At 33.0% G+C, this 60,807-nt stretch overlaps 2 protein-coding genes across 2 annotated transcripts; both read left to right on the top strand.

The window, feature by feature from the left end:
* The first annotated feature begins 18,755 nt into the window (after positions 1–18,755).
* Positions 18,756–19,490, top strand: LOC148771104 (uncharacterized). Its single transcript, XM_088817488.1, has 2 exons — positions 18,756–18,918; positions 19,027–19,490. Exons 1-2 carry the CDS (start codon positions 18,756–18,758, stop codon positions 19,488–19,490), a joined length of 627 nt encoding a protein of 208 aa, XP_088673614.1.
* A 6,562-nt stretch (positions 19,491–26,052) lies between these two features.
* Positions 26,053–26,916, top strand: LOC148771103 (uncharacterized). The gene has a single exon (XM_088817487.1). It carries the CDS (start codon positions 26,053–26,055, stop codon positions 26,914–26,916), a length of 864 nt encoding a protein of 287 aa, XP_088673613.1.
* Positions 26,917–60,807: the final 33,891 nt, after the last annotated feature.

The following is a 60,807-nucleotide window of genomic DNA, read 5'->3' as shown; positions in this document are numbered from 1 at the left end:
TAGAAATACGGCTATCAATATATAATGGGTATCTAAAAATATGTGGGTATCTTTAAATATTTTATTTGATCTAGAAAAGTATATATATATATATATATATATATATATATATATATATATATATATATATATAACAAATAATAGAAAAAATTAATGCCAATGTGATTTATAATTCTTCTTGTATACAAAGAGTTATGGCAAAGAGCAATTCTATTATGACTTTTGTAGACTACTGGATTAATTTTGAAGAATATATTGTGGTCTGCGATAAAAGTTAATAGGCAATATATACTATTAGATCTTAAATCCTTGTACATGTCAGATAATAAGTCCTCTTGATGAGTAGTATTACACGTTAAACTGTATGGCTCGATCATGCTATATCAATCAACCAATAAACATTGTATTAAATAAATAAACAAACAAACAATGATACCATTAAATAATATGGGAGAATGAGACAAAAATATCTAAAACATGAGAACAAAAAATATTCGATAAATAAAAAACACATAAACATACATTTGTAACATAAAATAAAATAAATTTTAATTCGATTTAAACATCTAAGTCTAAAATATACTACATTTGCAAGAAATTAAAATAAATGCAAATTAAAATGATATCAAAATATATGAAATGATGGACTTTTAATTGATTGATAAAATACACTTGATATAATCCATATCAATCCACGATATGATCTATATTTAATAAACCGTATGATCTATATTTAATCATTTCCATGTATGTTGATAAATTAATTAATTGATAAGTTCATTTTAATTATTAATAATTTGTAAAAATATTATCCGAATATTAAAAAATGTTAAAATAATATTGTAGTTTTAATTGTAATGTACTAATTTAAAGACGATAATTTTCAAATATAATTAAATTAAAAAATATAACTATTCAAATTATATGCATATATTCCAAAATGTTTAAAATAATTAAAATGAAATGAATATATTTTTCCAAATCATTCAAATACACTAAAATTTCATAAATTATTCTTTGGAATACACATCATCAATTGAACTCCAACTAAGCAATTTGGAGATATGCCATAGACATTTGCCACATGTCTTTCATAGAGGACATAGATCCTCTTTATATATTATATATAGATGGTAAATACATTTTTATTTACAATATAATAAAAATAAACAAATAAATATGATCCAAATTGATTGAAATAAAATTATAGAAACTAATATGAACGTACATATATGTAAACGCTAAATAATCTATGACATGCTCAATCAAGTTCATTAATCTCAATTTCATTTTCATCGAAACCTAGCTTACAGTCATCTCATGCGTATAATCAAAAGATGAAAATTCATAACAATTTTTTTCTAAATCCATCCTCGCGGATCATATTTATGCGTGTTATACAACGTCGCAGGGCTTCTCTCTTGCTAATGTCGCCACGTATAACACAAACGATGCTATCCATGGATCTGCAAAAATAAAATAAGCAAAACAAACATAAGTTAGATTGTTATATGTACACATACATAATAAATGAATGACATCTTAAATATTCAACGACAAATAAATGCTTCAAGCGAACGCATCGATAAATACTAATTGCATTATGAATTTACAAAACAAAAGGAAAAAAAAAAGAGTTTTAGAATGAGGACCTTAGTTTAGCATGCTTAAAACAAAATATGTAGATGAAGAGTGAGATGAATGAGTTGTGGTTGGGATTGCGGGCATTTATACTTAATTTTCACACACTAAATAAGTAAATAAAACGATTTTAAGGAAATTATGTATTGTTTATACTAGTTAATGTGTATATAAATGCATATATATATACTAAAACATGCATACATATATATTTCACCATAATTTGACATAATGAAAATAAATGTAAATTGATTTCATAAAATAAAAAATAGACATGATTGACAACAAATTCGGTGATTGATTTTATTTGATGCAAATTCACATAACTTATTGATAATTAATAATTGAAAGTCAAACTTTACATACATAAATTCAAATTAATTATGGTGATATTATTTTTATAACTTATCAATATATAATAGATATGATATTGATGATATATATGTATATATAGACATGTATATATAAATGATTTCGATAATAAACGCATATCCGAATTTTAATAAAAATCAAAATATATGAAATATACATACTATTTTTTTTTCTTTTTTCGTATTATAGTAATAAACATATAAATTTCATAATATATTAAAAAACATATTAATTAAATTCAAAATTTTAAACATCCAAGTCCATAAATATACTATATTTTCAAAATGAAATAAAATAAATCCAAATTAGTATGACACCAAAATATACGGAATGTCTATTTTTAGTTGATTGATTAATATGATTGATATAATCTATATAATCAATGATATAGTTTATATTTAATTATTTCCATGTATATTGATAAATTAATTTATTAGTATATTCATTTGAATTATTAATTAATATATTAATTAAAATTAGAAAAAACTGTGTATATATATTACTGTCAAAATTTATATACTCGAAACACGAAAAGTTTGCGGGTTAAATACTCGATAATGTTTGTTTTTACTCTAATGTCTTCATTTACTATTTTGAGAAACAGTTGGATGGACAAGATGGTTTAGTGTTCCATTAATGGAAGACATGTCAGAACGTATTATGTTAATTATTATTTTAGACGATTCCTAAGTGAATTTGGTCCGATTTGTTCCTACATCTTAAATTATATTATTTTTACATTATAGTTTTCTTTTTTTTTGTTGGATCGTGTTTTGTGAAATAACATTTTAATCTCGAAGGTGAAACTTCATGCAATGCACTGGTGAGATACTAGTTGTATATATTAAAAAAATAGGGAAATAAAATTGAAATTATTTATTGTTGCTTCAGTTGCTCCAAATTGAATACTCCCAATTTTGTTTAACATGTTTCAAAGTAATAAAATATATATATCTTCAAAGGGTTAGCAACATAAAACCTCTGTGTGTTAAAGAAAATTTGCGCCAAATCCCCCAATAACTTTTTTTGCGTAAAACCTCCTTGTGTTTTATTTTACTTTGCACGGAATCCCTTTTTTCCGTTAAAAGTTAACTATAGAGGGGATTTTATGCAAGTTTTTTTTATCACGTAGGGGGATTTAGTGCATGGTTTTGCAACACAAGGGGGGTCTACGCCAAATTAATTTATTCATTTAAAATTCAAATTGTTTTCTTAAATTAAGTCGAATATATCTATTAATTTAAAATATGAAAACTACGAAAATAATACTCAAGATGGAAGTTGGAACAAATTCTCAAATTATTATGTTCTTTTCACATATAATTGATCAAGAATAAATCATAAAAATATATAATAATTCTAATAAAATAATTATATAATTCAAAAAATCAAAATTCATACATTGATTTTAACATGAAATTAATATGAAAATTAAACAAATAAATTATTTTTTGCATAAAACCCCCAATATTAGTAATATTACTGCTTTATAAGACAGTCGCTTGAGACAGTAATATTACGGTTGGATACAGTAATATCACGGTCGAAGACAGCAAAATTACAGGCTAACACGATAAAATTAATGAATACAATAAAATTACTGTTCGAGACATTAATACTACAGTCTCCAAGACAATAATATTAATGAAAATAATTTTTGTAAGAAAAAATAAAGGTTTCAAAAAAAAAAAAGTCAACTCCGAAGACCGGCGATTGACCTGCCGGAAAAAAAAATTCAGAAAAAAAAGTTTTCAAAAAAAATTAATTAAAAAAAAAAAATCAACGGGGGCTGGCTGCCCGGTGGTCAAAATTGGGGTCAAAATTGGAAGAAGGGTCAAAATTGTTAATTGGGCTAAATTGTGGTGTAAATCATGAAATTGGAGTTGAATTACAGTTTCAAGGAGTTGGGGGTAATTTTGGTATATATAAAAGAGTTTTCCTTGCAAATAAGTTTGAATGAAGTGAATTTTTTAGCAACACAAAAAAGTTGAATGTCTTTGTTTTAATTAAGTGATGTTGTCATGGGCCTATTTGCCATTTGGCCAAAACTATTATAGTTTTCGAAATATTCAAATACACGCATAGATAATTATTGTGCTTTTCTCTCATTGCTGCATTCGATACACGAATGAAGGATGGATAGATTGCCATGTGATGTCAATGCGTATGATAATGAGGCTACATCAAATTCCATAGATCGACTACAATAACTGAAAATGATACAACACAAGTTAGATTAGTGCACAAGTTGTTAATTCTTAATTTAGGCATACTAGTCAGTATACATGTTGTGTTCAAATTATAATTTATTTTGCAAATGAATCCACACATGTTTAAATTAGTGTACAAGTTGTTAATTCTAAATTTAGGCAACTAGTCGTGTACATGTTATGTCAAATTAAACTTTATTTGCAAAATACTTGTAATGTTATCCATCTAGCTTAATCTATCTTGTATTATTGTCAATTTTTAATGTAATGATATATTACTTTAATATGCACTAGACATCTCACCTATAAATTTAGTTCAAAAAAGATTGTAAAGATGAAGCTAAAAGTGATAGTTCATATGCTCCCTCAATGTAATCGGAACCATCTAACAAAGGAGGTTTGGAAAAAAATTGAACTAAGAGAAAATACCGTTTGCAATTTATTTTATTTAATAGGGGGTCCAAGTGAAATTATCCCCATATATCATTACATATTCGTATAATTTATTGCTTAAATTTTCAAATGCTATAAGTTTTTTTAGATTACATCATTACATATTAGTATATTATCTATATTTATAATAATTTTACATTCCATTCTTGATCTAATTTTTTAGCATTTTTTTAAAGTCTACACGTTATCTTCAATTTGGTACTTCGTATTTAGAAAGACCAAAGCAAATGCATAAATATAAAAACGGAAAGTTGGCTAGATGTCCTATTTCTTGAAGTTATATGGGTGGATATCATATTTACTAGATAAATATATATGGTTATGTCATACCACCCAAAAATTAATATATAATAAATAAAATTAATTATACAGAGACATAAGTAACCCTAGTGTGTATTTACATTAAGTTAGGAAACAAATCCCATTAATCACATTGATTGAGGACAGTACGTGTGAGAGAGACGCTTGACAAACAGAATATGCGATCTTTCCAAACAGCAAACGAAGAAAGCAACCAAATCCAAATACCAAACACCGAATCCCAATAGCCAACACCAAATCCAAACAGTAAACACCGATCCAAATAGCTAACGAAGCACCAACAAATGTTTTCTACAAACACCAAACTTATCTGTGCTAGCAACAACAACCCCAATACAAAAAACAAACAAAAATCAGATCCCAAACAACAAACACCAATCAGAATCCGATTGACAAACAGCAAGCAGTACCCAAATTACAAACGATTCCTTCGAGGTTTGGTAATTATGGCAGTCAAGAAGAAATTTTCTGCAAATTGTTTGGAAAAGAAGATTTGGTTTTACGGTACAGGTGGGAATGGGGCGGTAATTAAGTTTTTTTGGGGGATAAAATTGTGGGATTATTATTCTAGATATTTTTATTTCCATTATTATTAGGGGTACTATTGACAAATCAAAATTAATATATTTACTTAAAATTGGAACTTATGGATTGAATTTATACAATTACAAGCTATTATTTTAGGACCTATAAATAGCAAATTGCGAAGAAATGGTTTAAAATTTAATAGAAAATGAGCCGTTAATTTTTTTTTTGTTTTGTTTTAATAATGAATAGCAGTTCCCCCTATTTCTAAAACCCCATCCCCCTATTATTTCTTGTGGTGCGGTGTAGAGAAACTCCTCTTTTGCCGATGTTGAAGGTTAATATATAGTGGATAAGGAGGGCGTAGAATTTATTGTTCGAGGTGGCGATGAAATTGTTGTTGAAGAGGAAGAAGTTATAGTTGAATGTGATGATGCGATCGAAACAATTAGGTTTCTTTACGGACAATACATGGAAATGAGACACGAAATTGTTTAACGTGGGAGGTTTTTGTTTATGATTAGGAGGAGATTGTTGACGGGGGAGAAGATTTTGTTGGAGATGACGAGGCGGAGATTGTTGAAGGGACAGAAGAAAGTTGTTGAGTTTGATGAAGATGATGAGATTCTTAGAGTTGTTAGGTTTGTTTTCTTACAACTAAGGAAATCAAAGACGAAATTGTCGAATCCGTAAGAAATTCATTTGCAAGTATAACCTAATTAAAAAAATGGAACTTTGTGAGAAAAAACCCAAAATGCAAGGCATGTTGTGCCACGTCGCGTTTCAATACCAACGTGATCATTTTCTTGCCATTATGAAATCACATCATTCACATGAGTTGCTATGTGAAGGTATGATCAGTGCCGAGGCTGGAGAACCATCTTTTCCCCATTCATAGAGTTGGCATGAACTACGAGTTCATGTACGAGTACATGGAGAATATAACATTGTTGGAGTAGAAATTGAAGATTAGTGATGAGGACAAATTCGTGCAACCACCGTCTACGAGGGAGTAATTAATGGAGTGGGTACCATGTGCCGTTTGTGACGTGAGCTTCCTCAGCCATTGGTGGAAGAGATTTCTTAGACCAGTATATGTACAAGTTGTTAATTTTAAATCTAGTTATTGTTGAAGGTTGAAGTAGTAGAGAGTAGACACGCCCATGGGCCGTGAAGTCGTGAACCGCAGTTCACGGTTCACAAATTGAGGACCCGTAACAACACCAGATGTCCACCGCTAGTTTACATGGTTCCGGGCCGAACCGCGGTCTTTTTTATTAATATTAAATATTTGAAATAAATTAAATGACTTAGTTTTAAACAAGGAAAAAAAAATTAAGTGAAAGACTTAATTTTAAATTTGGGGGAAAATAAATAACTTAAAAGACTTGGTTTAAGAAGGTGAAATAATATTATAAATTGAAGGAGTTTATTTTTAAATGGAAAAAAAAAGAAATAAATGAGAGTGCGTTTGGATTGAGGGATTTGGAGAGGGATTTGATTTAGGGAAGGGATTTCAAATGACTCCAATTTGGAGTCATTTGAAATCCACACCAATTGCTCCAAAAATAACTAAAAAGGAGGGGTGTGGATTTGAAATTAATTCTCAAATCGAATTTACACATTTTTTAACTTAAAATTATTTATTGAAGAATCCAGTTACGTCAAAATCGAAATATTTTCTTTATACGCATTGTGCGGGTGTCGTTCAATGATTAAACCATGCTTAGATGGACGTCGAATTTGACGTTTGTACTTGACGGAATCGATGGCATATTCCATCGAGTACGTTTCTTGTACATGCCGTTGTAATGAATCATAATCAATTCTGAATTCATACTTATATATAGAATTTCCATATATATATATATATATATATATATATAAATATAAAGAGTTACTACGCAATAAATAATTCTCAAAATAAAACATGAATGAGTGTATTTCCATGCAATACTTGCATTTTGCTTGGATTTTTGGATACGAGCTTTATTTTGTCAATATGAGAAGAAGAAAATTTTACGGACATACTACGAAATCGAAATTGAAATAAATTGAATAAAATGAGAGTTGTTCGATTGAATTTATGAAAATAAGATGATTTGGGGGTATTTATAGGTAAAAAAAAAAACGTAACTAAAAAAAGAAGAAAAAAAAAGGTTGAACCGCCTGTGTTAACCATCGGTTCACAGTATATCAAACCCAGATAAAATTTTGTTCGGAAAAAATGTTGAACTTAGATTCAGACCGTAAAACTTGTAGTTATTTAAATGAAAAATAAAAGATTGGCTCTCAACATAAGTTCGTCAAATGGGAATATAATTAGGAAAACATATAAAAACTAGATAAAATTCTTCATTGTCGAATAAGGTACATGAAATTAAAACGAGACAACAAACAATCAAGATTTTAGGTTTTCCAAAGTGGCTATGACATGGTTAATTGTCGAAAGAGAGTTGGGGCTTTTTTCAGTGCAATCTATCCCGAGTTGTGTGATCGTTATTGTTCACCAGCACTCGTACTCCAGTAATTTCTTGTTGACATCATAATCAATTTTATTATCTTCCGTGTCAACTCTAGATTTCACAAAAATATTAGGAATTGAGTTTCCCAGTGAATTTTGTGTCCTTTTGTTCTTCATTCCAGAAGCCTTTCCACAAAATTTAACTTTCTTTTTTAAATTATACCGCTGACTCAAGCTACCAAATGTTATGTGATTCATAATCAATTGGAGGAGAATAACCCTAAGCTATACAAATCTACCTTTTCCAGATCAATATTTGCTATTCAACAAAATATAATAAATATTATCATTCTCAAAAGGTGAATATCATATGAATTTCAAACTAGATATCATAATATCTATGTTTAATAGTAAAAAAATATGATAATTATTTCAAACCATATAAAGCGATTAAGTAAATTATGAATACGGGAATTACTAACCACTTTTAGTGTGTATTCTTTGTTCAACGTTGGAAAGTGCTTTACTTCCCTCCCGACGGACCCAAAATCTCATCTATATACGTTGTCATTCAGTAATTTTAGAAAAAAAATATGTTAAGAAAATATAACAAATTTATTATACATATTGAATTTCTTAATTATTTCTTCATCAATTAAAATGTTGTTAGGTTTGATGTCCGCGCTGATATATTTTTCTTCAACGATTGCTTTTACTCCATAATTCAACTAATTAATAATTTTTAGAGTTTGTTGTCCCAAACCTAGCTTTTAAACCCACCACACGTGGCATGTGCGGCGCCCCTCAGAAGAGAGGTCAGCTTGATCCTTTGAACACGACTGGTTCCGCCATGTCTCGGGCTCATCAAAAAGGACAATCCTAGTCCCCGACCAGTTGTATATGGATGGACGAGTCCCTTTTTCAACGTCAAGTCCAAGACTAGAGACAAGTTCCCCCCTTGATTGGGTCGGCCTGTCCGAACTCTAAAGGTGCACGTCATGGCTGCCCACACAATAGTTCGGAGCACCTCCACCGTAATCGTTTAAGCACAATCTACCATCAATGCTCTCGTAAGATACCCCAGAAATTCTGGGGCGTGACATTTAAGCAAATATAACAAATTTATAGTACAAAGATAGATACATATTGAATTTCTTAAGAATTACCTCATCAACTAAAATGTTGTTGGGTTTGATGTCTGCGTTGACATATTTTTCTTCAAAGATTGCTTTTACTCCATAAGCCAATTATTTTATAATTTTTAGAGTTCGCGCCCATGATAGCTCTTTTCCTATTAAACAAGACATGAAAATATTATCAGTTATTGGTATGTATATAATACAATTATGACAAAATATAAAATCTAGACACATACAATGATGATGAGATTGTTGAAGGTGAAGAAGTTGTTATTGAATATGATGAAGATAATGAGATTCCTAGAGCTGTTCGGTTTGTATTCTATGAACCATTTGTGCCCCATTCATAGAGTGGCCATGAACTATGAACTTGTGTTTGAGTACATGGGCAACGTAACATTGTGTGACTATGATTCGGCTATTAGTGATGATGATAATGAATTTGTGCAACCAGCGTTTCCGAGGGAGACTTTAATGGAGTGGCCGTCGCGTGTCGTTTGTAAAGAGAACGTCCGCAACCACAAACATGCTTGGATGATCTTGCATTACAACGACTATTTCCACGACGAGTATCTCAATGGAGTGTGTGCCTCAATTGGATTTATTGGGATACGACGTACGTGAATGTTTAGAACAGTAAAAGAAAAAAGATCATTTTTTCTTACTTGACACATGAATTGAAATATTCCAATTAACCTTGCATTGTTCCGTAAGAACTTATTTTTGTTTATTTAATTTTGTTTAATATTAGAATTATGACTTCAAATAAAATCAAGCTATTCGATTTGATATTGTCCATTAAAAGCTTGTTTGAACTTTGATGATATAATGAACAAAACTTGACCACATATTTTTATTTCCATAAGTCATGGAACTTCATGTTTGATAATAGCTAATAATTCATTTGACTGTTAATAAATGATTTGACTGTTATATTTTTTTAAGTTCTATTTTTACATTGACCAAATATCTATATATAAAATAAAAAGAGAATCTATGCCCTCAATGATTGACATGTGGCAAATGTTGATGTCATACCTCCAAATTGCTTAGTTGGAGTTCAATTGATTATGTGACAACTCAAATTGATTAGTTGGCGTTTCATTTTTGGTATATGCTTAAGTTATATATATATATATATATATATATATATATATATATATATATATATATATATATATATATATATATATATATATATATATATATATATATATATATATTCTTTAATGCATTTATCTTATTTATACTTTTAATTTTCAAAATATATTTTTTAAATGTCCATTTTTTATGAATATTCAGATAAATTTTAGAAATTTTTTTAATTTTAATAATCAAATAATTTTAATAATAAAATATATATATTTTTTTAATTTTCGTAACTATTGAATTTCGGAATATGCATTCCATAAATTATATTTGTTTAAAATACAACATATAAATAATTTTATTATTTCATTTTATAAAATATAATGATATATTAATAAAATACAATAATGCACAAAAAATATTTTATAGATATAATATTATTGTTTTTTTTTTCTGAAAAATATATTGTTGTTCTTTTACTTCATATGAATATTCAATTTTTTTTTATTATATATATAAATTCGAATTTTTTTATGTTATGTTTATATTTTGGTACTTCAATTATTTTACTTCCTGATCACACAATATTTTTTTACTTCCATTATATACGAAAATTGTAAAAATTTACTTCAATTATGTACAAAAATATACTCTATTAAATAAAGTATTATACATAGAATTATGTACAAATAGAGTTATACGGATACCATTATATTCGATTAACATCCTCAATATTTGGTCAAAATCTATGTATAATATAATGGTATAACTCTGTTTGTAAATATTTGTACATAACGCTATGTAAAATAGACTCTATATTTAAATATGTTTCATCATATACTCTATTTTATTTGACAACATACTCAATATTTTATTTCCATTATATACAACATCCTCACAATTTTGTATTATATATTGCAAGATTTTTTTGAATTTATTGTTTTATTTTTGGTTTGTTTCCTTTATTTGTGTAATTTGATTTTCTTACTAATATATAAATTTTTTGAATTTTTATTTTTTTTCCATAAAATATGGTTCATGCTCAATACTATTAATTTAAGTCCCTCCACATTGATTTCATTTTTCAATATCACCATTACATTACAAAGTGTACAATGTAAGTATTATATGTTTTCATATTACATTTTTTTTTTCATTTTTCCTTTGTTATAGATTATTATAATTATATATACATAGTTTTATATTCATAATTATTTTAGTTTTCACATATGAGTACTATTTTAACTTCTTTCTTTCGGGATGTTAATTTTAATATACTTTGCTAATGTTTTTCATACATCTTTTTCTATTTTTTGTTTATTTTTTTATTTACGGGGACAAAAACTAAAGTACAATCATCTTTCTTCCGCCGGTGGCATAAAGGGCATCATTCTACAAGAATGATGTTATTCAAGGAGCAAATGTAACAATTAAATTATTATTTTTTAATTATGTGTTCGTATATTTGTTTATAACAAGTGTATATTTATTTTTAATATATATATATATATATATATATATATATATATATATATATATATATATATATATATATATATTTCCAGATTTAATGTTTTTTTCTTCTCCCGTGGTAGAACATCTCAACTACCTTATAGTGACTTTACGAAGGCTACATACAAGAAAGCGAAGTGAAGAATTTTATTTAAGAAAAAAACGAAGTGAAGAACTTTATTTTATAGAAATGCATTTGATTACTCTTTTAATTGATGTATTTATTATATGGAAATAAATATCTTTGATTTCTTTTATTGTATTTGTATCCTATGTTTTCTATTTTTTTTCATTAATTTTCTTCTTAATAAGGAAATCAATTATTTTTTTTAATAAAAAAAGAATTTATTTCAATCCGTAAATAGCTGAATCATTTTATTTTTCGAATTGTGTTTGCCGGTTATTCAGATCCGTTTTTTTAAGATTTTGAAACAATATTGGAATATATATGGGATTCCGATTTACAATCCAATTTTAATTTCCGAGACTTATTCCAAATTTCTGAGTTTTTTTCTTGCCAAAAATCACTCTTATAATATCATTATTATTATACATTTTATATTTGAAGTGCCAAAAAAAATTAAAATTTTCCAATTCGTATTTATTCATATGTTTGAACTTACTCCTTGCTTATTTCGATCCGATCCATCAGATTTCCACTCTTCTTTTGAACTTACTTCCATCGCTCTTATATATTGATTTCTTCAAATTTATATAGTACTATAGATATATTCTATTTATGAATATTAAAAATAAAAATTATATAATGAAGTTTTTCTAAATATATATTTTTATTCAATAAGAAACATCGCATTACATAGTAACTCTTTTTGTAACTTTCATGTATTCACACTTACAGTTGTATGAGAATCTCTAATATAGAAAGTATGGTTATTTGACTTTTGCATATATATTGGTTCTTGGATACCGAAACCTCGATTTCTTTTGAAAGAAATAAAAAAATGATTTGACAATTTGCATCTTTATAAAAGTGCAACTAAAAATATGAAAGTCATCGCATTAATTATTTTAAAGTTAATTTGTGGTGGCATTGTTAATGACTTATTGTATTTCAATAGTGCAAAGTGCTATTAATCTTTTTCACGGGTGTAAGATGTCAAAATAGTACATTTAAGGAGTGAAAAGTGGAATTAATCCCTACGACGTACTATAGTATACTATAGTGTAGTGGTGTACTATGGTATACTACGGTGTAGTATAGTATACTACGGTGTACTTGCTTTACTGCCAAACCCTAGCCACCAAAAACTCCTAGTCGTCGTCGCAAACCCTAGCAGCCAACGCAATCGCCACCAACTCTAGCAACCCACGCTCGCAGCCGCCGCGACTATAATCACCTACCAACGTTGGGAAAACCTAGATCTGGCATTTGAACAACCCAAATAAAGCAAAAAATTTTCAAAACACAAGGAAATTAGATTCAATTGATTAATCAAAATATATTTTCCGTAACATCTCAACCATAATCACAGCCCCCGCCCGCACAGCCCCCACCACGCCTCCACCCGCCGCCGCCGCCTCCACCCACCGCCGCCTCCACCGGCCGCCGCCGCCTCCACCCACCCCTGTCGCCTCCACAAAACTCTCTCGATCCACCACCGGGATTTGCATATCTGTTGTTATCCGCCACCATAACCCACTGACCATAGCCACCGTCTTTAGCCGCCGTCACCATCGCAACCATTACTGAGCAGCGAGAGGGATGTGGAGAGAGAGAGATTGAGAGACGGAAAAAACGAGAGGGAGAGATCGAGAGAGAAGCAGAGAGAAAAGAAAATAAGAGAAATAAATCTGATAAGATGGAGAAACGTGAATATATATATTATATTTATGGTATAAGGGCAAACTAGGGATTAAAAAAATTAAAGGATGTTGCTCATATATTATTTGACAGTAGGGATTTAATTAAAAAATTAAATTTAAGGTTGTCATTTATTTCAAATTAGTTTTGATTAGGGGGATCTTAGCATATTACCCCTAATTTATAATAGACTACATCATTACTATTACTATTACTACTACCATTACTAATACTAATACTAATACTAATACTAATACTAATACTAATACTAATACTAATACTAATACTCATACTAATACTAATACTTTTACTTTTACTATTACTATAACTATTAAATTACTATTACTATTACTATTACTATTACAATTACTATTACTATTGGTATTTGTATTAACACGTTAGTATTAGTATTACTGATACGCGTAAAACCTACGTATGAGAAACCGCAAGTGTACAGTATCGCGTTTTGTAGAATAGTGAATTCCAGATATCGATCCATAGGGAATTAAGTTCCTAAATTTACCAAGTACCATAATTATACTATCCTAAACTTTATCTAGACATACAAGAATGGAAGGGAGAAATAAAACTAAAAATAAACAATAAATAAAAACAACGGTCCGCCAGTAAAAGCGATGAATTCCGACGTGTGATGGCTTCTAGGGTAAAATCCACCAGTGTACTATCGATAAAGATCTACAGATCCGAATCTATTGTCAATTCTATGTTCCCTAACCCAGACACTAAAATACCCTAACCCCCGTCTCCAGTGTAGTTAGAGTCTACCCACATGTCCGACGTCTCCGATCAGAACCTGATATTAAGAGAGCATTTAGGTCAAGTCCTTAAGGGCTACCTGAGGTGCATCACGTCTCCGTTTCCACAACCCGAGCTATGTTTTCCTAAAATCAAACGAGAAATCCTCTCTCCAGTTCATTCCCATTTAGAATAAATTCAAGTGTTGGCCAAACAATCGAAAGCATTTAATACAGGAAAACATAAACATAATCAAAGAACGACAAATAGATCACAGTTCTGGAAATCAAAATCAATATATACAAGGTTTCATTTCCATAAAAGAAATGCTCAGTTCATTACAAACATAGCATCAAAATGAAGAATACGAGAAATCATAAACAAAATGTAAAGAAAAGCTTATGAAAAACCCGAGTCGAAACCCTCGTCGAAGCTTCCCGCGAAGGACTGACGAAAACCGAAGAGAAAACCGAAGAAAAGGTCGAGAGATAAGTCTTGATGTGTCGAGATATGTAAAAATGAAGAAGAGACCTTCTATTTATAGTAAGAAATCAAATAAAAATGTCTCTTCTCGAATTTTGTGCCCAGATCGCGATCTGGGCTTCTTGGATCGCGATCTGGCAGCCTTGGAAACTGCGCACCGCCTTTCGAGATCGCGATATGGGAATGGTGGATCCCTATCTGGTTCTTGATTAAAAATGTACTGTGAGACCCCCCAGATCGCGATCCAGGAAGGCTGGATCGCGATCTGGGTTCTGATCAAGAAAACCTTCTGTAAGACCCCTCCCAGATCGCGATACCGAAAAGCTGGATCGCGATCTGGGCTTTTGCGCCAACTTCAAACACTGTTTTGACCCTTGTTTAGCCAGATTTTGACAATTATTCATTTCACGAAAGTTGTAGATCTTGAAGTTATCTTTCTAAGGCCCATTTGAATCATCTCAATCGGAGGTCGTATGCAAACGTTTTGCTTGAAATACGAAACAGTGCCACAACCCGCGATAATGCACTTTTGCACGTGTTAGGTTTGATTTTCGGCTTCGCTTCCAAAATCGTTTCGAGTCGGCAAAAATAGCTTCTCTTTACCTAAAATATAAATAAAACAAAAATAACATAATATATACAAATAAAGCCGAAACTCGGACGAACGAAGACCAAAACTCGAAGAATTGATAAGTGAAAATGTATTAGTATATGTATTAATATTAGTATTAGTATTAGTATCAGTATTAGCATTAGTATTAGTATTAGTATTTGTATTAGTATTAGTATCAGTATTAGTATTAGTATTTGTATTAGTATTAGTATTAGTATTAGTATTAGTATTAGTATTAGTATTAGTATTAGTGTTAGTGTTAGTGTTAGTGTTAGTACTAGTTTTAACCTTAGTATTAGTGTTAGTGTTAGTGTTAGTGTTAGTGTTAGTATTAGTATTAGTATTATTATTAGTATTAGTATTAGTGTTAGTATTAGTATTAGTATTAGCATAAGTATTAACATATTAGAATTAGTCTTACTATTAGTCTTAGGGTATGATTATAATTAGTATTAGGATTACCATTAATATTAATATTAAGATTTAGATTTATATTAGAATTATGATTATGATTAGTATTAGTATCAGTATTAGTATTAATGTTAGTATTATTATTACGATTAAAATTAATATTAGTATTAGAATTAGGAGTATGATTAAGATTAGGGTTATGATTAAGATTATAATTAGTATTAATATTAGTCATAGAATTTATATTTTCTTTTATCATTTATTTTTTTATCTCGGTACTTTAATCAAATTAATTGATATTGTTTTTAATTTTTTTTTCTATTATACCGTATTATACATCAACTATTCAAAGTTTTCATTCGATTATTTTATCTCAAACATATTTTTATTTTTATATTACACGCATGCATCGTATTAGCATCCCATTTTCATCCATAAAGGTGTATCGACGTGTTTTAGTCATTAAAAAAATTGAACTTAGATTTGATTCCCGTGCATCGCACGGGTGAATTACTAGTAATATTGAGAAAAACTATATTGTTGTGCCATGAATTTAAGTGTAATTATATATAGCCTCCTTGTAATTTTAAAACATTATAAAGATCATCATTAATATCAAAAAATACCTAAAAACTGAATTTAAATTCATTACATAATTTTTAGTTCATTCGTTTAGAATTTACTAATAGACCGGTTAACCTAGGGGTGAAAGTTGTAACAAATTTTCAATCCAAAAAGTTTCGATCTTGGAACAAGTTTTTCCACTCCAATTTTCGAAATTCTGATTTATAAAAAAATCCGATATGTTTGCATTGAAATTGGAATTATATAAAAACAGTTGAAATTTCCAATTTTCGATGATTTGATTTCCAAAATTAATTCCAAAAATTATGTTTTTTCCCGATAAAATACACTTATGGATAATATGTATTATATATTATTATTTTACTTAGTGCAAGAAAATTAAATATTTAATTATATTTCTACTTTTTGAGCTGTGCTGAAGACATTTCTTTGCTATATTTGTACTTTATGGACTATGTCACTTAAAATAATTTCTTATGTATGTCAGCTAAAAAAAAATCTAATTTAAGTTTCTTATTTTCTTTTTGTTTGTTTCTTTTTGAAACAATAATTTAATTTAAGTTGTTTTTTTTTTAAACAGTAATTTGTTTTGAGTTTTGTTTTCGACTTTTGACATATTGAATTGTTGGTAGATTTTGACATAGTAAAATTTGAGCACAACATTAAAAATATCCGGTGCAAGTATTTAATTAATCAAAATAAATTATATGTTTATATAAATAATTTTGAAAACACTAGTTTTAAAAAATAAAATAATTAAGAAATTTTAGTTCAGACATAAGTATATATATATTAACCACACCTAAGTGGTTTAGGTAATTAGGTTGTCATATTTTAGAACCCACTTAAAATAGGTGGAGTCGTTTTTTCTCTCCCTATGAGAGGCGTTTTTCTCTCGCCATGAGAGGATTCTTCGTTCCAAGATCAAGTTCTTCGATTCTCGGCATTATTGTTTTGTTTTTCTCCATTATTGTCCAGAATATCCGATCGCATAATTTACTAGGGTTGTTTGTGGCTGTAGGTTTTGGCGGCTAACTAGGGTTTCTTAGATATTGGTTTAGTTTTTACGTTACTTGCCTAGTTTTTCCCTATTTTCTTTCTTGCGTCTCTTCTTTTGTTTTTCAGATCCTCTTTTCTCGTCCCTAACTTGAGCGGCTCACTGGAATCCCATACACTACGGTGCTCATCTCATCTATCTCACTGCTCTCCTTATGGAGAATATCACCGCATCTCTGGCTAAGAAGTTTTGTTTGACATTGGAGGAAGAAGAAGGCATCACTATCCAGGCTGCACAGGACACTCCCGTAGATCGAGTCCATGATCTGAGATTGGTGGGACGAGTGGCGGCAATTAAAGAGTACTCTCAACACACCCTTAAAGCCAACATTATCAGGCTCCTTTAGCCGGTGAAAGGATGTGAGATTCAGTCCATTGGGATAAATAGGTGGACTATCAGATTCAATCATGTGTTGGACAATAAATACGCTTTAGGGTGATGTCCTTGGCTACTCGACAAACAAGCCCTCTTGTTCCAAGAAATCCCATTTGACGAAGACCCAACTACCATGGAGGTTAACAAAATAATGATGATTCTTCGCATCCACCAGATCCCACACCGCCAGAAGAGCAATGACGTGGCTATGCAGATCGGGAATAAGGTTGGGGAGGCATTGGAAGTATTGAACCAAAATCAATTGCCGATGGCTCAATTTGCGAGACTTAAGGTGGTTATGGATGTATCGCACAATCTAAAAAGAGGTATTTACATTCACAACGCCAACGGATCCAAGCAATGGGTGTATTTTACCTACGAACGTCTCCCAATTTTTTGTTTTCTCTGCGGTATTATTGGGCATGGGAAAAATAAATGCCCTCTTCGCTATGATGATGGTTTTGCTGACCCTGGGGAGGATCTTCCATATGGAGTGTGGCTTCGAGCATCATTGGGTAATGACGTTGGAAATCCTAAACTACCCTTGTAGGCAATGAACCCTCGATCTATGGAGAGTGGCGGAGGCGGGGTTAGAAACTCGGTTAGAGGAGGGAATGTTTTTGATTTTCGCTCATATTCGAACAACAACCAAGCTCAACGCAGCGGTAGAGGAGGGAAGGGAAATATGAGTATGGCTTTTGTCGATGAAACCAATTTAGTTAACAATGAAGTCTCCATGGCGTCTAAGGACATTACGGGCACTACACAGAGGAAGATGGTGTTTGTACCAAATGCAAACTGGAAAAAGAAGAGAGATGAAACCAGAATGATAGAAAATCAGCGGAGTGGCAAAACACAACAGCTCGTACTTCGGGATGAAGAATCTAGTTCAACGGCGGAGACTGAGGAGCAGTCCCGCCGACATCAATGAGTTGCTTGCTTTGGAATTTTCAAGGGTCCGGGGTGCCTTTGACAATTCACGTCCTCGGAGAAACCCTCCGAAAATTTCACCCTGATCTTGTGTTCCTTTCTGAAACCAAAGCTTCAGCCCAAAGCATTGAACACTTCAAATGGAAATGGAATTTGTTCGGTATGGCGGTGGATAGTATTGGACAATCGGGCGGCCTAGCATTATTGTAGAAGAAAGATATGAATGTGGATTTTCTTAGTTTTTCTCCTAATCATATTGACGTTGAAGTTCATGCAAAGGAGAATGAGGAGAAATGGCGGTTTACCGGATTCTACGGTTTTGCGGACCAATCCCAAAGGCACAAGTCATGGAATCTCCTCCGCACACTCCGGGACCACAATGATTTACCATGGATGGTCGGGGGTGATTTTAACGAAATTCTTGACAATACGGAGAAGGAGGGCGGCTCTCCACGACTGCCATCACGCATCCGAGCGTTTAGGGAGGCTATGGAAGAGTGTGCTCTTAGTGATATCGGTTTTACGGGAAATCATTTTACTTGGTCGAACAATAGGCAATATCCTGACACTGTTCGATGTCGCCTTGATAGAGTGTCCGCCACTCTGGATTGGATTACTATGTACCCCCATGCACAAGTCTCCCACCTCGACTACCCAGGATCCGATCATGTTATCGCATTGCCCTACCCCAGACCCTTTGAGAGGCAGACGGCGAAGGCCTTTCCGCTTTGAAGCTTCATGGATGCAGTGAGATGACTGTGAAGCTCTTATTGACCAGCATTGGTCGGGCCAGGCGGCAATCAACCCCGTCGATGATATTATCACCAAAACTGAGGAGTGCAAGTTGGCACTCATATCTTGGAGAATTCTACCGTGAAACAGCCCTAACGGCGCATCGTAGAGCTTACGAAACAACTTAAAACCATTCGCTCCAGCACGATTACTGAGGATAGCAAAATTAAACTGAAGGAGCTGCATGGTGAACTGGAAAAGCTTTACGTGGAAAATGATATATATTGGCGTCAACGGAGTAGAGTTCAATGGATTCGCGAGGGAGATAGGAATACAAGCTTCTTTCATGCTAAGGCTACAATTCAGAAAAAGATTAACATGGTCCATAAAATCAAAGATAGCGCCGGTATGTGGAGAGATCGACCAGAGATGATTGAGCATGTTATTTCGGATTATTTTGAGCACATTTTCAAAACTACGGATCCAAATGATAATGGGATAGATGAGATGTTGCAAGGTATTGATCCCCAGATCTCCGCTGAGGCCGCTCACAGGTTAACTCTTCCATTTTCCGAATCCGAGGTAACCAATGCCATCACTCAAATGGCACTCCTTAAATCTCCCAGTCCTGATGGGTTACCTGTCATTTTTTATTCCAAGTAATGCCATATTCTTGGTACTAGCGTGTTATCTTGTGTGCTGGAATTCCTTAATCATAAAACTATAAAACTCTGCCATCGTCTATGAACTTCACCTATATTGTTTTAATTCCTAAAGTTAAGAATCCGGAAAAAATTCTGATTATCGACCCATATGTTTGTGCAATGTGATCTATAAGTTTGGGTCGAAAGTTATTGCGAATAGTCTTAAATCCATATTGCCTTGCCTTATTTCTCCCACTCAATCGGCCTTTGTCCCTAATCGTCTCATCACTGATAATATTCTAGTTGCGTATGAAATTAATCATTATATTAAGACCCTTTCTAATAATCGTAAAAACTATATGGCTATTAAGCTTGACATCAGTAAAGCATACGATCGGATTGAATGGACTTTTTTGAGAAAAGTTCATATTAAACTCGGTATCTCTACTGAGTTTGTTGATCTTATTTTGGTGTGCACATCTACGGTCTCATATGCATTTCTATCTAATGGTTTTCAGTTTGGATCAGTGACCCCGACGAGAGGACTTCGACAAGGGGATCCCCTATCCCCTTACTTATTTATCTGTTGCGCGGAGGTGTTGATCGCTAGGGTGCAAAGAGCTGTGGAAAATGATGAGTTACATGGGATACGGGTGGCCCCCTCGGCCCCAATTATCTCGAATTTATGCTTCGCCGATGACACTATTTTCTTCTGCGAAGCTACGAGCTCAGACGCCTCGACATTGAAGCAGATTCTTGATTTGTATGCTCGCACCTCCGGACAAGTGGTTAATGTTGATAAATCAACTATGACATTTAGCCTGAAAACGCCGAATAATACTAAGGAGGAGCTGAGCCAGGTGTTGGGATTTACAGTGGTTGATAGACATGAGAAATATTTGGGTATGCCGGCGAATTTGGGTTGTACTAGGAAGGAGGTTTTCATTTATTTGAGAGACAGGATATGGACGAAAATTAAAGGGTGGGGCGAAAAACACCTATCGAGAGCGGGCAAAGAGGTTTTGATCAAGGTGGTGCTTCAAGCGATTCCTACATATGGGATGAGCTGCTTTTTACTCCCGCGGAATCTTCTTGAAGAAATTGAATCGGCTATACGGAGGTTTTGGTGGGGTTCTGAGGCGAAGAGGAAACTGGTATGGGTGAGTTGGCAAAAATTGTGTTTGTCGAAAGAAGACGGCAGACTTGGATTCCGAGATATGAGCTGTTTCAATAAGGCACTGCTTACGAAACAAGCTTGGCGATTGGTGACGCTACAAGACACGCTCTTGGCTAGGGTCATTGTAACATCCCGCGTTCTCAATGGCCTAGTTATCTATTTTTCCTCACGTCACATTTGCTTGGAATTTGTAAATTATGTGCCAAATTTGATTAGCTGTTTTTCAATTTACTTTATTTGCTATTTATGTGGAATTATGTGAACTAATGTGCATTATATGTCTGCATGAATATTCTTGATTTTATTCTCTATATGTATAACTGAAATGCATTTCCCGTGTTTAATATAGTTGAACATGTGAAAGTATGAGATTTACGTGGATTTAATTTTAGTACATATAGAATTTATTTCGCACACTAGAAAATGTATATGCTTGATTGATAGTAACTTTCTCTCTATGTGCTAATTTCGATTTAAGTGACTAATTATTTGATTATGTATCTAAATTCCTAAATCTATGTACATGCATACATGTGTTAACCGGTTTTATGCTACGTGAAGTTGGTCATGAAATAAATAATTCTCTAAGCATAGATAATTAAAATAGTAATTTTTCAAGATACTCTCTAGATCATCCTCTCTTTAAATTGGCTATGATTGTATGTGTTGCATGCATACACTTATTCCATATGTATTTCCAATTGGCTTTTCATTTAACATTTTATTTAAAATAACTTAAATGAAATTGCCAAGAAGTCCCTCTAAATAATTCCTACTTTCTCCAAATTGCCAAAAGACCCCTCTTCAATACTTACTCATTAAGATCCAATCCTCTCCAATTCTATGAATACCACCCTCTCCTCTTCATTTCCACACACCAAAACATCAGCCAAAGTTCCTCTCCCCTCTGTCCTCTCTAACCCACGACAACCCTCTCCTTCGAATAATCCCAAAGGCTTCTCTTGTTCTCCACAAAGAAGCTAGCTCTTCTCCTTCTCTACCCTCAATAATTCAGCATATACTCATAAAAGGTTTCCCTCGTCAATAACCTCCAAGAAACAGCCCTCCAACAGGCTTCAAACTCAGCCCAAAGCATCCCAAGATCATCCATGGCCAAAACTCGAAGACCTCCATAAATCCTTCGATTTCTCCTTCTCTTATCTTTGATTTTCTTCAAATGGGTAAGGACCCCTTGGTCTTTACTGAAATTGAATTGCATGCTAAGATTATTGATGTTTTTATGTTAATATTATGTGTTTAAGTTTGGGTTTTATGATTATAGGATGATTGAGTTTAGAATCATGAACTAGATGATTAGATTGAAATTTCTAGATTCATAGTTATGGAGTTTAAGCCACATTTCGTAGATGATTTATTTTTATAAAAATGTGAAATTTCTATAGAATATAGATCACTATGGTATCTTGAATTTGATACAAAGTGTGTCTTAGTTAGATTAAAAATGATTAAGTTATGATTTATTTTCTGGAACTGCACAGATTGTGTGTCATGAAAAAAATGCATGTTAAATATGATCTTTGATTACTTCGATCATCGTGATTCTACTTGTATTAGATATTAGACTTATAAATGTAATCTCTGTCAAAATTTCATGGTGTTTGGGAAAGAACATAATTTTATTTGGTATTTTTGAAGTCACTACTCTGTTTCTGGAACTTCGACAACAGAGCTGTACAGTTTTAAGTATTTCTCTTAATTGGATAGGTGTTTTAGAAGAATGTTTTAAATGGGTACTTTTAACTCTGAAAAGAGCATTATGTGAAAGTTTCATAATTTTTGGATGCATGAGTAAAGAGAAATGAATTTTCAAAAATAAAGTACTAAAACTGCCATATTTTCTAAAATGAATTTCTTTGAATTGATGGAATTAATTATGAGCATGTTTTAAAATCTTGATGCTTAACCTTAATAGCATGACTGAACTTAGAACAAATGATTTAGAGTATTTAGCTTATAGAGTAACTCTTGAATAAATTAGTGACCAGGGATAAGTTAGAGTATGATTATGATATAAGGAATGATCATAAATTGTTTATAGAACTTATGTGCTATTTAGATGATCTAAAAGTTCTTGATTATTGTTATGTGTTTTCGATTATATACTTGACTGAAATTATGTGGATTAAAACTTCATGTGTGATAAATTAAACATATGCTTGATTGTTGTTCAATCTTGTACAAGTATATATATATATATATATATATATATATATATATATATATATATATATATATATATATATATATATATATATATATATATATATATATATATATATATATATATATATATATATATATATATATATATATATATATATATCTATATACCTATTTACGCCTGCGTGGTTGTGATTATACTCCAACCCATGGCTTATGTATTATAAGTATGCTACTATATATACATATATATATTTATGCCTATGTGGTCGTGATTATACTCCGATCCATGGCTTATGAATTATACTTATATATCTAAATTGTTGTTATGTGATCTTGTGGTAAAGGTAAAGTATTCGATGCTTTATGTGAAATATTAGATAGCTATGGCCTAAGGTGCATTTAAATGCGATATAAGTGATATTTTTAATGATAGGAATGTGTGATTATGTGATTATATGATTATGTGATTATGTGACTATGATATGGTTAAAGTTGAAGAATGCCCTCCTTTGTGCTACTTTGGGTTATGAAATGTTTATGTGTACTTATGAAGTGAAAGTGTTATGTTCTATATGATTATGTGTTTAATGATTTGACTAAAGTTTTGAAGTATAGTTGGTATGGTACTTGTTACTTTGGTGTTGTTTATTTAAAAGTAAAGATAGATAAATCATATGATTCATTAGTAAGTCTAAGATGCATAAATCATGATTTTTCAAAGTTAAAAATGTTTGGAAATTGGTTGTGGATCTAGGTGAATAAGTATGGGATACGGGAGGCTGGTATTCCGTTAGTGGTTGATAGTTGGGGCCACATAGGAACCTGTCCACATAGGGACTGATTTACATAGGAATCGGGATTATAAACCACTAACTCGGCTATAGTAAAGTTATAGCCGTGACTATATTCCGGTTAGTGGTTGATAGTTGGGGTCTACATAGGGACCTGTCCACATAGGGACTGATTCACATAGGAATCGGGATTATAAACCACTAACTTGGCTATAGTAAAATTATAGTCGTGACTATAATAAAGTTATAGATCATAAGCTCCAAAATAGACGGCTTATTGCTGAACTCCACGATTGATTTTCCAAACGGGCCCAATGTTTTCTCATGCATTCTTTCATGAAAAGTCTAGAAGTCTAAAAGTTGCATATTGCATATTGCATAGTAAAGTTAAAAGGGTGTTAAGTACCCTTAAATGTTAGAAGGGTGTTAAGCGCCCAATTATAAAATAATGTTGGATGTTAAGTATCCGTGAATGTTTAAAGTAACAGGTAAATGTGAGATTTATGTTAAGTGTATGAATGAATGATTGCAAGTTTATTATATGCCTAATTTTATGTATTAAGTTTCTTACGTGGCCAATTATATGTGATATGAATGATGTCATGATATTGAAAAAATGAATATAGTTATGCCATAAAAGACTTAGATGAAAAGAACATAGACGAGGACTTTAGGACTCCCGTAGGGCGTGAGTGACACGTTGAGAGAGGCGTGAGTATTGTCAGGTCAATGTTCTTACTGAGCCAGTGGTTAGGCTCACGCTTTATGCGAATCCCCTTTTCAGGTTCTCAATATAATCAGAGTGGTGCAGCGGAGCGGAGTTGGCTGAATCACAAGCCTTGATGCCTTATATGTCGTCTCCGGATTTCTTACAAAATTATCTCTACACTTTTCCCTTTTAAAAGTCTAATGTATAATGGAGATCTTTACGAGTTCATTTTGTACCCTGATTTTGGAATCTTGTCTATTAAACCGGGGTATATAAATAAATTTTATTTTCTTTTGCTGTATTGCAAGTATTTTGTAAACCCCGTTCATAGTTATTTATGTAGTATTCTTTATGAAATGGTTTCTTATAAATTCGGGTTATAATTTTAAGTAAACGAAAAATGCTTCCACAAATTGTAAAGTAATTTCTCAAGGTTCAAATCGTATCGAAATTTTAATAAAGACCATTTTTCCAAAGCCTTTCTTAGTTAAGTAAAAGTCATGGAAGGTGTTACAGTCATGAAGGCTAGGTATTATCCGGCGTGCTTTTCTTTTCGGCAAATTTGGGCTGTAGACCGTCGGCAACATGGAGGAGCATTTTGGCGGTTCGACATCACCTCCAAGAGGGCATTAGAATTCGCATCGAGGATGGGAGAGATACATCTATTTGGGGAGATACCTGGTGTGTTGATGGGAGTCAACCACGCTTGTTTACGAGACGCCCCATACACACGTCTTTCCCAGATCGTGTCTCGGATATTATCGACCCAATCACTCGTTCATGGAACCATGACCTTATTAAGAAAGTGTTCTGGCCTATTGACCATCAACGAATTGTCAATGTACCCATTGGCAGCAGGCACGCAAAGGACTTAATGATTTGGCAATTTACGCCTAATGGCCAATTCTCGGTCAAGTCCTGTTATCGGAATATTATCACGCGATGGAGGGCGAGGGCCAATTTTGCGGGACCCAGTGGTGTTTCCTCCATTAATTGGAAGAAAATATGGAGTGTTCCCCTTCCACCAAAAAATTGTCATTTCCTATGGAGAGCATGCATGGATATTGTGCCGACGAGGGTAGCTCTCTTCCGCCGTAAAATCCCCCTGCCGCCTTTCTGCCCCTGTTGCTCAGAGCCCGAAACCCTGCTCCATGTTGTTAGGGATTGTGGAAGGATGAATGAGGTGTGGCGTTGTTCGACACCGTTTAACCAGTTAACTGGACTTGAGGCGTCTATTTTTCTGGTGTGGCTGCAGCAGCCGCAAGAGTCTCTTGATATAGATCTTCTTGGGTTGGCCATTGTTGTTATGTGGAAATGTTGGGATAATCGAAACAAGGAGATGCAGGGTGAAGAAGGAGTGGACTTCAAGGAACTGGTGGCATGGAGCAAAAGCTACCTTGACGTGTATAACCTAGCGAAATTTCTACCCGTCTCTTCCAAGCTGAATGATCACCCAACAAAGTGGAAAGCTCCAGCTGCTGATTCTATAAAAATAAATATTGATGCAGCTTTCCCTCCGAACCAAGATTACTATGTGACTGCCATGATAGCTCGGGACCATACTGGATCATGCATGTGGTGGAGACCCGAACATCACCTGGGTCAACCACCGGCGGTGACGGGAGAGGCTCATGCTACAATGCTTGCGATGCACCATGCGATTGAGGTGGGGTGGACGTCAAATATTGTAGAGGGTGACTGTTTGCAGGTAATGAAATTACTCCGAGAAGGAAGAAAGTCTGCTGCCCCGTTTGGTGTTTTTCTAGAAGATTGCTTTCACTTGTTTCCTCGTTTTCAATCTTGCGATTTCTCTTTTGTGAAACGTTCTGGGAATTGTTTAGCTAATGCCCTCGCAAAGGCTAATGATTTCACCTGTAACGAGGATTTTACCCTTCCTTTATCGTTGGCAAGATTTGCCTAATAAAATCTACAACTATTCCTCAAAAAAAAAAATAAAAAAAAAACCACACCTAGGATACAAAATATTTATGTAAATAACATAATAATAACTGTGAGATTCAAAATAAATTTATTGTTGTAGATCAATATTAATAGCAATTCTATGAATTGTTTGCCTAAGATATTATTTAATTATACATAAACTGAAAATTCATTGTATTCATTATGTCATATATTTATGGAATAGATATTTGTGAATTTTGTAACTAAGTACTTTCAAGTTTGTACTTATTTGGCAAAGCCAATTGATCTCTTTAGACTTTAATGTACGAAAGAATCTTGTTGAAATATTACTCATTAATACCTTTCCTAAAAAATGTAATTAAAAATAAACGTAAAAAAAATGAAATATTGAGAATATTATATTATTTTTAAAACAATGAATAAAGTAAAGAAATGAAAATATAAATGGAATATGTTAAGATTTCCATCTCCAATAATGATGAAAAATAAACGACGATAGAACAATAAAAAACATCTAAACAAAATTGTTGAAACATGATACCCGAAGAAATAAATTATATATAAAAAAAATAAAAAAAAATTAGATTAATGCATGTGTGTAAAAAACGCAAAAAAGAAAAATAAATAAATAATAATACAAATTCGCAATCCAAAAATATAAAACATGACAATGAAGATTAAAATGTATAAAGGAAAATACAGTTTAGTTGAAACCATACGATGAAGAATACATGAAAATCTACCACTTATATATGAGATGAATAAAAAATAATCTGATGACATAATCAAGTCGTATAAAAAAAATAAAATACATTTATCTAAAATTATTTTTTATTTAAAAAAATAAAAAGAATATATGAAAAAATGATTCAAACTCACTAAAATACAAAAGTATAAACAACGAATAACATAAAATCATCTACCGAATTTGTTTTTAAAACAGTGAAATAAAACCGAAAAAGGGAAAATATGTTATGATTTTCATCTCGGAGAAAACTTTATTATGATGCACTTAAAAAAAAACCTGAAACAATATTGTGACATAGGATGAAGAAGATAAAGAAGAAAACTGGTGATCTGAATTGGAATTGTGGTTAAAATGTACCACTTATATAGAAGATGAAACGAATAATTATGAGATTAATTAAACAAACATTACAAAAAAGAAAAAGAAATAACATTTTATCAGTAAAATCCAATAACAAACGGAAATAGGAATATCAAGAATAACTTTTAAACAAAATTAAGAAGAATTTACAGTAAATAACAATAAAAGAATATCAAGAAGAACAAATTCACAATGAAATTCAATTGAAGAATATATCAAGAACAACTATACTATGAAATGACAAAAAAGTTACAGTGGAAAAAAAATACACGATTTAAAACATTAAAAAATGTGGAGGAAAGACAATCCACGTATGATAATATGAAGTAGTTGAATCGAGTGTTGAAATTACATTGTTGTGGGAAATATCTGCATGGACCATTAACGTAATTTTTGAAATATTTTAAAATTTTAAATTTTGAATTTTAAAATGAGTGGCAATCTAGAATTTCAAAATCATTGATTATATAATTATATGATTTGATTTGATTTGAATTTATTTGGAAATAATTCATCATGGCGGTTAATAAATATGTACCAAGTTAAATTGGAAATAATTAAAATTTGTTTGACAACTAAGTGAACCACCTAATCCGAAAAAAAGTTAAGTCATAATAATTATCATTCGTTGAACAAAAAGAAAATAATGAAATTACATGTATCATATAATTCGTTTCATAAAAAATAAAAATATAAAACACAAAATAATGCAGTAAATTTATTCAAATGGATTCAATAAACAAAAGAAGGATCCCTATTACAAATCAATTAATACATGAATTACCTTTTTTCTATTACATGTTCAACATCATCAACATCAAATGACTTTTTATAAGAAGCAACTTAATGATCATTGCAAAGATAATTAATGGATAGAAACACAAAAGCTCACCTCAAAAAAATTTCAATCTAGAAAAATATCCCCGTGCATCCACTAAATATTCATCCATTCACTAAACATGAATCATGTCGTTCCATGCTACACAACATCGCATGACTTCTCTCTTGTCGATGTCGTCGCGTATGACGCAAGTGTACTATCCATAGATCTAAAAAACCGAAAAAAATCTGAGCTTTTGTTGTCTTAACGCATGCAACATTTTAACGGATCCCAAAGAAAATAATACATTAAAACACAGTACAAACAAACACGTGAAAAAAATAAATAAAAAATAATACAATACAAAACAGAAAAATAGAAAAATTAGGGTGAAAACCGTTGTTTGGTGTGATTATAAGAAAATGTATAGATGAATTATGAGATGAATGAGTTGTGGTTGAGATTATTTATACTTCATTTTCAAACACTAAATAAGTTAATAACATATGTTAAAGAAATCATTACTATGTAATAATTTATTAGACCAAATCGCCAAAATAATGGTATAAAATCAGTGGAAAATCTTCAAATCAAATCCGCAAGATCATGAGTTAACATTTTAATGTTATTTTACATTTATTAGAGTCTGAACTAAATTCCTCATTAATAGTAATTGCCAGAAGATTGTAGTCAAACACGGTAATGTCATTCTTTTTGCCTTTTATTTGTAATAGTAATAAATTGTATTAACAAACAATCATATAAATAATATCAAATGTTAATATAAAAGTCAAACACAATAAGAATAATTATCGAAATTATTTTTAGTCGATTAGTCAATTTTGGATAGGATAATATATATATGGTAGTTATGCAAATGGTAGAAAAATCCGATGAATTATGAAAAATCATATTAAAATTTTAACCAATCAAAATCAATTATGTAAATTTGAAGAAGATTTTGGAAAATCAAAATTTAGAAAAATCAAAATATACAAAATTTGAAATCCGAATATTTAAAAAGCATAATATATGTATATTACTATTCTGTATTTAAATATACTTAAATTGATCTGAATTTGGATTGATCTATTCTAATGAATAAGCATAAATAATTCTAATTTATTATTAATATAATATATTTCAAAAGACATATGTACACATATATATACATTGGTTTTTTTTTAGATACTAGGCAGGTGCACGTGCGTTGCACGTGTCTTGCTATTATTATTATTTTTTCCGCTAAACATCACGTCAAAAAATAGTTATGTCATTGTTTGATCAAACAAGACAAGAGTACTCCTGTTGTGTGTTTGGACTCTAAGGCATTCCGTCTTAGGTTGTGTTTGACAAAATTGAGCACTGAATATTGAATGTTGAATACAATTTTGAATAGTTCAACGAGTTTCAGAATATTGAGTACTATGTTGAACTATTATGATAACTAAAAATATTACGATAAAATACAATTTCTACCCTTTTACTATAGCCATTACATGCATTCAACCCCCTATACTACTGAAAACGTATCCACCATGTTAGTGATTAATTTGGGTGTCAATATTCACCATTTGTTCAGACCTCTAAGTTTCATAGTTAATTTGGTTTTTCTCTTTTTTATTAGCATAAAAGTTTATATGTAAACAATTAACAATATCGTTAAATATGAATGAAAATAATTAGATATTTTACAAAGTTAAACTGTAAATCGTAAATGTATATCATATTATTAAAACAATTCAAACATAGTTTATATAAACTAATAAGAAACAATATTGAGAAATAAAATGCATTATTTATCTCCATTGTCTCGATCCGCTCCCCTTCTCCAGCGTGTACCCACCAACCCTCCTGTGCAATTTCATTGATGTATCAATGGGCACTTCATATATACTTTCTCTTATCTCCGTTTCTTCTTCGATCTTCTTGTTCCTCATTTGCTTCGTACATGATATGTGCATTCTAGTCATATATGAAGACTTTAATATATATTTGGAAGATCGATGAACCCGACAATTACAATATGGAACTTAAAAAAATTCAAGAATACATACATAAAGACTAAATTATATAGATTGAATTTGGAAGGCCCTCAAAGCTCAAACCATTACCTAAGACCCTTGAGATTCTTACATTTAATTTATTTTTCGTAAAGTAAAAGAGTACAAGTTTTATAGCCGAGTATGTCAATATACAATTTAATTCTAAGAACTGCATTGAGATTGTTGGACTATTTGTTTTGTTGAATTCTAAATGCATCAATCCTATGAAGTTACCTATTATCATTATTGCATATGAGTTGATTATGTAACTGCCCTCGATTTTTTTTTATCACTTTTAGTGATTAATTAATAGGGGAAATATGCAATATCCCTCAAATGGAAATATTTTGAACTACATCAAATTGATTTTAAAGACTGTTTTCATAATCCGAAATTCAATTTGAATTAGTGAGACCCCCTGATCAAATGCGATAAGACTAAATTTCTCTATGTTTTCGTTTAAATTATGAGTATAGTCACATTGGAATCACTGTTACTGAAGAAATACAGACAGTTGATTGTGGCCAATATACTTACATATAGTCACATCGGAGCCACTAATACGATAGTCATATTCAATGATAGTTGATTTGGGCAAATATAGTCACATTCGACTATAGTCACATTTGACGTGGTAAACTTATCGGGAATATAGTCATATTCGACGTAGTAAACTTATCGGGAAAGAGGAAAAAAACCTATATTTTTTATGATTATTAAAAAAAATATAATAAAGAAATAAAATATAATAATAAAAATCCGAAAATACTATATGCAGTAGAAATAATGATAAATGTTAATTTATATGAGTGAGGGGTATTTTTGGTATAAAAAAACTAATAGAGTATTGCAAAGAATGAATTTAAGGTTGAGTGTAGTTTTATTTCTTAGCGGAAAGGGTTTATTGCCAAAGGCCCCTAATTAATAATTAATAATTAATAATTAATAATTAATTTAGATACGAAGTCTTAGTATTTTCTCGAACCTTCAAGACTTGTGAGTAATCAATTTTTATTTCCGATAACCGTTTTTGTCATGTTAGAAATAAACATATTAATAGGATTTAATGTCAATAAAGAATTTGATTAATTCTTTTTCTATGAATTCAACTAATGAACCAAATTATTCATTATCGCTTATTATTATTAGAGGATATATTAGTAAATAACTTAATTACCCTTATAATCCTATGTCTAGAGAGTATTTTGTAGGGTAATTTTGTCCATACAAAAAAGGGAAGAAATTTCCTATCTATTCATACTTTTGTAAGCAGTATAGATTAAAGATTTAAAAAATATCAATATAACAATTTATATTAAAAAATTTAATAAAATACATAAAACAAACCAAAATAATAAATTTGTTCCGATATTTGTTTATATAAAAAATAAAAAATTTAGATATTTAAGTATATAGACATTCGTGTATATATGTATTATATTACATCGATGATGCCATTTTTATATATCTACATGTGTACATATGTGTATGAGATTAAATATAAATAAATTGAAGTATATAGCAAATGTAATAGTACAATTAAGCAATTGAAAAATACACATAAGAAATTGAAGTGCCTACTAAGCGATTTGATAAAATGACATAAGCATTTGACACATGTCATTCATTGAGGCTATAGATTCTCTTTTTATATAATATATAGATTAGTTGCGTTAGGATTGATGTTCCCTAGTACATTTAGGTCAAACTCTTTAGAGAATATAGATGTAGGAATACCATCCAATCCATTCTCATTCCAAGAATTCTGATGACACCAATACGATTGTCTAAATCCTCTCGTTCCCGTTCCTTGAGAACCATATTAGACTATAAATGATAACCAATTTGTTGTTATTTCTCCTTTCCTTCTACCAAGAATTAGTTTGTGAAAAACCCCTAGTGTAGTTCAACAAGCCGTGTTAGCAAGGAATGCTATTAGTGGGGCAAGCTATAAACTAATTGACATCGTAAGATGTAGATTATGTTAAAGGGTGATCCTACTAAGTTGGCTAGTTTAACTGGGACTTAGTAGGAATCGACCCATTAACATCTCACATTAGTAGGGTAGACTTGACAAATAAAGACGATGATGTTCGTCATGTTACAGGGGTCATAGTCAAATGTGAGGGGAATAACTTCAGGATCACATAGAGATGTGATTGATATGATCTAGCTTCTAGGCTAATGTAGTTGGTTAGTTTAACTGGGACTACATTATTGTTAGTACAACTGAAAACCCATTAATGAAATAAGATTTCTCGTTTTTCCACTAGAGGGAAGTGAGAATCGATAAAGTTAATAGGAGAACATCAAAATCATAAAGTTCAATTTCTTTATTGTAAAATCATAAAGTTCAATTTCTTTATTGTAATCATTAATCTTTAAATTGTCTCTAGTTTTACTCGAACTTATAAGTATTGTTATAATATGAATTGGATTCTAATTAATTCTAAAACAAAAATCTTGTGAGACATTGAATGGAATTAAAATTCCAATCTCACAATGAGTCTTGGGCAGCAAGACCTACTACCATGTGTTTTTTTTTTATGATTTTGTTTAAGGTGTTGTCATTGATTGGGTCTTCTTTTATAAAAGGGAATTCAAGGATAATTCCTTCTTTAATTATTATCATTAATTGGTAGTTTGTCTTTTATGGGAACTAAATGTGATAAGGAATGAGTTGTCTTTTAAAAGATATACAATACCTTTTCTTACGTGAATTGTGATCTAATAGGTTTTTTATTGTTTATGCAGGAAACTCATATAACAAGTATAAAAGAAAATATTAGGTCGTAAAATTTGGCGTGCTTTTTTTTATCGAGAGAAAATTTATGAGAAAATATTTTTTTCCTCTCGTTTTTATTGCTCCATCGTGATACGTGATTTTCATAGAAAACATATCAGCTTCAATGCTTTGTGGTGAAGACACCAAGATTCAAGGATTATCACAAGTTTGCTTGTTCTATATAAAAAGATCGGTTCTTCAGAAGATGGGCTTAAACAGATCTCGGGAGGAGATCGATCCGCCGATTGAAGAGATTCAGCGTTGAAGGGAGTTCAACCGAGCGGAGAGGAGGCTGGCATAATCGGAGCCACTAGTTTTGAGTATTGCACAAAAACGTTGTCAATATAAAGAGGGAGTCTTTAATTTATTGTTTAAGTCCTAATATCGTGCTTGTAAAACTAAAATAATGAATATTCGTTTTCTTTGCAGATCCTCGTGGATGTAGGGTACAATTGTATCCAAACCAAATTAAATTTGTGTCTCGTTTATTTATGTTTTTACAAACTGTTTCACGAACTGTTGCAACACTTCACGCAACAGTAACGAAAAACTGAATCTGACACAAATAATTAATATTTGCACGAAAAAAATTCTAACAATTGGCATCAAGAGCATGTCACTAGATATACTTAGTGAGATTTTAAGAATTAATTAATTAATTTATTTTGTTACGTGCAGATATGCTTCATCGTGAATCAACGTCTACAGAACGGCCACCTCTCTTGGATGGGTCAAATTACTCTTACTGGAAATCGAAGATGAAGATATTCATCAAGTCCGTTGATGAACGAGCCTGTAGTGCTATCGTGATTGGTTGGATCCCGCCCATGGCTAAAGGAACAGATAGTATGCAGACGGTAAAACCAAAAGAAGCATGGACTAATGATGAGATATTACTTGTCAGTTACAACTCAAGGGCGATAAACTCAATTTCAGTGGCGTTGGTGACAATCAATTCAAATTGATATCATCGTGTGAATCAGCAAAAAGGGCATGGGAGATCCTACAAGTGACGTATGAAGGCACATTAACTGTTAAAACATCTAAGCTGTAGATGGTAGCTACAAGATTTGAGAGTCTTCATAGGGAGGAGGACGAGACGGTTGCTGCTTTTCACGCTAAACTGTGTGATATTTCAAATGAATCTTATGCACTAGGTGAACAATACTCGGAAACAAAGTTGGTAAGAAAGGCACTACGTTCATTACCAGAAAGATTCGCATACAGAGTTGCAACAATCGAAGAACTGACGGATATCAATACGCTAAAGCTGGATGAACTCATGGGTAAACTGCAAACCCCAAGAAATTAATTTTAGAGCAAATATTCGAGAAAAGAAAAAGGTGAAGAATGCGGCCTTCCAGAATGAAGCTTCCCATGGCATCTCACAAGGCCAAACATTTTACGAGTATGACATTGATGTTGAAGAATCCTTAGCAATTATGTCAAATAACCTGGAAAGGCTGCGTCAAAAATTTGAAAATCGAGTAAGTTCCTCTCAATCAGGTAAATCTGTTAACCCTAAAAAAATTTACAAGTTTTCTAATAATGGTTATTCTGATGATGCAAAGTCTAGGAGAATACAATGTCGAGAGTGTGGGGGTTTTGGACATATTCAGGCGGAGTGTGCGAACACATTGAAGAAAAATAGGATGTCACTCACCACTGTTTGGAGTGATAAACAGGACAGTGATGAGGAATAGTGCAGAAATACATGACGAATTCATTCCGTTGATGAGCATTGTGAAGGGAAGTTGATTGTGCTACTGCATATCTTTTTGTTTCATGTTTATTTGAAAAAAATTAACTATGAACTTTCCTAGGTTAATTTTTTTAAAGCTTATACAATTCGATGAACTGTTACAACAGATTATATTTGCAGATTAAATTTTGAATTTGCTAACCCTTGATCATGCAGGTACAATATGTTTTGGGGGAGTAAAAATTCTGACCAATCAATGACAAAGGTGGAGATTGTTAGAATCTGAATTGGATTCTAATTAATTCTAAAACAAAAATCGTGTGAGATATTGAATGGAATTAAAACTCTAATCTCACAATGAGTCTTGGACAGCAAGACTTACTACGGTGTGTTTTTTTTTCTGAGCTTTTTGAGGAAACCCCCTCATTACTTTTTTTAATGGAGAGAGGTCCAAAATATTTCAGTCCATTTGAGAAAATCCCACACTCATTTTGAGCCATTACGTTTTCCAACTTTGCCCCCGCCCGCCACATCATCACTGGGTCACGCGCTCAGCGAATTTTTTTATTTTTTATTTTTCCGTTTTTCCCCCTTCTTTTCTATATCAGTTTCCTTAATCGACTATGAAGCATAGTCGATTAGCCTTAATCGACTATGCTTCATAGTCGATTAAGGAAAATCTTTAATTTTTAATTTTTAAATTTTTTTTTTCTATATCAAGTATATTAATCGACTATGATGAAGCATAGCCGGTTAAGAATCTGCTACTAAACATAACAAATCACAATTGCGAAAAAATGTAAAATCATCTATATTTTACAAAAAATAAAAAATATACAAACATTATAATTGATCTATACACTTGGAATCAATAAACAAAAAATCCAAAATAAAAATAAAAAATGGAGTCGATCAACCTTAATCGACTGCCAGAACATAGTCGATTAGCTTAATCGACTAATGGTCATGTACATAGTCGATTAAGGTTTCAGCCCACGCGGAATTCTCTATACGCGCCGTCCTCCGTCAGATCCACAAAAAACTCAAAATCAGCCTCTCCATCGTCACCACACTGCCGGACTTGGTAGGAGTTTTCTTTTCCCCTTGGATGAAAACTTAAATGCGATAATTACAATAAGGAAGAGAGAAAGGAGAGCATATATCCAGATTTGTTCATGAATTACCTGTTCTTAGTGAAGAACTCCTTGGCGGTGGCGGCAGTGGAGGGGATGTCGAGCGTGTACGACTTGTTGGCGTCATGTGCAGGAGCGGCGGTGGTGTCGGCAACTGTGATTGTGAGGGTTTTGAGCGGCAAAGACGAAGTGAGGTTGAGTGGTGGAACGACGAGGGGACGGTGGTGGTCGGTGAGGATATGGCGGCGGTAGACGGTGGGGGAGAGGCAGTGGTGGTGGTGAGGAAAAATGAGAGAGAAATTAGGGTTTCAAAATAGTATATTGACAATTAAGGGTAGATTTAGAATTATAAAAATAATACTTGGCGGAATAGTAACCAAGGGGGTTTTCTCTAATTATTTTTGGAAGGGGGATTTTGCTTAACTACATTTCCTAGATGAGTGGGGTCTTGCTAATAATCCCTTTGGGGCTCTTTCAGGAAACCCCCTCATTACTTTTTTTTAATGGAGAGAGGTCCAAAATATTTCAGTCCAATTGAGGAAAGCCCACACTCATTTTGAGTCATTATGTTTTCCAACTTTGCCCCCGCCCGCCACATCATCACTGGGTCACGCGCTCAACGAATTTTTTTATTTTTTATTTTTCCGTTTTTCCCCTTCTTTTCTATATCAGTTTCCTTGATCGACTATGAAGCATAGTCGATTAGCCTTAATCGCCTATGATTTATAGTCGATTAAGCAAAATCTTTAATTTTTAATTTTTTTTTAATTTTTTTTTCTATATCAGGTATATTAATCGAAGCATAGTCGATTAAGAATCTGCTACTAAACATAACAAATCACAATTGCGAAAAAAATGTAAAATCAACTATATTTTACAAAAAAAAAATATACAAACATTATAGTTGATCTATACACTTGGAATCAATAAACAAAAAATCCAAAATAAAAAAAAAATGGAGTCGATCAACCTTAATCGACTGCCAGAATATAGTCGATTACCTTAATCGACTAATGAGCATGTCTCCTTCAGATCCACAAAATAACTCAAAATCAGCCTCCCCATCGTCACCTCACCGCCGGACTTGGTAGGAGTTTTCTTTTCCCCTTGGCTGAAAATTTAAATGCGATAATTACAATAAGGAAGAGAAAAAGGAGAGCATATATCCAGATTTGTTTATGAATTACATGTTCTTAGTGAAGAACTCCTTTGCGGCAGCGGCAGAGCAGAGCACCTCCCGCAGGCCATCACCGACGACTTCAAGCACACCAGCTGCGAGAACGTCTCATGTCCCCGCATAGTTACCCATGGGGTTTCTGCGGTCAGAACGGGGTTGGCGGCAGTGGAGGGGATGTCGAGCGTGTACGACTTGTTGGCATCATGTGCAGGTGCGGCAGTGGTATCGGCGACTGTGATTGTGAGGATTTTGAGCGGCGAAGACGAAGTGAGGTTGAGTGGTGGAACGACGAAGGGACAGTGGTGGTCGGTAAGGATCTGGCGACGGTAGCGGTGGACGGCGGGGGAGAGGCAGTGGTGGTGGTGAGGAAAAATGAGAGAGAAATTAGGGTTTCAAAATAGTATATTGACAATTAAGGGTAGATTTGAAATTATAAAAATAATACTTGGTGGAATACTAATTAAGGGGTTTTCTCTAATTATTTTTGGAAGGTGGATTTTGCTTAACTACATTTCCTAGATGGGGGACCTTGCTAATAATCCCTTTTTTTTTAATAATTTTGTTTAAGGTGTTGTCATTAATTGCATCTCCTATTATACAAGGGAATTCAAGGATAATTCCTTCTTTAATTATTGTCATTAATTGGTAGTTTGTCTTTTATGGGAACTAAATGTGTTAAGGAATGAGTTGTCTTTTAAAAGATATACAATTCAATTTCTTATTTAGTTCTCATAGAAGACAAACTACCGATTAATGATCATAATTAAAGAAAGAATTATCCTTGAATTCCGTTGTATAATAGGAGACCCAATTAATGACAACACCTTAAACAAAAGGGTTTATTAGGGATAACCCACTTGTTGAGATTTTGTAATGAGGTAGATCCATTTGATTTTTCCCTTTTTGAGATACACCTAATTATACCAACTTGGCACAATATATTATTTAATTTCCCTATAATACCCCTATTTTATTTTTGGACGGCAGTTTTTTTTCTTATCGACGTGATATGGGATTGCCGATACGTTGCCTATAATCATGGATTAAAATTATGTGAGTATATCGGTTGTTTCATCGTGTTCATCATTATCAAATCGTGTACAATCGGGCTACGAAGAATTTTTCACCGGCGTCTTAGTATTTTCGGATCTGAGCGTTTTCATCGTTTTCATCATTACGTGGGTGTGAACAGTTTTTGTTCGTTTATTTTTTCGCTGTCATGTGCAAGTGTTGTTGTGTTATGGTGGTTAGCCATTATAAGGTTTGCGTTGATATGTTGATTCAATTGATATTAAAGTAGATCGTTTTTTTAAAAAATTACGTCGTCACATATACATCGTTATTTTTGTATGATGATGTATGTCTTGGAGGGGGATTCACGTATTTGCAAGGGTAGGGTTCACGTAGTCTGACCAGAGTTATTTTATATGAGTGTCGTAGTTGGTTTACGCAGTAATCAAAATAAATGTTTGGTGTGGTCGAGTCCATGAAGTTGACCCGGATTAATAGTTGTTTTGTTTGTTTACAACAGTCGATTTTAATGTATTCGGTAGTACATTGAAATATATTTCGTAGTCTATTTTAATTGATTATTTGGATTATGCTTTTTTTAAGTTCATTTGACGATGTTAATTTCTTGTCATTGAAATGTATTTGGCAGTCTATTTAATCAATTTTTCGTATTGTGCAACACTTTCGACACACCAAAAAATAAACATGTGATGAATAGCATATTACTGCAATCGATGAGATAATCTCATCACAATTATGATTTTACATTAGTATACATAAAAATTTCATATAACAGACAACTGTATTTTTCAACCACATAGTATATTAATGATTTCAATATAGTACATTAATCTGCTATGATATTATATTACGGTTATAGTAGTAGTATGAAATTGTGTTACAAACAATATACCATTGAAATGACAAGAACATTGAGAACAAAACCAACGTAAAGTAATTCCAACATAACCAATAAAATACTTAAAACACATCATAACACAATCAAACCAATATGTCGAGTTAAAAAACTCTAGTACATTAATAATCTCATAATAGTATAATAAAAAGATAATGGTAGTATCATACGGTATTCATAATAGTATACTAATATATTACAATGGTTTAACACTTAACTGAAGTTACCGAGCCATTACATCGTAAACACGACATTAATTAAACATATCAAATCTTAGGGGGGTTTGGAAAATAACAACCATCGGAATCAATTGAATTCATTGAGTTTATGTCCTCGTCGCTATCATCTGGAATGCAATCGACTTCTTCGTCCGACAACTACACAACGCCTGCATTCAATCCTCACGTACAGTGGCATCAACAGCTCCAACTAGTTCACCCCCACCCCCTGTTCCAGCATCATCAGAAACAACAAATTCATTATTATTACGAACTTGGGGCGACCCGTTATTCTCGACATACAAACAAAACCAACACATGTTGAAGCCTATTCATTCATAATAAATCATCATGTGCCTCGAACTACGATAATTGATTAAATAGACTACCAAATACATTTCAATGTACTACATAATACATTAAAATCGACTGCTGTAAACAAACAAAACCACTATCAATCAGTTTCAACTTCATCAATTCGACCACACCAAATTTTTATTTCGATTACTGCGTCAACCAACTACGATACTCATATAAAACAACTCTGGTCAGAATACGTGAACCCTCCTCTTGCGACTACGTGAATCCTCCTCCAAGACAAACATCATCAGTCAATAACGATGTACATATCACGACGTAAATTTTTTTAAAAACGATCTACATTAATACCAATACAAGATGACTACCACGTTGCAGTTAAACAAAAAAATTGACATGGTTTACCACTTCTGGTGGATGTCCTGCCCATCGATCGTTGCAACACCACAGATTTAGGGCTCGATTTCGGTAGGCGATTTAGAAAATATCTGCAATTAAACCAACATCACAGTTTAGTAAGCAAAAACAGATCAATATATCGATGGGTGATGGCGTTTCAACAAGCGGCGAAGACGTACCACTGTCAGAGAGGTCGGAGTGCAGAAACGTCGATCCACCGTGTAGCGTGCTATCTTTCCCGGCGTATAATTTTTCTAGTTTTTTTTGGGAGGTTGTAGAATTGGGTAGTGGGTTTTGTGGGGATAGTGTTTTAACGGGAAAATAGGGAGGGATTTGATATAATGTCAAAAGGTAAAGTAGCGTGATTTTTGGGATTTGATTGAGGGTACTGATGGAATTTAGAAAAATATGGGTTTTTATCAAAATGACAAATTTGAGTTTGAATCTACCCCTATTTTTTGTAAGACTAGGGGGGTTATATCTAATTACCCTAAACAAAATTATAAAAAAAAGAACACACGGTAGTAAGTCTTGCTGCCCAAGACTCATTGTAAGATTGAAATTTTAATTCCATTCAACATCTCCTACGATTTTTGTTTTAGAATTAATTAGAATCCAATTCAGATTCTATCTCCCCCTTTGTCATTGATTGGTCAGAATATTTACTCCCCTAAATATATTGTACCTGCATGAACAAGGGTTAGCAAATTCAAAATAACATCTGCAAATATAAATTGTTGCAACAGTTCATCGAACTGTATAAGTTCTTAACAAAATTAACCTATGAAAGCAGATAGTTAATTTTTTACAAATAAACAGGAAACAAAAAGATATGCAGTAGCACAATCAATCTAAGAATCCCTTAGTGTCTATTCTCGACCAAAAGCAAATTCAACGACAATAGCTATCTCGATTATTACGAATTACTAATCTGAGATGCTAAATTAATCACGACCAAAGTCTGCGTGTAGTACGATTATAATGTTTTAGATCGAATTACTGTATTCCTACGCATTTAAATCTGGAACACAACATTAAGCATAAATCTCAATAATAGTTACCTAAGAGATTAACTATATTCCTATGTTAAAACAACAAAGGTTCTTTTACTGTAGTTCTAAGTGCTAAATCGATCTCCCGATTCATGCATTCAATAATAACAAGAAAGCACATAAAGTGGCCATTTTCATGCACTTAATAAAACGAGTAAAAGAAGTAATCCGAAATTAATACTCGCATAAAATCATAAAATTGAGTTTACGAATCACACATAGGGTTGGAATAAAATCCTAGATATAAAAACTTAGCTACTCATAGTCATTCTAAAAATCAAATAAACAAGGTTCATAAAGAATGTAAGAAGGACTATGCTTGAATCTTCGACTATCTTCGTCTTCGCTCTAAGATTACATAAAGGACCCTATTTCCATGCTTGGTGTTTCCTTTAGATAGTGGTCAAAACTTGGCATGGAAAGCAAGGATTCCTTGTGCAGATGAACATTCCTTACTGCGCCTTTTCGCCTATTCCAACGGCTGTCCGAAATATAGTGTAAAAATCCGGACAACCATCTCGCTTCCAGAGATTTTCTTCTTCTTCTTCTTAACATCGGACGACCATTTGGATGTTAAGGGCTTTCCTCGGACAACCGTCCGAGTTCTTGCTCGCAAGTTAACTTTGACTTTTCCATTCTAGTCCAGTTTTTCTCCGTTTTTTTACCGTTTTGACACGCAATTCATCCTATATTCTTCACTTTGTACCTAAAACACAATAAATCAAGACTTTGAACACGAAATATCAATAATTTCATGAAAGTTAGGCATAAAGAAGTATAATTAAGTGTAAAATATACACTTAACGACAATATATGCTATCCTCCTAGCCTAACCCTAGACACTTAACGATCTTGTTTCAAACCTGCTCCCATTTCGTGTCTAGAGGTAGATAAATAGACATATCTCATTGCACTAATCGAAGGAGTTCATAGTGACTACGGGGGTCGAAGACCAAGAATTAAGTTATTTATACCAGGCATTCATGTTATGGCTAGTCCAATCTCCTGGTCCTTGCGGAAAGGAAAAAAGAATTTCACGCTCTTCCTTTCGGAAATGGAGGATTAGGGAAATCCTATTAATTGCAACTTTCTCCAAACTTCCGGGGAAAAGGACATGTCATATATATATATATATATATATATATATATATATATATATATATATATATATATATATATATATATATATATATATATATATATATATATATATATATATATATATATATATATATATATATCAGTGTTCTAAAAATCGACCGAGGTGGCCGATTAATCGTTCTCCGAGGCGAAGGCGGTCCTAAACATTTACGATTTTAGTGTAAAGGTTTGAAAAATTGATTTTTTGCCTGTGAGGCGGTCAAACCTTTAAGGCGGGTGAAACTAGGTGGCAAAAATCGATGAAAAATCGGTTTATATATATATATATATATATATATATATATAATTCAAAATAAAAGTTGGGATTTTAATAAAACAAATATGAGTATATGTTTTATTTTGTTTATGTGAACTGTTATTGTTAAAGAACTAATGATGTATGCCATGAATGTTCAAGAATAAATGTAAATTCAAAAAAATTGCCTTTTATTTATATTTTATAAGAATATTTATGTATTATGATCTTATTATTGTTAAACTTTTATTATGTTATTAGGATATATACATGATGGAGATATAACTGTGTTTAAGTATCTTTTTATATAAGTTTTGAGTATTTAGAAATATATTATATCAAATTATAAAAACCGATTTATTTTCGATTTATCACCGATTAATCACCGCTGCACCGATTAATCGTGAGTCAGTCCCTGATCACCTCCGACCGGATTACCGCTTTTTACAACCTTGATTTATATTAATAAAACTAAAAACCCTAATTAAACTAAGAAAATACTAAAAATTACCAAAAACAGCAAAAATGAGTTAAAGCCTGATACTAGTACATCTCGTAATTTTTGGAACAACCCACTTTACGGAATCCTAATACAATTTTTCTATGATTTGATATTAATTTTCTAAAACTTGCCTAAAATAGCAAAAACAAACTTTTAGGAGTCTAAACGACGTTGGATTGCTGAAATTTAACGCGATTCATGAGCTTTGTTGACGAGTTCTGTTCCTTGCACCGTTTCACTTGAGATAGAGTTCGTTTCGTACTCAAATACAATTGAGTTAGTAGAAAACCCTTATTTTTCCATAATTTCTTTCGATATTTTCACTAATGCCCATTAATAACTCTTCTCCGAATTAAATAATTATTTTGCAATTCGAATCAAATTTGACGTTCCATATCACTCTCCTCTTCTTCAAAAGAGCTCGACCTCGTGCTATGATCAAAATATAGCGATTTGTGTTCATTTGACAACAACTTCAAGTGCTCCACCAATCTTCCCGGCACAAAAATATCGCTTACAAAATCTTCCTCCAAACGAGGCATTAGAAAAATTGGCTCTTAACCGAAAATCCCAATGGCTCCACTAATTTCACTGATATAAGAACTTCATAGCAAACACTATCTACAATTAGATCACATACCTCAACGCAATCCACTTGTTCATTCTCTTCTCGTGCACCTTCCTCTTCTTGAACAAATTCTGCAACTTTAAACTCTTCCTCAATTTTATTTTCAACACCCTCTTTAAACTCGTCGACTTCCCCTTCAATCTTGCTAACATTCTCTTCTACCCTATTGTCTCTCTCTTCAACTTTGTTGATGCTCACTTCAAGCTCATTGACTCTCCCTTCAAGTTCGTCGACGTTCACATTGATTTCGTTAATGTCATTGTTAATAATAGCTACACTAATTTTAACTTTTGCATCGACAATTTATTCTTCAACTTCGTCATGATCCTCCACCAATTTCGGAGGTTGAATAACGAACGGAGTATCTTGTGCCTCTTTAACTTTAACAACAGGTGGAACATCTTCGGTTTTTCTAGAATAACTATTTCACTTCTGATAATATTCCTCCCTCCATGCTAACCTTTGAGCCTCTTTAAGGGTGTAGAATGTATGCCATCCCATCCTAAGACGTATTGCAATATTCAATCCTTTCAAGTACCGTGAAATTTCCGTACTTTCAGATTCTTGCAGGTCATTTAAGTTTGTTAGACTCATAAACTCAGCAGTATACTTGTTAACTGATCTACTCCGCTGCGAACAATTACGATATAGTTGAAATAGATGTTGCTCGTAATCTAAAGGTAAAAAACGGTCCATCAATATTTTTCTCATCCTCCTCCATGATTGGATTGGAAATTTTTCTTGTCTAACTCTCTTCCTCTGTATTTCATCCCACCATGCGGCTGCACTACCCTTTAATTCACATCTAACCAATTTTACCATCTTATTCGGCAAAATATCCATCAATTCAAAATATCTTTCGACTTCTGATACGCAATCGATAAAATCCTCAACTTCAAGAAATTTTCCACTACAAGAAGAAATTTCAGCTCTTACCCGGTATTTATCACGACCCTTTTACCTCCTTGTAGGCGGGTTTTCTCCAAACTCTGAGTTGTCGCTCCCTTTTGAATAGTCGTCATACCTTGATTGAAGTTGAACAGGTCTATGATAATTGTGTCTAACATATGCACCTCGGGCTACACCGTCGGCAATCATCATGTTAGATTCAGTCATTCTGTTGTTGTTGTCCAGGGCAAATCCCTCGCGCACCAACCAAAGATTTTGCAGTTTTTCAACCCCGCGGTCATCGCCACTGCAGTTGTTGTCTCCATGTTTCGCACCTGTTGCCATCTAATCAGAAAAAAACCTCGCTACTGATGCCAACTGACGCATAACAGAAGCACGGTAAAGAATTAATTGCAACGAATTAATCCTATATAACAAAACAACATTCGGAATTCACCAAAAACTCTCGAATCCACTACAAAAATAGAGAAAACTCTAAATATTTTATTAAAATTTGAAATTATTCTCAAAAGTCCTAAGGCAGCTATTTATACTAATAAAACTGAAAACCCTAATTAAATTAAGAAAATACTAAAAATTACCAAAACAAAAAGGCAAAACTAAGTTAGAGCCTCATTCTAGTAGGTCTCGTAATTTTGGGAACAACCCAATTTACGAAATCCTAATATGATTATTCTATAATTTGATATAAATTTTCTAAAACTTGCCTAAAATAGCCAAAAAAAAAACTTTTAGGAGTCTAAACGACGTTGGATTGCTGAAATTTGACGTTATTCGTGACCTTTGCTGATGAGTTTTGTTCCTTGCGCCTTTTCACTTGCGATAGAGTTCATTTCGTACTCAAATAAAATTTGAGTTCGTAGAAACCCTTATTTTTCAATATTTTCTTTCGATATTTCCACCAATGCCATTAATAACTCTTTTCCGAATGAAATAGTTAGTTTGGAATTCGAATGCAATTTGACGTTCCTTATCAATTAGTGTATTAAATATTTATTTAATTAAATAACTAAAAGGGATTTTACTAATAAAATAAGGGCAAATGGCAAATATGTCAATGACAAGAGGACTTAATTAAAAAAGAGACATCCAACTTTCTTGTCTTCCAAATAAATTCACCTCATTCAAACTTATTTGCAAATAAGGAAAATCCTTTTATATACACAAAAATTACCCCGAACTCCTCGAAACCCTAATTCAACTCCAAGTTCATGATTTACACCCCAATTTAGCCTAATTTAACCAATTAACCAATTTTAACCCTTACTCTAATTTTGACCGTCGGTCAGCTACCATTAACCGCCGGAGACCGGCGTTGACTTTTTTTTTTTTTCCGGTAGGTTAACCGTCTGTCTCCAGCGTCGAACTTTTTTTTTTTTGGAAAACTTGTTTTTTTCTTTCAAAAATTATTTTAATTAATATTACTGTGTTGTTCTGCTGTATTACTGTCTCCGACGTTAATTTAACTGTCTAAGACAGTAATTTTACTGTATTAATTAATTTTATCGTCTTGGCCTGTAATTTTGCCGTCTTCGACCGTAATATTATTGTGCCCGACCGTAATATTATTGTCTCATGCAATAATATTATTGTTTGGGACAATAATATTAGTAAAATTGTTTGGGACAATAATATTAGTAAAATTGCTACTCGGGAAAGTAATATTCATAATATTACTATTCTAGACAATAATATTAGTGTTCGGGATAGTAATATTAGTAATATTACTATTTTGGCATTCAATATTACTATCTTAGACAATAATTTTGTTGTTAACGCATTAATTTAGGGAGAAAAAAAGTTTCAAAAAAAAGAAAAAAATAGTTAACGCCGGTTGACCGGTTGGATAAAAATTCAAAAAAAAAAAGTTTCCAATAAAATATTCAACGCTAGAATCTGGCCGGGAAAAAAGTTTATTGAAAAAAATTTATTCTCTTAAAAAATATATATATTTCAAAAAAATTATGAAAATAGGGGTTAATGTGATATATTTGTTCAAATCCGGGGTTAATGTGCAATATTGATGAACTTAAAGTATAATGGATGGAATTGATGAAAATTATATTATGGAGAATATTTTAGAGGGAAAGACATGGGGATGGATTTAATTGCAGGACTGTTTTTTATCTGAACCTATATGCATTTATGTCCCTTATTATGGGCCTATTTGTCATTTGCCCATAAAACAAAAGGGTGTTGATCAATTCTTATTATATCCAACGAGTAAGGAGGGGTCTCACTAACAAGTCCACGGTTTTAATGCGTGACAAGAATATAACATAAAAGTGTGGAATGGTTTTAATGGTGCACGTCCTGCTCATGATCAATTGTAATTAAGTGTTTGATTGCCCTTAATGAGTTCTGAATAGGCATAAAATTCTGAATCGGTCAGACATAATCCATTAAGTACGTTTGGTGTAGACATCTTAATGATTCAATTGACCACTTAACGAATCAGTCAAAAAACGCTCGCTTATTGAGTCGGAGCTTCTCTAAACGGGTTTTTGACACATTTATCCCTACAAAAAATCGAGTTTGGCGACCAACTCTCTGTCTTTTACATTGAAACTCATATCCAATTAATTTATAGACCACCATAATTGTATCCTCCAGTTGACAACAACCTCTATCTCAGTTAGTCAATCTTCATCAAATTGGAGCAACAATGATACAAGGCTTATGCTATTACAATTATTAAAAGTAATTATAAAAAAAATCCTCGTGAGCAGAGATAATTGAGGCGGTGACGGTGGTTCTACCCTCCATCTGAAATTTATCTAGTCAAAAGGAGTGTATTCTAGACGGTGGTCTTGGGGTTGTACCCACTTACCAATTTTTTTATTCTATTACAATGGGTAAAATCTTCATTTCAATTATATTATTTTATAACGAAGAAATGTATGATTCTTTAACACCACATATTTTATGATTTTTTTTAACATAAAAAGTAGTATTAATTCAACTATTAAATAATTTATCCTTGGGGATAATATCGTAATCTTAAATTGTTCAGATATATAATTATCAAATGAACTTATTTGTTCAGCATTAAGCATTCAAATAATATTCTTAACCATTCAGCTATGTATTCAGTATTCGGCATTAAATGCTTAATTTTATCAAACACAATAAGATTTGTTTAATTTTCTTGTTATATACTAGGCAAGCCGCCTATTGAAAAGTTGAGTGTTTTCAAAGAAAGCAGACGCAATTGTGTTTAAAAAAAGTATATGATATCTACTCGACCATTTTCATATTGTATCGACCAAACACAAAATTAATTATATGCCCACCGACAATAATGATTCATCTGTTGTAATTAATTCATCAGTTGGTTATTCAATGATGAATAGACGGTCACTAATTCATCCTAACTCTCATAATGAATGTTTCTAGTCATTATTTTGTCCAAATTGACGCCCCATCTTCTGGCATGGAAATGGAGAGTCCTACTCGCACCTATGGTACATCACAAATCATCTATTCTTGGGAAACCTTCACATCTCCCATTTTCCTTTTCTTTTATTTTTAGTAATCTTATTATATTTATTTTAGTATTCATTCTCCTTCTTGGTTAATAGAAAGAAATATTTAGTTTTTTATCTATTACCAATAAGTCCATTATGGGCTACTTATTCATATTTATTTCTAAAACTAATTTACAAAAAAATTCAAATAAAGTCCAGTGTTGTGTAAAAAATTAAAGTAGCCCTAATATTTTGATATACTTCAATTTCATCAATTTAACCTCAATTTGACATAATTTCACTAAATATTCAATTTTTACCTCTAACCAGATTTTGACTCCAATTTTGACTATCGTTGTCCTTGACCGTTGGTTAGCAACCGTTGAATTTTCTTTCTGCCGGCACTGTTGACCGGCGGTCAACGCCGAACTCTGGCAGTGTGGACTTTTTCCTTTTTCCTTTTTTTTTTCTCAAAATTTGTTTTGGCCCTGGTAAAAAGGTAAATTAATGTGGTTGACAGTAATATTAACTATATTACTGTTTAATACATTAATATTACTATCTTCTTGTTTACATGTGTAATATTGTTATATTACTACCTAGTACATTAATATTAACTTGATTTTTGGCCCGTGAGATGCTAAAATTTATTAAGTTTTGGCCCGTGCGCTTCACGGGATTGAAGTAAAATAAATACAAAATAAAGTTCACTTTAAACGATAAAACTGAAGTTTCAATTCATTTTGATGTTTTGCTATATGCATTGATCATAATCCCCCGTCCATAAACTTTTTTTGTCATATTTAATAATTTAATTTCATGTTTCTGATGATATATGATTGTATATTTATCTTATCTCGGTTAATATAGAAGTTTGACGAATCTTCTTCTTTATCACCCATAATAGGCCTCATTAAATTTATTGTAAATCAATGATGCCATTAGATCTCAAGAGTTTATCAGGAGCGACTTTACTTTTATTAATAAGATAAGAATCAAATGTTTTTCTATACTTTTAATAATTTTCCTATAAAATTAATATTAAGCAAAATGACAATTTTAGTGGGAAAAGATACTTAGTTTTGGGGCCAAAAAGTCTGGATACTTAACGGATATACTAAACTTGATTATATTAAATATAATAAAACAATAAAATTAATTAAATAAATAAATGACAATTATAACTATCAAATGAGCGGAATTTTTTTTCTAGAGTTTTTCAGGAGCAATCTTACTTTAATTAATAAGACTAGATTTTTGGCCCGTGCGCTGCACAGGATTGAAGTAAAATTAATACAAAAAATCAAATTCAATTTAAACGACAAAATTGAAGTTTCAATTCATTTTGATGTTTTGCTATATGTATTGATGATAATCCCCCCATCCATAAGCCATATTTATTAATTTAACTTTATGTTTTTGATGTCATATGGTTGTTTATTTAGGGGCAATTTTTCTTGTAGGCCATGTTTGCCATTTGTTTTTTGAAAAATAGGACATTATTTTGGAGTATTTCAAAAATGGAATAATGCGTCAATACAAATAACGCGTTTTAAGAAGACGCCACGTGTCCAAAAATCTAGGGTGCTTAGAAAGCGTCATTTCAAATGACGCGTTTTAAGATGCCGCCACGTGTCCAGCTCTTTTCGGCTCTATTTTCTTCATTTAATTGGTTTTTTTAAATTTAAAAATAATAGAAAATTTAATTAAATTATCTTTCTTGCAAATTATAAAGTTTGAAAATCAATTAGAAATTTCAATAGTTATTATATTTAACAATAATTATCTTGTAAAACATAAGTAGCATAATATTATTGATAAATATTTGATAGTTACTATTTCAAAGAAAAAACTTTTTTTCTGCAGTTTTTGTTCAAATCCATATTTTGATATTTTATTTTCTTTATTTATTTGATGTTTTATTACCATATTTATCTTATTTGTACGTATTTTTAAATCATAAGAGTTACTATTTTGTGCCAAAAACTTTTTTATCTTTTATGAATATCACGGATGTGTCAATACATTGAGCCACTTTGTGAGCTCGATAAGCCGGCTTGAAAAAAGTTTGTTTGTGAGTTTATTATTGCATTTATTTATGATGCTCTTTAAATATACTTTTTAATATTTTAGTTTTTTTTAAGTAACTTAATATTTTAATTATTCAAACTAAAATAAACTAAATAAACAAAAAAATGGCCAAAAAGAAAACAAATCTAATTAATTATATTTTAGTACCTTTTGTTATTCATACAAATTAAATAAAAATAATAATATTCTAAGTAAAATACAATTGAAAATTTCATTACAAACAAAGAAAATAATTAATTATGTTTTCAATTTAATTAATAAATTTACTATTATTTTACACCTAAAACGAATTAAATAAAAAAATTAAAGTTGAAATAGGCTGGACACGTGGCATCATCTTAAAACTCGTCATTTAAAATGACGTTTTTTAAGGACCGTAGATCTACCCGACATGTGGCGTCTTCTTAAAAAGCGTCATTTGAAATGACGCATTATTCTATTTCTACAATTCCTCAAAATATATCCTACTTCTACAAAAATTAGACCAACATGGCCTAGAAAAAAAAATTGCCCCTGTTTATTTATGTTATCTTAGTTAAGGTAGAAGTTTGACGAATCTTCTTCTTTATTACACATCACATGCCCCAACAAATTTACTATAAATCAATAATCTCATTAAATCTCAAAAGTTTATCCTGAGTCACCATACTTTTATTTATAAAATAAGAACAAATATTTTTCTAAACAATTAAATAATTTTTCCATAAAATTAATATTAATTAAAATGAAATAAGACGTGGATTTGGGGTCACAAAATTAATACTAAGTAAAATATTAAGTAAAGTAAAATAAAATTAATATTAAGTAAAATTAATATTAAGTAAAATTAATATCAACTAAAGTAAAATAAAATTAATATTAAGTAAAATCCTAGGATTTACCAGAAGCAACCTTACTTTTATTAATACAAGATTTTTGGCCCGTGCGATGCACGTGATTAAAGTAAAATTAATACAAAGTAAAATTCAATTTAAACGATAAAATTCAAGTTTCAATTCATTTAGATGTTTTGGCAGTTTTGCTATATGTATTGATGATAATACCCATCCAATTTTTCTTTTTTTGCCATATTTATTAATTTAACTTTATAGTTTTTATGTAATATGGTTGAATATTTATTTTATCTCAGTTAAGAGGTAGAAGTTTGACGAATCTTCTTCTATATCACCCATAACAGGCCTCAATAAATTTACTGTAAATCAATGATGCCATTAAATATCAATAGTTTATCAGGAGCAACCTTACTTTTATTAATAAGATAATAACCAAATATTTTTCTAAAAAAATAAATAAATTTTCCATAAAATTAATATTAAGTAATAACATTGATTATATTAAATGAAATAAAATAATAAAAATAAATAAATAAATAAAAATTATATATATCAAATGAGTGGGAAATATTTCCTAGGGTTTCCTAGGGTTTAGCAAGAGCAACCTTACTTTTATTAATAACATAATACGTGGACTTGGGGTCAAAAAATCCGGATACTTAATGTATTTATTAAACTTGATTATATATTAAATGAAATGAAATAATAAAAATAAATGATTAAATAAATAAATGACAATTATAACTATCAAATGAGCGGGAAAAGTTTCTTAGGGTTTATCAGAACCAGCCTTACTTTTATTAAGATACGTGGATTTGGGGTCAAAAAATCTGGATAATGTATTTATTAAACTTGATTATATATTAAACGAAATTAAATAATAAAAATAAATAAATAAATGACAATTATAATTATCAAATGATCGAGCGGGAAAAGTTTCCTAGGGTTTAATAGGAGCAACCTTACTTTTATTAATAAAATTAATAAAATACGTGGATCTGGGGGGTCAAAAAATCCGGATACTCAATATATTTATTAAACTTGATTATATTAAATAAAATGAAATAATAAAAAAATTAAATAAATAAATTATAATTATAACTATCAAATGAGCGGGAAAAGTTTCTTAGGGTTTATCAGAACCAACCTTACTTTTATTAACAAGATAGGTAAATTTGGGGTCAAAAAATGTGAATACTTAATGGATTTATTAAACTTGATTATATTAAATAATAAATAAAATAATAAAAATAAATAATTAAATAAATAAATGACAATTATAACTATCAAATGTGCGCGAAAATTTCTTAGGGTTTAACACGAGCAACCTTATTTTTATTAATAAGATACAATAAAATCACCATGTTACATATAAATTTATTGTGTACTACAATAATATTATTATGTTGACCAGTCACAAAGGCAAACAAAATAAAAGGTCAAAAATTAATGTCCTACGACAATAATATTGTTGTCAATCACAGTAATATTAGTGATGTTCATATTAATATTAACGTCAACCACAATAGTATTACAAGGTCAACAAATCAAACAAAAAAAGTAATATTACAGTGGTTGACAGTAAAATAACTTAAAACAAGTAACACTAGAAAAAAAAAAAATCAATGTCGTCGGATACCGGCGTTAAGCGGTCAGCGACGACAGAAAAAGAAATGGCAGACAGAAAAAAAAAAGTCACCGCCCTTGGATGTTATCGGTTGGATTCTCGCTCAGTCCCAATTGAACTAGCCAATTTAGTAAGACCACCATTTAACCTAATCTCCATCTTACGATTGATACCCGTAAAACCTACGTATGAAAAACCGCAAGTGTACAATATCGCATTTTGTAGAATAGTGAATTCCAGATATTCGTCCACATGGAATTAATTTTCTAAATTTACCAAGTACCATAATTATACTACCATAAACTCTATCTAGACAGACGAAAGAATGGCTGATGAAATGAAGCTAAAAATAATCAAAAATAAAAACAACGGTCCGCCAGGACAAACAAGGAATTCCAACGTGTGATGGCTTCTAGGGTAAAATCACCAGTGTACTATCGATAAAGATCCACAAATATGAATCTAATGTCAATTCTATATTGGCTAACCGAGACACCAAAATACCCTAACCCCCGTCTCCAGTGTAGTTAGAGTCTACCCACATATCCGACGTCTCCGTTCAGAACCTAATATTAAGAGAACATTTAGGTCAAGTACTTAAGGGCTACCCGAGGTGCATCACGTCTCCGTTTCCACAACCTGAGCTATGTTTTCGTAAAATCAAACGAGAAATCCTCTCTCGAGTTCATTCCCATTTACAATCAAGTCAACTGTTGGCCAAACAATCGAAAGCATTTAATACAGGAAAACATAAACAAAATCAAAGAACGACAAATAGATCACATATCTGGAAATCAAAATCAATATAAACAAGGTTTCATTTCCCTAAAAGAAAATGCTTAGTTCATTACAAACATAGCATCAAAATGACGAACACGAGAAATCATAAACTAAACGTAAAGGAAAAGCTTATGAAAAACCCGAGTCGAAACCCTCGTCGAAGCTTCCCACGAAGAACTGGCGAAAATCAAAAAGATAACCAAAGAAGTCGAGAGAAAAATAAAAAGAGACCTTCTATTTATAGTAAGAAAACAAAGAAAAATATATGGTCTCAATTTATGTGCCTAAATAGCGATCTGGGCTTCTTGGATCGGGATGTGGCAGCCTAGAAAACTGCGTACTGCCATCCCAGATCGCGATCCGAGAGTCTCGGATCGCGATCTGAGCCTTTGTTGTGTGCTTACTGGAATTTGCCACCCGATCGCGATCCGGTGGTACTGAATCGCGATCTGGCCTCTGCATCATCTTCAAACACTAATCTTACCCATTTTAAGCCTGAATTTGACAAATACGCCTTTCCCAGAAATGTTAGACCTTGAAGTTGGCTTTCTAAATCCCGTTGAATCAGCTAAATCGAAGGTCGTAAGTGAGAGTCATGCGTCAAAATACCGAACACTGCCATAGTCCGCTAGCATGCACTTTTGCACATGTTTGGTTTGGTTCTCGGCATCGCTTCCAAAATCGTTTCGTATCGGCAAAAATAGCTTCTCTTTACCTAAAATAGAAATAAAACAAGAAACACAAAATATGTGCAAATAAAGCCGAAAACTCGGACGAACGAAGACCAAAACTCTATGATTCAATAAGTAAAAATTGTGCAAAACGAACACTTATCAACAATCTCAACTAATTTATAGTCTGTCCCGCTGATAGTACTTCACGCTAACCCGACTTGCCATACTGATATGCCTAATTCGGCCAATCCAATGGACTTACAATTTATTTACCTACTGGGTCACGAGCTCAATATTGAAGATTAATATCACCGAGGCCCAATCACCTTCAAATAAGGTTTGGGCCCAACGATCTCATTTAAGGTATAAGTAACGATATAATTCATTTGCAAAAGGTATGCCCTATTATCTAAATAATACTAAGAGTCATATTCTCTCAATTATTTCTACTATCTCCACGTCTAACTTGAGCGTCGGAGGGGTTTCCGCCGGATCAACCCCCGGCCTAGTTCACGTGTTCTCTTTTCGCAGGTATCTCAGGGTCATCTAGCACGTGAGCAGTGATCCACTTTGCTCTCCCAGCTCAACTACTTGAGATGATCTATTTTTAGCATCATCATATTGACGCCGTCTGTGGGAAGGCAAACAAAATCACGTAGCGCGCAAGATGGCCTTGAGACTTCTGCTTAGGGGAGGAAGACACTGCTAACAACCTCCCACCTCGTGGAGGCTCTGGCTTGCCACTTCCTCCTCCCCATGCTCGGGATCCACCACGAGACCCTCATTGTGATGTCTCACTAGATACTCAATAGGATCCACTTCTTCCCGCCCGATCGGTTCAGACAACCGAGGAGGCCCGTCAAGGCTAGTAAGGGTTATCGACTCCCTCGGGGCTTACCTCTGCCCCAAAAATAAATATTTCGCTCGCCAAGGGTTATCGACTCCCTGGGGGTTTGCAGTGCCCCCAAAACATTTCGTTCGCCATGGGTTGTCGATTCCATTGGGGCCTACCTCCGGCCCCCTCGAACGATTCAGATAACCGGAGAAGACCTTCAGCGGACGATCACGAAAGATTCAACTCGTGCTGCCACTGAATCAGTGGCACCATACACCCCAAGGTTGGGCATCTTATCCCAAGGGTACGTGATCCCATCATCCTAAGGTGGGGGTTATCCCACCCCAAGGTTGGGCATCTCATCCCAGGGGTTCGTGATCGCCTCATCCTAAGTTAGGGGTTATCTCAGTCCAAGGTTGGGCATCTCATCCCAAGGGTACGTGATCGTCTCATCCTAAGTTGGGGGGTATCCCACCCCAAGGTTGGGCATCTCATCCCAAGGGTACGTGATCGCATCATCCTAAGGTGGGGGTTATCCCACCCCAAGGTTGGGCATCTCATCCCAAGGGTTCGTGATCGCCTCATCCTAAGTTAGGGGTTATCTCACTCCAAGGTTGGGCATCACACCCCAAGGGTACGTGATCGCCTCATCCTAAGTTGGGGGTATCTCACCCCAAGGTTGGGCATCTCATCCCAAGGGTAAGTGATGGTCTCATCCTAAGGTGGGGGTTATCCTACCACAAGGTAGGGCATCTCATGCCCATGGTGGAACATCACCCTTACTTTTCAACCCCAAGCGGGTTCAACTCCCACATCTCCATCCGAATTTACATCACTTTCGGATCCCTCCGATTCTTCACTACCACCCAAAATATACAAATTGGGATCTAAGACGTCTCCTACTAGTGCCAACATCGTCAATAATATAGGTAATCGCATTATTCGATGCCAAATTATCACCCGGAGAAGAAACACGTTGACGCTCCTCGAAAACGGCCGAAAATGGCCCCCCCACGCGCCCGCACGCGCCCCCAGACGCGCCCCCTCGCGCAGCACCCCCCCCCCCCCCTTCCGCGCGTCGCGCGGGTACCCCCCCCCCCCCCACCCCCCGCGCAACGCGCCCCGCCCCACCCCCTACCCCTCTCCTTCTCTCTCTCTCTCTCTCTCTCTCCTCCCTACCCCTACCCCTACCAGCCCCACCTACCCTCTCTCTCTCTCCTCCCTACCAGCCCCACCACTACCCACCCCCCCCACATTTATCTTTCTCTCTCCACTACCCCACGTGGGTTATCCCCACCAACTCCTTCTACCCCCTTTTCTCTCTCCTTCTCTCTCTCTTCTCTCTCCTGGCCCACCCTTACACTTCGGGCTCCGTGCCCGGCTTCACCCTCACACACGGATCGCGCGGCTCCATGTCGCGCGGCTCCTCTCACATTCTCGAGCCGCACGCTTCGTCTACTGGTTTCGCAGCAATTTCTCCGGATAAACCTAATCGCGCGCAATCGGTACGTGCGGTTTCTTTCTCCGGTGCAATTTTTCAACCGGAACTCGACCCAATTACTTTCCCTACGGTTCCAAAGGTCATCTCGGTCTCCACAATCGACCTTCGCTGGATAATTTTCAACAGTTTCGCCTTCCCCGCTTGGGACATATATATTATCCCTACGTCAACGACACACACACAAGAAGATCGACATACAATGCTACTCTCGACACGATCCGGTACTCTTCTCGACTTATCTCCCACATCGAATCGAGAGTGGAGGGCTTGCGAGACAACTCCCAGGAGGAGACAACTCGCTCGATCCTACGAACCCGTTGCGAGACAACTCCCACGAGGAGCCAACTCGCTCGGCACTACAAATCCAACCTTAGAAACACTCAGAGATATTATGAGAATCTATATAGCCTGGCCAGCTTGATTACTCAAATTTCTCTACTTGTTTTCGACGGGTCATTTATTAAAACGTGGCCACGGTCCAAACATACGTAAGACCCACGAGGTCTAACAAGGGGCACGATCCCCATATAAAAAAAAAAATCTTGAGAGCTTGATCCACTCATCAAGTACATCACGCACAAGGCTATATGTAAACACATATAAGCAACGCGTCAAACCATTGACAACGTCAATAAATAAACAACTCCCACGAGGAGATAACAACGCCGACGACTCAAGTAATTTACATCGCAACATTTTGTTCACGCTACGCGCCAACGCGCCTTCACTCCCCTCCGACAACGCTCCAACGCGTTTTCGCACACCATCAGGCCTTACACCAACGAGCGACTACTACAATTTTTCCTCTCGACACGATCTGTCACCCATTTCGACATGGCCCCCACATCGACTCGAGAGTGGGGGGCTTAATGATATGCCTAATTGGGCCAATCCAATGGACTTACAATTTATTTACCTACTGGGTCACGAGCTCAATATTGAAGATTAATATCACCGAGGCCCAATCACCTTCAAATAAGGTTTGGGCCCAACGATCTCATCTAAGGTATAAGTAACGATATAATTCATTTGCAAAAGGTATGCCCTATTATCTAAATAATACTAAGAGTCATATTCTCTCAATTATTTCTACCATCTCCACGTCTAACTTGAGCGTCGGAGGGGTTTACGCCGGATCAACCCCCGGCCTAGTTCACGTGTTCTCTTTTCGCAGGTATCTCAGGGTTATCTAGCACGTGAGCAGTGATCCACTTTGCTCTCCCAGCTCAACTACTTGAGATGATCTATTTTTAGCATCATCACATACTATAGTTAATTGTTGGTAGACGGAGAGAAAATAGAACGACAATTTGGTTATTCTTTATAGCTTGACATAGTTTTCAAGGAGCGAGAATGAGGGAATTTAGACAACCATTATTGTGTCTCATCACAATTTGTTAGGTAGTTTGGGATTCCTACAACTATGTTCTCTAAGGCATTCGATCTAAGTGCATTTAGTGACCATACTATCTAAGTTCGCTACTAAGTTATTCCACACATCATATTCATAAATAATTAAAGCGACTATTGAAACGATAATTAGACCCTTCTTAATCATAAATAGAGCAAATAAAACCGAGGAGCAAATTATCGCATGCCATGTAATTATATGTGACACATTATAATAAATCACATGATCTTGCTTTTAAAGAATCTTAATTAAAAAAAATGTTATTTTCCAATTTAATTACAAAAGTGAATCTCAGATTCTTTTCTTAATTTTATCGTAAAAAAATCCAACCCAACTAAATCATCGATTAATCGAAATAAAACAATCAATTTAATTTGCATACATTCATACTTATTCGAATGTAAATACATAATCATATATGTTGCTCTGATACCACTGTTGTGATTCAACATGCATACACAATGGATTTTAATTTTTTCTATCATGTTAATTCTCTGAACAATAAATTCATCTATGAGTATAATCAATTGGCATGCATAATCACTTGTCTAAAAAGAAATCGAATACAATATCATGTGAATTCAAAGAATAAAATATTTATTCATAATTAAATATAAGGGATTCAATTACTTACCCGTTAAACGTAAGCTCTTCAAAACAATCTTGTGGTCTCACCGAAATCCTTAGTTTGAGCAATCCTCGCAGGAATTAGGGTTCACCTTGAAGATATTTTTTCACCAAATGTGAAAGAAACGGAATAAGAAACTTGAGGGGGTTGCAACGACGGCGGCGCAACGACGGTGGCGGCGAAGATGGTGGCACAATGAGGGGCGAGAGAAAGGGGTGGCCGAGTCTATAAGGCGAGAGAGAGATTAATTGTTAAGTATTAATTTTCTATCCCAAACCTCTTACTTATGGAGTTTATTTGACTTGTAGGTTATGTCTCCTAATTAATCTAGAAATCAAAAACCTAAGCCAATGAGGAATGTTCTAGTATTCTTTTTTAGATTTCTTATAACTCTCAAATGGTAACTCCCAAAGATATAAAAATTATATATTCATGATGATTATAATATCCTCGTCATTTCAAGTGCTATATTGCATTCTTCATTTTTCCACTTTTGAAAACTTATATTTCAGTGGTACCTGCCAAATTAGGAAATTTCCAATGTGGAAAATTCACATGAAATCTATGAAAATGCTTTCCTCATTGTCTTCTAATTCATAAGCAACTATTGCGAATTTTGGATTGAATCATATTGAACTGAAATTTAGCTAAGATTAATTAATTAATCTTTGTTCACCATATTAAGGAATCATCTTCAAAAGAAGTGTGAACATCAATGGTTCAGGTAGAAACTAGTTGTTAGTGATTCGAGTAACTATTTATTAGATTACAGACGTGTCCTAAGTTTCTGATTTAGAAAAAAATATTTTAGTCATCATCGCCGATCATATCGGTTAATGCCCAAATGAATCATTATTGACGTCAAGAAACTACGTATCATAATTCCCTAGATACAAATGAAGTGCCTGCAAGAAACTTTAATTATAGTTCACGTACAATACGGTCCTTTTTTGACAAATCCTATATCCCGATCAAATCTAGAGGCATTTGTTCACCGAAACCACTAATATAATTTGATAACTATGCGATCTTGACACCTTTATTATCGGAGTGAACGGGGTTGTCGTTCCGAAGTTATAAAGTCCATTCATGTGTGAATTAGAGAAACCATTTACTCTAATCACCACACTTTCTACTTCCGCTGAAAGATTCTTTGGACGATATACTTGAAGAATTCATATAGCACATCCATGTAGTTAAGCAAACGGTCAAGTCCCTAACTACAATACACATACTCCCACTAGATTTCTGACTGTACGAATGTTGGTCTTTGGAGCGGCCTTCCAGAAGACTCAGGGAAGGTCACTACACCACTGTAGTGACCTGTGGTATTAATTCAAAAAACGACCCACCCTTTTATAAAATGTCCTGTGCCCGGCTCTAATTGAAGCGGAAAACTAGTGCAAGAGATACGTGTTGTCCTACAATTACTCGAAATGTTGTTGGGGGGAAAATAACAATCTGCGTAAATAATAAGTCATGAGTTGCACTTACTTGGAAGAAGAAATTAATCCGAAAATAGAAAAACGATAAATCGACTGAGACTTGCAAATTGCAATGGCCTTAAGACAATATTTTCGGCCCTTCTACGGGGCAATAGTCTCTCCCGATAGTCTCCAAAGATACAACAGTTAGATACTTCGATATTTTCACAAATTCAAAAACCACGGTGAACTCGTATCATAGGAGCGAAATCTCGACAGAAAACTATATGTTGAAGAACTTGATAAGTGTTCATTTTGCATGATTTTCACTTATCAGTTCTTCAAGTTTTGGTCTTCGTTCGTACGAGTTTTCGGCTTTATTTGTTTATATTATGCGTTTCTTGTTTTATTTATATTTTCAGGTTTTGTTAGCTATTTTTGCCGATTCGAAACGATTTTGAAAGCGAAGCCGAGAATCAAGTCAAACAAGAGCAAAAAT

Source organism: Erythranthe guttata, chromosome 4, assembly GCF_056151865.1.
Source record: "Erythranthe guttata isolate IM_541 chromosome 4, IM_541, whole genome shotgun sequence".
Classification (NCBI taxonomy): domain Eukaryota; kingdom Viridiplantae; phylum Streptophyta; class Magnoliopsida; order Lamiales; family Phrymaceae; genus Erythranthe; species Erythranthe guttata.
Note: the sequence above shows the minus strand (reverse complement) of the source record. Positions and strands in the feature narration are given on the sequence as shown.

Excerpts from the sequence above, each read along its gene's own strand:
- LOC148771104 (XM_088817488.1), top strand. The coding sequence starts at position 18,756 with ATGAGTTGCTTGCTTTGGAATTTTCAAGGGTCCGGGGTGCCTTTGACA. Across the intron at positions 18,919-19,026 it reads ATGGAAATGGAATTTGTTCG|TTCATGCAAAGGAGAATGAG; the intron begins GTATGGCGGTGG and ends TTGACGTTGAAG.
- LOC148771103 (XM_088817487.1), top strand. The coding sequence starts at position 26,053 with ATGGATATTGTGCCGACGAGGGTAGCTCTCTTCCGCCGTAAAATCCCC.